A 72,089-nucleotide genomic window follows, 5' to 3' on the forward strand; every position below is an offset into this window, starting at 1 on the left:
TAAAAATCCCTAGAATGGCTTTAAAGGCTTAGGGAAGTTGTACCTTGCCCAGAGTTATCTGTTCCCAGCCTGGTGAGGAGGCCCCTGACTCTCCTAGCTTGTGGTTCTAAACATAGCTACAATATAAAGAGTGGGAAAATATGATGAAAATTGAACTCTGCATTTGTTTTTAACTGCCTCGCTGCTTGAGTAATGGCAGGGCAGACCTTGGCTCTAGCAGGGAAGCCTGGTGGTGTGGGAAGGACCAGGCAACCAGTGCGAGAGCTGGGAGGAAGAGAGAATGAGCTCAGCCTCGACAGTGAGAACTGTGACTCATCTTTCAACAAGCCTCACTCTTCAGCCAGCCCTTCAGTCGCTCTAATCTGCTTCTAGTGGTGGTGGATAATTTGAGAAAATGAAAAGGAGCTAAAATTGCAAGAAGTTGGAAGAAGAAGACCAAATTAGATCAGCGTCATGGTTCTAGCTCTGCCATTTCTCTGGCTTGTTGCTTCTTTATTTATAAAATGAGATTATCAGGCTGTAACACCAAGCTCCTTGTAGCTGCTAACATTTTATGAAAAGCCAACCTGTGAACCTTTACATGTTTAGGTAGAGGTTATTTTTAACACAGCCTGGAAACTTAGGCTTTACTCTTAACAGTAAGCCTATGCTTGGTTTGCCCATCTGTTTTTAAACACTGTGTTTGGTGCTCGTTTAATGATGCTGGGTGGTACTCTAGGACAGAGTTTGGGTCTCGGGATTTTATAGAGATGGAATTCATAACTGCCACAGCTACAGTATCAAGTGTGTCTAGTAATTCAGTTTAGAATGTTTTCTTTGGACGTTTTAAATTGCTGCAAATACAAGTACTCTTTGTTGGTCTAATGATGAGTATTTTCTTTGGCAGTTTTAGGTCACTCAGGATAGGTGTAACTGTATCCAAGCCTCTAGTTCTTACCATTGATGTGCTTTGATAGCCTGCTGTCACAAACTAATTTGCACATGGCACTGAGAGGGTCTCAGGGTGATGGGTTCTGGTATTACCTCTGCCTATAATTCATTGTGTCATCATGGGCAAAGACTTCATCCTGTGAGTTGCAGATGGCCCTCAGTGACAGGAAGAAGCTGGATTAGCAGCTTATGTTTAGTGAGCATCTGGGGAACACCAGGTACTCTGCTGGGCACAGGATGTCTAAGATTTTATTTAATTATCACACTAGAGCAGTGGTAGGCAAACTACAATCCACAGGCCATACATGGCCCATTCTTTTTTCTCTGTGAGGAAAGGTTTCTGGAACACAGCCGTACCTGTTTTTGTTACCTGTGTCTGCTTTTGTGCCTCAGTGGCAGAGTTGAGTGGTTTTTCTGCAGACCTCCTGACAGATTTACTCTGTGGCCTTTACAGGGAAAGTGCGCTGACTCCTGATAGGTCCAGAGAGCAGCTTGCTTACCCCTAGGATGCCCCTATGTATAGGTAAGGGAACTGGGCTGTAAAGGTTGAAGTCACAAGGCTGTCCTTACCTCCGGACAGGCTAGCTTTGAAGGCCAGTCCTCGTCATTCCACGAGGCTTGCCTTTGTTCTGTATTCAGTATCTTACAAGGTTACTGGAATGCTTTTGTTGGTTGAGCTTAACAGAATTCTCTTTGCTGTATTCAGGTGGGTTTTCAACTCGACCATTTGTGAGAAGTGTCCAGCGTCAGAGCTTGTCATCCCGATCTTCTGTCACCAGCCCTTTGGCCGTCAATGAAAATTGCATGAGACCTTCTTGGTCCCTGTCTGCTAAGCTGCAGTTGCGCTCCAATTCACCTTCCCGATTCTCAGGGGACTCTCCAATTCACAGTTCTGCCTCCACCTTGGAGAAGATTGGGGAGGCAGTAGATGACAAGGTCTCCATCTCTTGCTTTGGTAGCTTGAGGAATCTTTCTAGCAGTTACCAGGAACCAAGTGACAGTCACAGTCGACGCGAGCACAAGGCTGTGGGCCGGGCTCCACTGGCTGTCATGGAAGGTGTGTTCAGAGACGAGTCAGACACCCGCAGATTGAACTCCAGTGTTGTAGATACACAGAACAAAAACTTAGCACAAGGGGATCACTTGCCTCCAGTCTCTGATCCATTTGATAACAACAATCAGATTGCTTATGTGGATCAGAGCGATTCTGTAGACAGCTCTCCAGTCAAAGATGTGAAGTCCCCGAGCCACCCAGGCTCACTCACAAAGAAACCAGAGAGCACAACCAAGAGATCTCCTAGTTCCAAAGGCACTTCTGAGCCAGATAAAAGCTTGCGGAAGGGGAGGCCAGCCTTGGCAAGCCAGGATTCATCTCTTTCAAGTACATCCCCTTCTTCTCCTGTTCCAGTAAAAGTCTCTCTAAAGCATTCCCGCTCTCGAAGCAAAGCAGATTCATCTTCCAGGGCCGGTGGGAGGCATTCATCCCCTGCCCCCGGTCAACTCAGAAAGGAGGCGTCCTCCAAGTCCCAGGACTCTGCGTCATCTCCTTCGCCACAGAAGCAGAAGTCAGCTTCTGCCCTTGCTTACACTGCTTCCTCTACATCTGCCAAAAAAGCCTCGGGCCCTGCCTCCAGGGGCCCCTTCCCACCTGGGAAGAGCAGGACTTCAGACCGGACCTTGAGCAGAGAGGGCTCCAGACAAAGCCTGGCTTCTGATCGAGCCAGCATCACCTCCAGCTCCAAACCCAGCTCTCCTCGGGTGAGCCAGGCCAGGGTTGGGGAGGGTAGAGGTGACGGCAGGCAAGTCCGGAGCTCCTCTATGGCCAGCCTGCGCTCCCCCAGCATGAGCGTGCGATCTAGTCTGAAGAGAGATAGCAAGTCTGAGGACAAGGGGCTGTCTTTCTTCAAGTCCGCCCTGAGACAGAAGGAAACCCGGCGGTCCACTGATCTTGGCAAGACAACCTTGCTCTCTAAAAAGGCCGGTGGGAGCTCTGTCAAGTCAGTTGGTAAGAATGTTGGGGATGACAAATCTGAGAAAGGCTTCCAGACTCCAGGCTCCCAGCAGCCAAATGCACATGCAGCTGGAAAGGAGCCTGTCTCCAAGGACCCTGCTTCTGCTAAACATTCCTTGCTGTCTGCTCGAAAATCCAAGTCTTCCCAGCTGGATTCTGCAGTTCCTGTGTCTCCCAGTGGAAGGCAGTCTGCTGAGAAAGTCTCCAAGAAGTTACCTGCTAGCATGCAGACCTCTGCACGGCCTTCTCAGAAACCTTAATGATAGTTCTGCAATCCAAGTGTTTTATCTGTAAAGATGTTTATTTATTTAGAAGCTCCCCCTCCCACCAGAGTCCTTTATGCTTTTGTTTTGTATTTTTCAGGTCATACGCCTGACTGTGCGTGTGTGTATGTGTGCGCGCGTGTGAATATATGAGGACAGTTCAATTGCAAATTGTTAAAAGCGTCGCCTTATTCTGCCATCGAACCAAATAACAGCCATAGGCAAAGCATCGATGCCGAGTGAACTGGAGTAATTGTAGATGTTACCCTGGACAGCCCTGTTAGCAAGTGTACCCATTTCTTTCTAGAGAACTCTAATGACTTTCATTGGACACTAGGGTTTTGAAGCCTGTGAACCAGTTAAGCTATCATTAGTGCCCGGGACTTGACTTGGGTTTCATTTGAGCAGGATCTGCCCTTACCGGAATTGTCAAGTGGCACCAGGAGCTCTAAAAACTGTGACGCTAACAATAAAACAAGAGGGAAAAACTTGCTTTCTGCACTTTCACCCCATCTACTAGTCTTTGTAAAGGGCAATATTTTAACACTAATGTTCTCAGGTATAAATACTCAGCCAGTCTAGGATGGATGTGCATCAGGAAATGGATTAAAGAGGAAGGTGACATGTAGTTGACTGTATCATTTCTTACTGCCACAGATAGACGTTTCAGAGGTAGACGCAAAATCTTCCACTACCTTTAACCTGGCCCATCTAGACACTTGGGATATGTCCTGAGGTGGCAGATACGATAAGCAGAAAGCCGGTCACTAGTTAAATTACTTTCCTTCTACATTTGCTAGCTAAGGCCATTGGGATCTTGAGGGTGTAGCAGAGCAGTTAACACCTTTGAAAGATACGTGAAGGAGATGTGTTCTAAACTGGAGGCATGAGTTCATACCGTTTTCTTTCTCTGGTGTTGATTTTTTTCTTGTTAGAAGTTGAAGGCTCCATGATGCACCTTGTCTGCATGCTTGTTTCCTCATCTTGTACTTTAGAAAGAAACTGCCTCCTGCCAGGAATCAGTGAGGGTGTGTGGAAGTGATGTGTAGCAGTTCGGATCCTGCCTGTGTCAGTCTTTGTGAAGATTGCCTTTCAGTAATTCATTTATGTCTTCTTTGTGCTGAGAATTTCATTTCCTACCGAGTACTTGCAAGCAGGATTTGGAGAATATCCCGTCTGGCATTGTCAGTATAAACTGCATTTCTTCTGTAGAAAAGGGGGAGCCTCATAGAAATATCTGTTGAGCAAAATCTATACTTTCTCAGGCTTTATGGAGGTCTCCTGGCAGTACTTTCCTGCTCATGTTTTTAGCTTTTCTATTTTTTCTTAATTTTAAGAGCGTCATAGTCCTGATTCTTCTTGAATAGCATTTCAGTTTGCCATAAAATCTAGCATGTTAAGTTAGTTCATGTGCTTTACTTTTTTCTTTTTTTGGTCATAGACTCTTGAAGTTCTTTCTGAAATCTTGGTGCACAGATCCGTTTGTCATCACCCTTCCCAGTATTGCTGTGTGTGAAGTAATTACAGCACATCCACATACATAGCTGTAAATTCTGCACTGGCTTTCCTTTTTCTTTTCTTTTTTCCACCTCTTGGGAAATATTTCCAGTAGGTTGCTTAACTCTATATTGCTGCTGATTTGAGCATTAGCTGGTAACTTACTGCCTGCTCCGTGTAGACGCTGTATGTAGGCCCGTTGCCCATTTTGCTCATCATCCCTGTCCTCCACTGGGTTTGCCTGCAACGTTGGTGGCTTTCCAGAGCTGCGGTGCACTCTGCCGTGGTGTTAACAGCAGCTGGCTGGCTGCCTCCGACACTGTCATTGCTTCCCACGCACGTTGACGGCCCCGTCAGTGTTGAGCCACCACTGACTTTCCTGTGTTGCTTGTATTTCCTGAGAGATCAGCAGATGAGGGAGCATCAATGTGAGGAATTGAATGCGTATCTCTTGAATTTTTGAGTTAAGTCTCATTTGAAATTTCTTGATAATAGCCAGAGGGTTTTAATAACACTTTTTTTTTTTGCCCTAGTCAGTTAAGCATTAGTAGAAACTAGTTTAATTTTCACAGTGGTAACCATTTTATTGTAGGAATGGATTTTTTATTATGTATAATGTCTTTTTTAAAAAGAAAACTCTACAGATCATTTTAATTTTCCATGGGACCTAGAAAAAAATTTCTACAATAAAATATATAAACTTTGTCTATGGAATTTAGTCTTTGTTTCAGATTTAATTAAATAGAAAAAATCAGTAAGTATTATGGCATTATCTAGGAATCATTAAGCTATTGTATTTCCATGGTTGGTTAACAATGAAGATTTCACTGCTCCTAACAACGAGGAACAATTTGAAGCCACAGAAGAGGATATTTTGCCCCAAAGTTTGAAGGTGCTCTTTGAAATGTGAATTATGTTAGGAACACTGTTACTCAGCTCAGTTCAGTTCTTTGTTAGGGTTAAAGACTTTTTTTTCCCCCTCCAGTGATAGTTGGTGCAATAAATACACATTAGCTTTAGGGTTAAAAAATAATCTGCCAGGGGCAGTAAGCCTGGGTTTCTGGTCAGCAACCATATGGGCCTAATTAGTGCAGTCACTTCCTGTTAAGCACCAAGGAATCACCACACTTCTGTAAGTGCCACATAATCACCAACTTGCATTTGTAGTGTTTGCTTAAAAAAAAAAAAACCAATATAAACCTTTTTATTCTTGATTTCTTTTTCTGTAAAAATGCAGTGCACTGAGGCTATATCAGTTCTTAAGACAGCCCTACACCTCTGTAATCCCTTAGACAGTGGAAGCACAGAAACCAGTAAGCTCCTGTTGTCTCGGACTGCCTCCTCCCTCTTTGTATTTTCTCATTCTGACAGTAGCCTGACTGAAAGTAATATGCTGGTCCAATAAAAAAAAGCAAATGTGGGGATCTTTCTTGTATACTAAAATGCTGTCATTATCTGTGAGGCTGCCTTAAACTCTTGAAGTCATTCTTTAATCCTTCATTTGTTCTGCAAACATTCTTGGAGGACCTGCAGTAAATTTAGAGGCAAGCTGAAAGCTTTGGGGATTTGCTTTAGCTGAGGAGCTCAGAGAACACAGCTAATCCAGCAGAGGATGCTCATAATATCCTAAAGCGGCAATGCTCCTTCTCAACAGAAAGATCTAATGGATTCTGGTCAGTTGGCTAAGGCTGTGCTCCTCTTGAGCATGTATGTTCTGTCTAGAAACCAAAAGTGCCCTTCTTCATCTCTGGAGATATTGCACTCTTTTATCTACTAGTTCAGACTGAGCTGTCTGCTGTTTAGGGATTGAAAAGTCCATTATATAATCACTGTACATTAGAGTGTGTCTACCCATGTTTGTATGAGATAGATGTGTGGATTTGTGTGTGTGTGTGTGTATGTGTGTGTGTGTTTTGGGTGTCTTCCCTCTAATGATCCTCAGAAAAAACATGAACAGTAGTGGCAGCTTTTAGGGAAAACGAAGCAGAGAAAAGCTGTGAACAAAAGCTCATTTGTTTCAAACAACTTTTTAAAAAAGTAGATGGACATCAGATGTTCTGTTTCATTATGACAAATTACTGAACATTCTGACAAGTTACTGTTTCCTCTATAGATGGTTGTTATCAGATAACAAAGATACTTAGTGTTACTGGGCTGGATTTTTGAGATAGGATGCAAATTATAAGCACAGATTCAATAAAACATGTTCTGGAGGCACACTGGAGCTTATATCTGTAGTTGAGAAGGTCAAAATTTGCTGACAAACCAGTGCCTATCATAAACACAAAACATAGCTTTAGTGTGCAGGCTATTTTGCCTTTAATTTCGTGAAGGCTACATTATTCTTTATCTGATTACATGTTTTGGGGGTGGGTCATCCAATGCTTTTATTTAAATAAATAGTGTCTCATACTGCCTTTGATCAACTCCCAAAGTGTTTGTTTCTGTAGCTGCATTTTGAGCATGACCAATTATTTTTTACCCTTAGTAATGAAAACAATTTTGCATGTCCTCCATCTAACCAAGAAAGCATGCTCTTCCTACCTATGCAAACAACCAATTTAAAGAAAAGACTATACTAAATGTTGTTTTAAGAACGCAACTCTTAGATTATGGAGCTCTATTTTTGACTTTGTAATTTTTAAAATGTGGCTTAATCAGTGTAGATGAGCATGAATGTGACTTCTTGGTTTGCTTTATGTATATTTCTCCTTACCAATTTTTAAAAAATCATTGGTGAGATTGTGTGTAAAATAAATATTTTGCAGGCAGGGGTGAAATTAGGTATGTTGAGCATACATTGCTGTACATACTGTATTTAGCCTGAAGACTTTCCTAAAGTATTTTGTTCTAAAAATAACCTGCCATTTTCTATAGATTTTAATTTTTTATATCTTCTAGGGTTCTATTGTGGTCACAAGGAACGAACGTGGCTGCGAATAGTGCCAACAGTTTTAAAATGCTTTTGTAGAGACTTAGAGCTGTTTTGGGAAGCTTTGGAGCTCCCCTCCCACTGATCACAGTAAGAATGAGGCCCTGAAACTCGCAGTAGTGTTGTACAGTGCATTTGAGTCTAGATCCATCTGATGCTCATTTAAAACCAGTGTTGTCCGTTTTGGGAGAGAAGGAGGTTCATAGCTGACTTGAGAAGCTGTTTCGAACCTCATGCATATCCTCTCTGAGATTCTCCTAGGCGTGTTCCGAGTGCCTCATCTGTGGTGATACCCAGCATCTGCAAGCATGATGAAGTAATGTTTGTGTCCCCGCCCAGGCTCCTGACCTACTTAGTATAGAGGTGGGGCCCAGAATCACCATGTTTCTAACCCGCAGTCAGGATTAAGAACCACTGTGATACACCGTCCCCTTGCCGAGAATTATGTTGAGAATCACTGCCATACACGAAGTACTCAGCAGTGACCGCAATTGCTCAGTTCTTCTGGAGAGGAAAGTAAAAGAAGATACCAGTCTCCTGTTTGCAATACAGAGTGTGGAGTGTTTTATGGGTGGCTTGATGGCAGCCAAGGTGGTGGAAATGGGTGATCTCAGTTGCTGGAGTGGACGGAGTCACAGAGGGGTCCTTCCCTGGGGCCATTCTCCTGGATTCTTTGGTGGGCCTGAGACCTAGGGGTGGGGGGACCACTCTAAGTTAGAAAATGTGAAAGAAGAAAATAGAAAACAGCCTTTCTGGCCTTGGAAACCTGTCCCTGCTTTTGATAGAACGATTGTCTTTTTGTAGTAATGAAAATAGCAACTCCCAGGCTACTGCTGATTTCCTACTTAGCTCATTCTCTCCTGTATTCTTACTGGTCCACAATGTAGTTTCTAGAATTATTCTTAGTTTGAAAATGAATATGAAATATTTTACTTGGAATCTTTTTTTCCCCCCTTTTGGTAATTCTTGTTGCCATTTTTTTCATGTAATTTTTTAAAAAGTAGTATGCACCCCAAAATTTGGCTAGTTTATGTTAACCTATGGAGGCAAATGAAATTTAATTTTAATCTGTGGTGAGCTGAATGCACTACAACATCTGCAAATAATTTGCTGTGCTCAGGTGGCTTCATCCTTTTTGAGCATTATGCTGCCTACAAATATAAACACAGTTTACCTGGTATGTTCACCATTTTAAGAAATAAAGATAGAAGGGAAAATCTAGGTTGGAAATGCTTCTTTAGAAAGGCCTTCTAGAGCAGTGATGGGTGTGACGATTGTGAAGATGCAGTATGAGCTTTCCCAGGTGCTATCCTACATGGTGTGGTGTCATTATACCTCACGGAAAGACAGTGTTTCTAAAGTTGAAGTTCTCTGTGTGGGCTTTCAGATACGCATTTGTGTTTCATATGGGTTTGCTCACCAATTGTGCCTCTCACCACTGGTTAAAATTGAATTCAGGCCCCATTACCGAAACAGTTTCTTTCATATTTACACTGGAATTTCCCTAGTTGTCTTAAAAGCTGCATGTCATGTCACTGTACACAAAATGCTTTGGTATTGTTCATGCACCATCGAAAATTGTGTATAATGTTCTTCTTTAGTTGTACAATAAAATGGAAGGCAGGTTGTCTTTCCTAGGGGCTGGAAAAAAAAAGTATCATACATTTTAAATTATTTTAGACTCAGAGCATGAAATGTCACTGACTTCTGTTATTTATTTGTATGTTTTGTTATTCAAGGTGTATGCACTTTTAAGAAACAGAATTTATATTTTTATGTTTAAAACATTTTATTTCCGAAACAGCAGTTATTATATAGTATACAGTTGGAAATAAGAGAAAAGTGGAAAAATGTAACAAAATATAATAAATTTATTACACAATGTCCTCTTCAAGCCATATTTCTCTTTTCTCCCTCTTGGCAGCCTGTAACCTTTAATATTGACTAATAGCATCTGCACTTCATTGACCTGTACAGAGTGCTCCCAAATCAGTGTGCAAAGTATAAAAAAGCAAGTTACAGGACTCCTCAGATACTCTATGTGAAAGTTTCCCATTTAAGTACTAACCAGGCCCAACCCTGCTTATATACCTGCTTAGCTTCTGATATTAAACAAGATCAGGTGCATTCAGGGTGATATGGCTGTAGACTGCTATGTAAAAGTCTAAAGAAACATGCACATGCATATATAATTTTCACAATTAGTGATTATATGCAGATCAGAGGCAGTTTGTCCTGGGACATGGAGCCAGACAAGAAAGAACTCAGATTCTAATTCAATTCCAACAGACTTTAGGCATTGTGTTGTTTTCCCTGTCCCATCACGAGAAAATAGCAATAGAAAAAAAGACCAGTCTTTGTCTAGCCTGTCTTACCTTTGATGTCCAGTATCTTGGTGTTTAACGGTCCTGTTGTGAGGACACCTTTCCAAAAGCTGTCTCCTTTCAGGACAATTGCCTGTGGAAGCTGTCACATCACCTGTGACCACTTGGGGGCAGTAGAGATCGCTGTTATCAAATACATGCAATGTCCCGCCTACAGGTTCTTGGTCTTTTCTCAGAGTGTGGAAATGCTGGCCAGGAGTGTCAGCACGAGTTTCTTCCCAGGTGAGTACCCCCAGCTGTCGTATGTTCCCAGAGCGTGAATCCAGATTACAGAGCAGGTCTTGTTTTCCTACAGCACAGCATTATGGTTTAGGGTTGGATTAGGGAGTCATTGTCCCTGACCAGGACCAGCGAGAACTATGGGCCATAAAAATCCAAGGCACAGCTCTTGTAACTAACTTGTCTAGTTTTCAGTGGTGAAATTTTGTTCTAGGTTCTATTAGAGAATTTAACAGTAGTATGCTGATTATTTAAGAGGCTTCGAGGGCCAGGATTTAGCTCAGTGGTTCCTCCACCTGCCTTACAAGCACAAGGGCTGGAGTTTGATCCCTGTTACAAAAAACAACAAAACAAAACAAAAAATTGCTCCATACACCTGAAAGTGTTCACATTATAAAATATATAGATTTAGTGGTTATGCAAATGTATCGAAGGATCATTTTGTCTCCCTGGAACTTGGAGGATTATTTTTAAATACTTGGTCGGTATCTTTCTGAGTCTTCCTGAGGAAAGCAATGGCCTGATAAAGCCCCTTGCCCTGGACTGCATGTTCCTGTGTGTTACAGTGCCCATGTGACACTGAAGGCTGCTGACTCCACAGGAAGTGGATGGAGGCCTGCCCCCAGCCCCGGTGCTCCTGCTCTTCCCCAGGTAGGTCCCACCCTGGGTTCTCCCACGTGGATGTCCTGATTTTCTTTGGTGGCTCTGTTCCCCTTCTCAGGCCTCTCCAGCTTGGTCATCCGGTAGTTCCTCCTGTCTGGATAGCTTGGGTCTACCTCATGCAGAACCTTGAGATTCAGCTTGATGTGCTCTGGTCTCAGTCATTGTGTTTGTTACCCTCTGCTAGCATCTGCTACACACAGAGGGTAAGGTTTTTGCATGTATAACCCAGTAGCCTGGTACTCCACGTCTTCGGCCTTTCAGGGTTATAGCATTGATTGGCTTGCTGTCTGGAGTTACAGCAGCTCCACCTTTCTTGAGCAAAATGGGAAGGTGATGTGAGACCTTAGTTTTAAAATCAGGTCTCCCTGCTACTGTTGGGGTCTGAGGCCTGTAGCATCTCCTCATCCCCTATGCCTTTCTTTTGTTTAGAAAGAATCCATAGAGGCCCATAGTATGCAGATCCAGTTTCAAGGACTCGGGGACAAGTTGTAAGGTAGATCTGTCCCCTCCAAGAGTGGAGTGTAAGGAATGGGGGTTGTGCGTTGTAGACTGGTGAGGGGCCACAGTGGTCTCAGGATTCAAGTCCACAAGAGGTCGTGTGGGGAAGGTGCCAATGTCCGGTCCCACAAGTCCTGGTCCTTTAGCGCCTCCTGTGTGCATGATCATGCCTGGAGGGGCCACTCTCAGCTTAGGTCCTGGTGGTCGACAGATGGCATTTCAATGACTTCTGCCCTTCACTCAGCTGCTTTTCCCTCCAGGCCTAGCATGTTCTCTGAGATGCCTCAGTTGCCTCACCTTGTTAACGTCTTACTCAATTCTACCTTCTCTTTGAGGCCTTCCTCAGCCCCTTTTCAAAACACTGTAACCCACTTCACACACCGTCCTTTTGCCCTGTTTTCTTTTCTACCTGTCACTTTAAGACCAACTAGCATGGTGCATAAGCTAGCTCCCATGAGAGCTGGCGATTGGTCTGCTCTCCAGGCACATGGTGCTTGCTTAGTAAATGGTTGCTGGCTTGACACTCAGTGGGTTGACTTGGGTAATCTACTTAATTGTCCTGAGTTGACCTTCCTGCCTATGGGATGGATGTAGAGGTGGAGGTTGAGTGAGAGTGATGCTCCTAAAGCACTCAGCACAGTGCTGGGCGCAGAAAGGGCCGTGAGTGGTGCCACCTGTAGTAGTAACCATAGCAACTGGAGGAGAGGCTGCCTTTCTGAGTCTGGCTGGAGCAGTGGAGCATAGCTTGTGTTTTAGGCTGAGGAAACTGCTGTACTTTTTGGAAACCCCGAGTCCAGTCTTGATGGAATGTAAGACAAGAAGCAGTGCATGAAGAGGGAGCAGGAAGTCATTTAGAAGACTTATGACCTGCTGCATTTGTCTAAAGTAAATGGCAATCCAGGAAGAGATTTTAATTTAGGGGAGAGAAGATTTCCATTTTCTGTCATGGCTTGGTCAGCGTGACAACTGTGTGGTGCAGTCGAGCCCAGTTAGGAGTTCGCTGCAGGAGTCTGGGCCCAGAGCAGGGCAGACCTCCACCCTCGGGGGAAAGGGGATGGGGAGGAGGGGAGCGGGCGCCTGGACAGGCACATGTGCACCTAGCCTCAGAGGTGAGGCTCCGGCCCAGCTTCGACCCCACTGCAGCGGGACGCCCAGAGGGTTTACTCCGCTTCTCTGGGCCTCGTCTTTCAACTGGGAATGCAGATAATGGTGTCTGCATGATTACTCAGAAGCTTAATTGGAGCATTTGGGTTATTAGCATCTAATGGAAGTACTAATGCATGTATACCTCCATCTTTTATATTTGTCCCACCTGTTTTGTATTTTTCTCTTTCTTTTTCTTCAACCTAATAGTTTTAGAATTACAACTTTTACCTTTATTTGCTATGTATCCTTTTGCTCTTTTTTTGTTTTAGTGATTATCTTTGTGATGTCATCATGCATTCCTGAGTCTAAAAAAAGATACTTTTTTTACCCCATAGGATGTGGTGTACTGTAACACCATGTATCCCTTTCCACTGTTTGCTTTTTGTTCTCATGCATTAGAATTAGAATTCCAGGTACATTTAACTTTACTTAACTAACAGTGTTACTAATGTTACACAGTCAGTATTCACTTCACTCGTATATTTACTTTATTCCCTTTTGCATTTCAATGTTTCTGCCTGGGATCATTTTCTTTCTGCCTCAGGAACTCCCTTTGCTACTATTTCTTTTTAAGCCTGTGTTAATGATGCATTCTCTTAGTTTTTATTTGATTGAAAATGTCTGTTTTGGCTTCACTTTTGAAAGGTATTTTCACTGAGAATACAGCTCTAGGTTGGAAGTTATTTTCTTTCATTTTCATCCCTTGAGCTTCTGCCTTTCATTATTTATATTGAGTCAGTTATAAGTTTATGCTGAATCTTTGAGGATATGTGGTGTTTTTTTCCTGGTGGCTTTGAGGTTGCTTGTCCTTTTTTCTTAGTTGTATTCTGATGGAGGTGTGTGGGTATTTTGTTTTGTTTTTATCCTTTTCTTTGTGAGTTGGACTTGGAAACTATGCAGCTACTGTTACTTTAAATATTGCTTCTGATCCACATTTTCTGGCCTTTTTACAGAATCTGATAACTGTGTATTTTAGACCTTTCACCAAGTCTCAACCATCTCTTTCCACTCCTTCAAATATTTTTGATCCTTTTTGGTCTTCATACTTTAGGATGGATATTTTGGCATAATGAATCCTCTTTTTAGTTGTGTCTAACCTCACCAGATGAAATAAATCCTATTAAATTTGTATTTCTGTTTTGTGTTTGTTTTTGTGGTACCGGGGATCGAACTCGGGCCCTTGTGCATGCAAGGCAGGCTGTGGAACCACTGAGCCAAATCTCTGGCCCTAAATTTGTATTTTTGATAGTGAATACTTTTTCAGAATAAGCATGTCCAAAAGTTTGAATGGGCGTATGTAGACAGCTTTGCCTTTTTTTTTTTGGTACTGGGGTTGAACTCAGGACTTTGTTTTTTGAGGCAGGTGTGGTTCCACTGAACTAAGTTCCTGGCCCTGCTTTGTCTTATACAAATACCCGAGGCAACCAGTTTACAAAGAGAAAGGTTTATTTTGGCTCAGAGTGTTAGTTCAGTCATTTGGCCTGTTGTTTTGGGCCTGTGGCAGCTCGGCTTATTATGGTGGGAGTGCATGGTGGAGCAAGCTGCTCACATTGGCAGTCAGGAGGCAAGGAGAGGCAGAGCAGAGGCCAGAGTCCCAGTGTCCCCTCCAAGGGTGACGCAACTTCCTTCCACTGGGCCTCACCTCCTCCAGGTCCCACCATTTTCCAGTAGTGCTGTATGCTGGTGAGCAAGCCTTTAAGACGTGAGCCTTTGGGGGACAGGTATCCAAACTGTAACAGGGCACACTTATTTATATTAACAAAAAAAGTTTATCTGAAATTCCAATTGAACTGGGTATCCTCTGTTTGGAATTACCAAATCTGTCAGCCCCAGCTGTGTAGGATTTTCTGGTAAACCCATTGTTATGCTTTAGATCTCGAATATCTCCCAGACGGCCCATGTGTTAAGAGAAGGGGCTTTGGGAAGGTGGCTGGACCATGGTGATGCTGTATTCATCAGTGGACTGATCTGATGATGAGGTCGTACGTAGCTGAAGGTGCTGCTAGGAGGTGGGGCCTGGCTGGACCTGGAAGCGTGCATCCTCCTCCCTGGTCCCTCCCCTCTCTGCTTCCTGACCACCATGATGTGAGCAGCTCTCCTCCATCAGACCCTTCCACCAGGCCCTTCCTGCCATGGAGCCAGCCGACCATGGACTGCATCCTCTAAAAACTATGAGTGAAAATAAAGCTCTCCTTTAAGTCAGGGCTGTTAGGTCCCGTGATGTGGAGTAACTCAGATGCCATCTAGTTGCATTCTTAATTTTGGTTTTTGTGTTTTTCAGTTCTAGAATTTCCACTGTATTCTTTATAAATTCTAGATTGGTACAATTCTCCCTCTTCTTATCTATTTTCTTAAACTTATTTAAAAATCGTAAAGCCTGTATCTCATACTTCTAGCAATGATTTACATGCACATTTCTTCCTACTATGTTTTTTCTGTGCTCTCTTTCTTGGCATGCTGTCTTGACTTAATGCTAGGCATTGTGAAGGCTTTGGACGATGGCATCTTTCTCCAGAGAGAACTCACCCTCTTCCCTGTTGGCAGCTAGGAATTGAGCCAACTTGAAACTGAGTTGTACTACTTACTTTCTCCTTCATTCATTCATATTTTATGCGCTACTGGGGAATGAACTTGAAGCCTTTGCACTGAAATACATTCAGCCCTTTTTACTTCTACTTTAATTTTTTTTTTTTTTTTTTGAGACGGGGTCTTGCTTAAATTGCCTGGATTGGTCTTGAACCTGAGGTCTTTCTGCCTCAGCCTTCTGTGTGCTTTCATGCCTGGCTGGGATGTACTTTTTAAAAGACCCTTGCCTATTTTCAGGTCATACCATGTAAGATTAAGCATTTATTCTGCCATTCATTCAACAAGGATGCCTACCATGTCAAACACTGGTCTGGGACTTGAGTTGTATCAGCAAACCAAACAAAACAAAAATTTCTCCCTTCCTGGAGTTTATCTTCAAATTTACCAATCCAGAATTTCATCACAGGAAATTAATAAGAATTAACCATATCTGGGACCGGCTTCCTGAAGAATTGAAAGGGTAGAGGTAAGTTGACATTGAGATTGTGTGGAAGTCAGGAGCAGTGGTGCATGCCTGGAATTATGGCACTTAGGCTGAGGCCTGCAGGTTCAAATCCAGTCTTAGCAACTTAGCAAGACCATGTCTCAAAATGAAAAACTTACAAAACAGAAACAAAAACAAGTAGAGCTGGGGATGTAGCTCAGTGGTAGAATGTCCCTGGGTTTGATGTCGCAGTACCAGGAAAGAGAAAGCAGAAACATCCACTAGTATGGAGGTCTACACCAAGACATGCCTGCTTCCCTCATTCCCACAACCCAGACTTCCTATCCTGGGAATGACATCATGATCCACCCTAGTGACTCAGAGCAGAAATCAGGGATCCATTTTTTTATTCTTCTCCAGGCCTCCTCACATGTAGTGCAAGCCTTGTTCATGTTCACCTTTCTGATCACGTCCTACATCTGCCTGTGTTTTCTCTCCATTGACAACACCCGAGTCCAAGTCACTGAGCTCTAGACTGGGCTCCTGTGTCAGCCTCCTATGTTTGTTCTCCAGTCCCATCTGTCTCAGTCCATTCTTGCTATAACACAATGCCTTTGATGATTTATAAACAGAAATATATGGATCTCAGTTTTGGAGGCTTGGAGGCCCAAGATCAAAGTTTCAGTGGGGTTGGTGTTTGGGAAGGGCTTGCTCCTCAGAGATTACACTGCTCTGTGTCCTCACCTGTGCAAGGGGCAGACCAGCTCCCTTGAGCCTCTTTACTAAGGGTACTCAGCCTGCTCTTCAGCGCTCTGCTCTGTCACCTCCAGATCCACCCCCCTTAACACTGTCGCGTTGGGTTTCAATGCATGAATGGAGGACACTGTCTGTGTCACTCTTCCTTCACTTCAGATACAGAATCTACCTTTTGTGTCTTGAGCCACAGCCTTGGCATCTGCTGTTTGCTCTTCTAGGAATACTCTTCTGTGTGTTCACATGGCAAGTCCTTCCTTGTCCCAAATGGAACCTCTGGAATTCCATGGGCCTCCATGTCTCGTGTAGGCTTCTTACTCTGTAGTCATTCCGCATTTTATTTTAGTAGTACTTCTCAGTACCTGAAATTCTTTGTTCACTGGTTCACTATCTTCCCCCTGTGAAACATAGTTATCATGAGAGCAGATTCTTTGAACTGTCTTTCTTTGATGCCTGTGTGCCATTTTGGATTCCTTCAGCTGTAGGAAATTGAGCATCTGACGAAAGTAGCCACCATCTTTTCAATTTTAAAAAATTTATTTATTTATTTTTGTGACACAGCGATTGAACCTAGGGACTTTATACTGAGCTACATCCCCACCTCTTATCTATCTGTGTATCTCTCTCTCTCTCTCTCTCTCTCTCTCTCATCTATCTATCTGACACAGGTTCTTTCTAAATTGCTAAGTTGCCCAGGCTGGGCTTGAACTTGTGACCCTCCCACCTCAGCCTCCCAGAGTGCTGCTGTGATTGCAAATGTGTGCCACTGTGCCCAACTCATTTTTTCACTTTTACGCCTAAACATACTGAGTTCAGAAGGAGTGAATAACTTACCTACAAAGCACACAATAAATGCTAGATCTTGGATATGAGCTATGAACTTAGGCATCTCCAAAGCTTTTCTTTTTCACTCATTGGTCTAATAGTCTTTAGTACGTTAAATAGGAAATGTAATAATCAGTATACACAGCTGCATTTAGTAATGCAGTTACTAGAAAGGGATTCCTAGATTGGGTATCAATCTTTTCCTTTGTAATCCCTTAGTAGTTTTTACTATAGAAAATTTAGAAAGTGATAAAATTCCTACATTTTCGTAGCAATTTATAAAGAGCCTCTTTAGGTTGATGTTTTTAGAACACAGAATTTTTAGATTTACATAAAAGTTCCACAAACGATTCAGTGAATTCCCATATATCCTTCAGCCGGATTCCCTGAGTATCAACAGCTTCTATAACTACATACAGCAGTTAAAGCTGAAAGTTAACATTGGTACATTTCTGTTAACCCAACTACTGACTTTATCTAGATTTCTTCCACTTTCCATTAATGACTTTTTCTTTTCAGAATCCAGTCTCACTTCGCATTGCAATTGATTTTCCTTTCTCCATAGTTTCTCCAGCTCCTCGGTCTTTCATGACCTTGGCATTTTTGAAGAGTGCTAGCTGCTTGTGTAGGGTATCCTGCAATTTTGGGTTTGTCCCATGTATGCTTGTGAATTAATTGAGGTTTTGCATGTTTTGGGAAGAAAACCACAAAAGTAACGTGCCTTTCTCTATGCTTCCTGGGAGTGAGGAGCCATTGATGATGCCTTATTACTGGTGATGCTAACCTCGATCATTTGGTCAGGGTGGGCTTCACCACTGTAAAGTATTCTTTGCGTCATTGTTATGTATCTCTGTGGATGTACTTTTTCAGACCATGCAAATATCCCGTTTGTCTTGAACACTGGGCTCACTGATTTTAGCAAGATCGGTGTGGATCTCGCCAGCAGCAGTTTTTATTGCTGTGTCATTCTAATGTTAAAGGAGGAATATTTCAAAGCTCATTTGAAGGAAGTTCAGAGGCTGCGCAGCTGTGGGGTTGGCTCACGGCCTCAAGTCAGGTCCTCAAGTGCCAATACACCGTTCTTCTCTGCTGTTCTCAATGTGTCCATCTCTGTCCTCAGATTCCCCTTCCATGGTGGCCACAGTCACACACACGGACATCGTCCAACTTAGGAAGATGGCATCTTCCTCCCCGTGTCTCTTAACCAGAAAGCAAAGAATTTCCCAGAACCACTTCCACTCTCTGCAAACTTCCCTCACATCCTGTTCAGAAGGATCTGGGTCACCAGCCTGCGACCAAGTTGCAAAGAAGGTAAAGGAGGTATCTGGCATTCCCATCTGCGGTGGGGCGAGCAGGACCAGGCACTCAGGACAGTGTCAGGGAGGCAGCCATGGTGCCCACACATCACATCCCTAGCTTTCGAGGCAGTGCCTTGCCCTGCACCCACCAAGACTCAGTAAACCTGTGTGGAGTGAGTGTGGTCCTTTGTTGCCTGGAGGTTTATGATCTGCCCTTACCCTCAGTGCTCTTGACCAAGGAATTGGAGAAAGTGATTTGGACAGAATATGAGGGGCATGGCGAAGTCATGTGACATCCCAGGTGCCCATGGTGGTCCCAGCTGGAAGACACACTGACCTCATGTTTAGTCCCCAGCAGGGTGCTTCCCCTTCAGCTTTGCAGTCTCTGCTACCAAAGCCCTGAAGAAACCTCAGAAGGTGGAAGGCAGAGAAATTCCCTGGTAGGCCCACTCCCCACTGCCCCAGGGGTCCTCAGAGAGGGGCTGAAGGGAGGGCTCTGCTCTACACACTTTTGAGTCTTGCTCTGAGGGTGCTGATGCAGCCTGGTAGCTTGTTTGGTAAATAATGACATTGTTATAAATATTTAATAAGTCAAGGGACTGCAGCGCATGAAAAATGGATGAGGTCCCTGTGTGGGAAATGCAGGCTTCTCCCCGTACGCTCTGGAGGAGGCAGTTAGAGTCTGACGTCTGCTCAGGCTGACACCTGTATTTGTGGTAGGGCTGATGAACGGCTGGAGAAATACTCTTCATGTTTAGGGAGCATCAATCCATCATGCTGGAGTTTAGGCTGAGGGAGGAATTCGCAGCCATCAATACTGCCCGTGTTTATTAAGCGTCTCCTGCTGCGGGAGGCAGCGGGACCCGCGCTGGTCCCGGGGGCAGCGCCTCTGGAAAGGCCATGGTGGCTCCTTGACGAATGACTTTAATAAGAAGCAGCTTGGAAGTACCTTCCAGTAAGAAACTAATAACGATAATTAGATGTTTCTTAATCATTTATTTATTTTATAATGTATGCGCTGCCTGCTTCTGGAAAAAGAATGGAAGTACCTTGCAATTAAAACACATCTACCCAGGATGGTTCAAATGAAGATAAACAAGAGATCAGAAACCATATTGAGGGAGTGAGTTTTTCTTAATCAACTTTCCTGCTCCCGCTGAGAAGACCGTATTCCCTTTCCTCAGCCGGCACTGCGTGCTCCGCAGGGCCATGGGAGCGATGTAAAGCAGTGGCACGTAGTGTCCCGGGGAGGATGAGGCAGCAGAGTGTGACCTGGATCCTCAGCTCTGGCACTGGTGCTGGCCACATTTGCATTTCATTTAGCATCGCGCCAAACCAGTCTGTGTCTGCAGCAGGGCAGCATGAAAAATTAATGCCCCGTGTCAGGCGGAGCTTGTCAGAGTGACAGTGCAGAAAGGGAATAACAGAGGGGTGACACGCATGGTACTTTCTGCTTAACAGCCACTCTTGTGTTCCCTGAATGTATGCTCCTTCTCCTGAGCCCGTGTGTCACAGCTAATGGGCCTCTACAGCGTGTCTTTTCCCGTAGGCTGAGGGCACAGAGCCTGTCTTTGGGTAGTGCCTTCATCCACATAGCAGGAGCTTGATTATCCCTGCCAGTGAGAGCAGAAGTCCCCGTGTCCAGGGTTGGCTGGCCTGGGCTCGGAGGAGGAGGAGGAGGGAGGAGGGAGGAGGAAGTCAGCTCCCCTCTCCCTGGAGTAAAGTGGGCTGCTGCAGAGTTGTAGCTGCCGGTGTGGAATTACCTGGGGACAGGTGGGCAAGAGGACAGGAGGACTTGAGCCTCTATTTATTGCTTTAGGATTTTCTTGGGAGGCAGCATGGAGGTTTCCCAGCACTTTTGATGTCCTATAGGCCTTTGTTCCACCCGATCCACTGTTGCCTCCTTTCTGGCCCAGAGTTGTAGAGGTGGAATGGATGCCCCCTTCCAGCAGCAGGAATGCTCTGGTGCAGTAGTTTTTGTCACAGATCTTGGAAATGAACTGCCTGGGTTCAGATCCCAGCTTTATCCCTTTGTGACCCAGGGCGAGTTGTTTAACATTTTTTTATGTTTCTGCTTCATATATTTAAAATACTTAGCCTTCTGTTGCTTGGTATTAATTGGATTAGTGATTATGACTCCCCTGATCTTCATCCCCATGGGAGTGGATGAGGGAGGCCATGGAATACAGTGGCCTGCCTTTGTGCAATATTGAAAAATTTGTATGAGTGGATCTTTGGAGTAGGAGTTAGGAGATTGGCCTCGGGAGAACATGGCATTCGCTTCTGTCTTGTTGATGCACAGAAGAAAACTAATCTCTCTTACCTCCCTCAGGGTTATGAAGTGAACTACCTCCATCCTGGCCAGTGCCCCCAGATCCTACTCTTCCATGAGGTAGAAAGGAACCATCCTTTTCTGACTTTTGTGGAAGGTTAGTAGTATTCTGAATGTGGATGCACTGGCTTCCTTTCTCTTGATATATTAGAATCCCATTGGGAATTTTTAGAAAATAATATTCTCCTGGAGAGTCTGATCCAGCTGTCTCAAGGGAGGACCGGATGCCTGCGTATTTTTAAGGTTCTTTGGATGGTTCTGAAGCACAGCCAGGGTTGAAGACCTCTGATTGGGGAGAGCCTCATACTTGAAATATTCAAGTCTAGAATGTATTTCCTGTTAAACAAGGGAGGAGGTGATGAAGAAGTCAGGAGAATCTGCAGGAGGCATGTAGGCCTGAGGATAAGATCAAGAAAGGCCTGTGCACCTCTGTATAAAAGGGTTGTTACATGAATTTGCATGGGAAATGGATGCTTAACGTGGTTTTTTAAATAGTGGGTCTAAAATGGCTGGAGTTTGGGAAAACACTGTGGTTTGGGTCTGGGTGGACCATCAGCTTGCTTGCTGTGGCCCATGAAATAGGAACTTCTGTCAAGTGTTAAGAGAAATCGAGAGACATCGATTTCTCTGGATTAATGATCTTGTCTTCTGCCTTTGAACCTGTAATTGTCCTCCGTAATCCATTCTGCCCTGCTCAGCCAGAGGCTGCATTCCCAGACTGCATCCAGGTTGGCATGGTCACATGATCAGTTCTAGCCAGGAGGGTGGAAAAAGAAGTGATATATGCAACTTCCACATCACATCTTCAAAAAGGCAGCATTTTGCCCTATATTTCCTTGCTTCTCCTCTTCTTGCTGGCTGGAAATTGGCAATGCCTGGAGCAGCTGCCTTGGATCCAGCAACAGAAGATGCATGTCGCGGAAGGCAAGGCAGTCCCACAGTGCTGGGCCGCTCAGCTGTGAGCACTTGAAGGAAAATAAAAGCCCATTATTGTATTTAAGTTACGTGTTGTTGGGGCCTTGCTTCAGCGCCATAGCCTGCACCCTCATATATGTTTCATTTGGCACTAATTTTGCCACCTTCTAAGATTTCAGGAGGAGATTGAGAAGAGCAGGAAAAGGAGGGAGAAGAAGGGCAGAAAGATTTTTGTTGTCTCCCAGTAGATCTGTATTCATCTCAAGTGGCAGGGAAGCCTCCTCGATTCTGTGAGCAGTCAAGCCCCCTTCAGCTCCACTGCCGAGTTTCTCTCTGATTCCATGCACCCCGATCTGCAGCATTCATCACAACTACGACTGTGTACGCACCTCTGCCTCTCAGGTCACCTTCGGAGTGGCTCTCGACTGGCTGAGGTTCTAATGTGTTTTCCAAGGCCTGCCAGGGTGGGAGGAAGAGGTCATTGTTCCTTGGCTCTGGGCTCAGTGCCGCTAGAAAGCAAAGATCAGCAGTGACTTCACACCCGACTCCTGCAGTCAGGATGTAGAACTGCAACCCTACAGGTCTTTGTAGTTTCCACCAGCCCGCCCAGATTTGTTTGTTTTCAGTACTGGGAAACCCAAGGATACTCTAACACTGAGCCACGCCCCCAGTCCTTCAATAAACGCTCTTATTTATTCATTTATTTTTATTTATCTTTTGAGACAAGATTTTGCTAAATTGTCAGGGCTGGCCTTCGACTTGTGACCTTCCTGCCTCATCCTCTCCAGTAGCTGGGATCACAGGTGTGTGATAATGTGCATCAGCCACTGAGTGTGCTAAACACTAGGGATATGGTGTTAAGCAAAACTGACGTATTTCCTGCCTTTATGTAGCTTACAGTCAAGTGGAGAGAAAGATACTAATTGAATATCCTCATTGACCCACATTACTCACAGGAAAATGCTAGTATTTTTCTATTTTATTTAGGTCTAGCAGAAAAATAAGAGAAGAATATTAGCCATTAGTAGTGGTTTACTAATGAAGAGAACTCTAGTGTCAGTTTGGTTCTTAAGATTTGGGCTTTCTCTTCTGATGGGACTACTAAGAAATAGGCTGGAGAAAAGAATTTCACAGGGCAGATGACAATTTGAAGCCATACATCTGATGCTCTCTTCCAGTGTCTCATTGAAGTGTCCTAGCTTAAACACAGGGATGCTGTAAGCCACCCGAGGTGGAGAGGGGGAGCCTTTCTGCACAAACCCCAAAAGGCATCAGTGGACAGCTTGCTGTTGGGAGAGGCATGACCCACTGGGCCCATGGTTGCCTTGATGAAACTTGTGCCACTATAGTTTTAAGGGGATCCCCTCAACCCCATGCCATCTTTTACATCAATGAAAGGGTAGAGACACAGACCAATGCGTAAGGTCAGGGAGTCAGAGGGTGCATGCTGGGCAAAGATTCTCAGGAGTGGGGATTCACAGAGCTTCCTGGAGTGGTAGAGCCTGGAGTCTCTGTTATGATAAAGTCCACCAGGTAGATAAGAGCCATGTGGGGGAAGTAATCAAATATATCAGTAGGAGGAGGTTTTGCACAAATGAGAATGTGCTGTACACTGAAGGGTATGTTTATTACAGTCTTCTGCAAATGAGGTCAGTTCGATAATCCCATGATGAAAAGCACAAGATTTCCTTATTTTTTGGACTCATAACCCATCACCATGAGGGATTGTTAATAAAACTCACTTTAGGTACTAGCATCGAACTATCATGACCTTATTTCTGTGAAAAGTCTCCAGACCATGAAGAAAGGCATCACAGTGATATGGGGAACTGTAGGATTCAGGGCAAGCAACACCTTGGGAAGCCAGGTTACTTACTGCCACAAGCTTTAGGAGGATGAGGCAATGATAGAAAAGCAGAGTGCTGTGAATGTATAATCAGAGACAAAAGAATTTCTGGAGATGGAAAGCATGACTGGAAAACAATTGAATAGCATACTCAATTAAGTCTTTATCAAACCCTCCTGGATCTTTGTTAAAGAAAGGACAAAAAATCGTAAAAGACAAAAGATAGGAGACTAGATCAAATGAGTCAATGTTTATGTCAAAGAAGTTCCACAAGTGCGTCATAAAGTAGATGGAAGAAAAAAAACAATTGAAGAAAATTTTCTTTATTTCAATACTTACATTTTTATGTCAGAAGGACTCCCTGCTGGGCGTGGTGGTACCTTTATGTAATCCCAGCAGGCGGAGGCAGAGGCAGGAGGATTGCAAATTGGAGGGCAGTTTGGGCAATTTAGCAAGAGGCCCTGTCTCAAAATAAAAAATAAAGTAAGGAGCTGAGCATGGCAGTGCATGCCTGTAATCCCAGCACTCTGGGAGCTAGAGGCAGGAGGATTGCAAGTTCAAAGTTAAGCCCAGCTTGAGCAATTTAGTGACTTAATGAGACCCTGTCTCAAAATTTAAAAAGCCTGGGGATGTAACTCAGTGTGAAGGCCCTTGGTTCAATCCCTTGCACCACAGGCAAAGAAAAAAAAATGTGTGTGTGTAGGCAATGCTCCCTGATTTATGTTCAGAATAAAGGGAAAGATCTGGACTTGGACATACATTGTATATTTTTCTAAATCCTAGTATAGAAAGAGAATATTAAAATCTGAAGGAACAAACAATGGAATAGCACTGTGTTGTTCCCCTGCAGACTGAGTGGGGAGGCACAAGGATTACAGAGTGGAAGAAGGACTGGGACCCCAGAGTCCTGCATCTTCCTGAGGTGTTGTTTTGCATAAAGATAGAAAACACATAGTTTTAAACATTCAAGAATTCATAAAAGATACCATCCACATATTAGAAATAGATTTGCAGCATATTTCCAGAAAAATGAAAAAAATCAAATTAAGGAACTGAACAAAAAGAAAATGGTATTCAGGAATCAGTGGTTTCAACTATATCCACAATGACATTAAGTATTGTGGATTAAAGAATCCAATAAAAAACAGTAATCTGTGTTGTCAGACTAGATTTAAAAAACCAGATCTACATGCTGATTAGAAAGATGCACTGTAGATTAAGAATCAATTGGAAGCCGGGCGTGGTGGCACATGCCTGCAATCCCAGCACTCGGGAGGCTGAGGCAGGAGGATTGCTGTGAGTTCGAGACCAGCCTGGACTACATAGTGAGTTCCAGGGCAGTCTCAACTACATAGTGAGACCCTGTCTCAAAAAAAAGAATCAGTTGGAAATAAGAGAATGGAGAAAGATTTGCAAATGGCTGGAATGACTAGACTAGTAGCAGATGAAATGGACTTTCAAACAAAAAAATAGGGCCAATTTTATAGTGGTAAAAGGATTGATAGGAATATATACCAGTTATAAATGTATACGTTAACCTACCAACAGCATCTCAAAATACATGAAACTGGAGTCTCTAGAATTGAGGGCCAAATATAATTCAATAGAAATAGTTGGAGACTTTTATAGCCCACTTTCTTTTTAAAGTTTTATTTACTTTGATAACAGTTTTATTGGAGTACAGTGTGACATTGATGTAGGATGCATTATTCACTAGTCAAATCAGTAATAAGTGTGTAATCAGTACTTCACTTTGACAATGAGTAGAAGACTCTCAGGACCAATAAGGAAACAGAAGACTAAACAGCACTATAATTGACGCAGGCCTACTGTGCATCTCCAAAATCCTTTACCCAGCAACATCAAAATGCACATTCTTTTAAAGTTCACACATGTCACATTCCATATGATAGTCCACAAAAACCGTAGTAAACTTGAAAGGATTGAAACCATAAAATATAAATTCTCTGTTTATAATTGAGAAATTAGAATTCACAAATATGTGGAAATTAAAAACATATCCCTAAATAACGAATGAATATGAGAAGAAATTTAAAGGAAGCTACAAATACTTTGAGATTTTTTTTTTTTTTGGTACCAGGGGTCCAACTTGGGTCCTTGCACTTGCAAGGCAGGTGGTAAACATCTTTTTTTTTTTTTAAAGAAAGATCTTAAAAACATAACCTATTTCTTTAAGACATTGGAAAAAGAAGAGTAAACCAAACCCAAAGCAAGTGGAAGGAAACAGTAAAGATTAGATAAGAAATGAGCAAAATAGAAAATTAACAATAGAGAAAAAAATCAATTGAACTGAAAGTTGGTGCTTTGAAAATTTCAACAAAATAGACAAATCTTTAGACTCACCAAGAAAACTAATTATTAATATCAGGAATGAAAGCAGGTACATTACTACTGGATTTACAGAAATAAAGTGATTATAAGAAATACTATACACGTTCTATGCCAAAAATTAAATAATGTAGATGGAATAGTCAAATACCTAGAAGACACTAACAAAACACATGTTAGAAGTAGAACATCTGAGTAAAATTTTAATAAGTAGAGATTGATTTAGTAAAACAAAGAAAAAGCCTGAACTACCCATAAAGAAAAGCTCAGGCCAGATGGTTTCCTTGATAATTTCTACCCCCAAAAAAAGATTAAAGAAGAATTAGTATTACACTTTTCATAAACTCCCAAAAATATAGGAGAGGAGGGAATACTTTGTAACTCATTTTTTGAAACTGATAAGACCCCAATTCCATAATGAGATAAGGGCATAGCAAGTGAGGTGAACTACAGACCAATATCTCTTATGAATATGGACTCCAAAATCCTCATCAAAAACTAATAAACTGAAATTAACAATATATAAAAAGAATTTTATATCATGACCAAGTGGGATTTATCCCAGGAATGTAAAATTGGTTTAACATCCATAAAAAAATCAATATAATGTATCAAATAAAGGACAAAACACAAGGGATCATCTTAATTGATACAGAAAAGGCATTTGACAATGTTCAACACCCATTTCTTATGAAATTACCTAACAAAGTAAGAGTAGAAGCAAATTTCTTGCATCTTCTAAAACATCCATTAAAAAAAAAAAAACTAGAGCTAACATGCTTTAAAGAGAATGTTTGCTTTCTACTAAGATCAAGGACAGGACTTCCATGACTTGGTTTGTTTTGGGATGGGGTCTGACTATGTAGCCCAGGCTGGCCTCGAACATGCAATTCACCTGCCTTAGCCTCCCAGATGCTGGGATTATAGGCATGCACCATCACATCTGGCTTTACTTCTATGACTTCTGATATTATACTGGAGATTTTAGCCAGAGAAAGTCTAGAAAATAAAATAAAAGGCATCCATATTAGGAAGGAAGAAGTCAAGTTGTCTCTGTTTGCAGAAAACACGATTGGACTAGTCAGCTTTCTTGGGGCAGAGACAATGCCCACAATTTAAAGAAGATGCTTGGTTTGGCTCACAGTTTTGAGGAACTCAGTCCATGATTGGCTGGATTCAAGGCAGGAATATCATGGCAGAAGGTTGTGATAGAGAAGAGGCACAGGGCCGGAAAGGAATGGGCAGTAATAGTGCCTATGGAGGTCACACCTCTTGCCCCAGCCAGACACACCCAGGAGCGTGCTTTAGTAATCTGCTAGGCATTTCTTAATCCAGTGAAGTTGACATATAAGGGTTAATGGTCACAGTGATCTTATGCATAGAAAATTCTAAGGAATTCACTATTAGAATTAATAAGTCCAGGCTGGGGATTTAGCTCAGTGGTTCTTCTGCCTGCCTTGCAAGCTCAAGGTTCCAAGTTCGATCCCTGGTACCAAAAAATAAGCAAATAAATAAATAAAATAAGTCCAGCAAGGTTGCAGTATATAAGATAAATATGAGGTATGAACATATGGTTAGTGTTTAAATGTTTAAAGTTTATTACACATATTTAGAATTCTTTCCAGTTTCCACAGAATACTTTTAAATGCTTATTGTTGAAGATGGGAATTGTCTGTCTGATTTACATACTGAATTCTTTAATCACTCAGAAATACTTTCAGACGAGAGCGACAAGAAGCTCAACCACGGTGGCAAGTACAAACACGAATCTACTTTTTCTCCATATTAGAAACCCGGAGGTAGGCACCTCTGCTATTGATTCTGAAGCCCAACGTTGTTGAGGCAAATAGTTCTGATATTCTCTTGACTTTTCTCCAATTAACAATCAAGACAAGGATGAGGGAGACAAGCGTGTCAGTGTCAGGAGAGTGAAGCGTTCTCAGGAGCCCCACCGACCTGCATTTACACTCAAGTCACACGGCCACTTCTGTCTGCGAAGTGGATGACAAATGGGGGTTTGGGAGCGAGGAGTGAGTCAGCAGTGGACAGCGTCAGCCTGGCAGCCCCTGGTACAGAGTAGGAAGAATCTCAGTAGTTCTTTGTAAAAGTCTGTTGACTGCATACAGCAGGTGTTTATCCACAGGTATTCAGGGCTCCTCCATCCACAGGGTAAAGTACCTGTGTCCTGCTGAGCTCAAGCATTTGAATTTTCTATCGTCCCTGAAGTAGGCGTAGAAGTGGCAGTAAGAGCCAGGCTCTTCCTTCTGTGAACACGCCAGTCTGTCAGGCCAGGCTGTGCATCAGCTCGACCCTGTGGTGACCTCCGAGACCGTCCAGTGTATCCATTATGAGCGCATGACGTGAGCACGGATTAACGTTTGTTATTTAAGTTGTTTGTTACTGTAGCCCGACTTACCCTATTCTGACTAACACAGTGCCTGTACCAGGTTACAGAGAAGTCCGTAACAAATTCTGTGCCTTAAAACTTTGCTGATATTTGCTGATCACATTAATAAGAAGAACATGCCTAAATGATAAGGTAAATGATAGCCACTAGAAATTTAAACAGCCAAAAATAACTCTCTTATCCAAACAGAAATCGGTACTAATAGAGGAGTCTATTTAAACATCGAAGAGAATGGGCTACTGTATAAAATACATGTAGGGGTGTCATTAAAGTTATTCTTAGCAAAATCCATGCTGTAAAGCTGTTATTACTAAAATAAACATGCTTAACTGTTTAAAGGTTGAAAATAATTGAACTTAGTAGAAAATGAACAGCAAAGTAAACAAAGTCAGAGGAAGCAATTCATACGGTTAAGAGCGTACATTAATCATGAAGCAAAAAGTCAATGAGACTGGTGATACATGAAGACTCAGAACTTTAAATCAATAAAATAGGTAAGTCTGGAAAGTTGACTTCCTCTAAAACAGGAGAAAACATTCCATGTAAGTTATGAGGAAAGGACAGGGTACAACAGTACATCTGTGTGGTTTGATGCAGCTGTCAAAATGTAAAATACACACACCTTGAAAAATGATGAGTATATAAATGTTGGACTGAACTGGACGAAGTTCTCCAGTTGAAGACTTGTGAGAAGATACGACGCTTCGCAATACTTGTGGGCGACTGGACCTGCTGAGAAGGGATGAGGTGGACACGCTTCTCCACCAGACTGGAGAAGGGTGCGGCTCAGGCCTTCCGGGCTCATGGATGGGCCACGTGACGTGGTCCCCAGTATTTATGGACCCGGAACAGGGGAACAGTCCTGAAGTCTCTCTTTCTTGTTCTCATTCAGGACCCCAGAGCACCCCAAGCTTTGCGGGCGGCCCCAGGATGCCTGACCCATTTGCGGAATTGACTCCTGACTGGTGCTTCAGGGAAAGCACCTTGGCTCAGCTTGCTTTTCCGCATGCTGCAAAGCAGGGCTCTTTCTGAGCTCAGGGGAAGCTCCCTCTTCTGTCACCATTTTGCCCCAAATTTAGAAGAATTAGCACTTGGGGACGGGAGGCTGAGTCTTACCCTGAGCTCTGGACCTGTCCACATTTCTTCTTTAATGCCCTGACTCCTAGAATGCAAAGTACGAATGCGTCCAGATTCCTGATCTAGAGTAAATTGGGACTGATTAGAGTTTATTGCTAGAAATAATGACATACCATTCATTTGTGAATATTCATGTGTATTCATTTTACACATTCTCTCAAAAATATTTCTTTGTCCATCTACTTATTGCTGGGCATCGTACTGGCCTCGGGAGACTCCGTAGTGTGCCGGTTAATCTTAACTGGTGACTGGACCAAGAGACTGCTGGAGAGGTGATTGGATCTTGGAGGTGCTATGCTCACTGGTGGATTAACCCGCTGACGTTCACAGTTGAATGTGCTGTCGGGAGGAGGTGAGTCGTGGGGTGAACCTTTGGATGGTGCCTCTCTCTCTGGCATCTTCCCAGCCTCTACTTCCTGGCCACTGTGAAGTGAGCAGCTGTGTTGCACCAGTGTCTCTTTTCCATGGTATTCCTGCCATGGAGCCAGATGACCAGTATAGGAAACCATTTTTTCTTTTAAAAAAAATCCTTTCCCTCCTGGAGCTAACATTTTTCATTTGTTTGTTTGTTTGTTTGTTTTTTGTGACAGGGTCTCACTATGTAGTTGAGACTGACCTGGAACATAGTGATATGTAGCCCAGGCTGGTCTCACACTCACGGAGATCCTCCTGCCTCAGCCTCCTGAGTGCTGGGATTACAGGCGTGCGCCACCACGCCCAGCATGGAGCTAACATTTTTGAAGGGGAGACAAGCAATAAACAAAGCAAATGGGTTAAGTAAAATGTATATCAGATGGTAGCAAGGTCTGTGGAGAAAAGGAGATGAGAATGGAGGTTAGGATATATGGGGTTTTAAGCTAAGAAGTTAAAGACCCCACTGACGGGACGTTTGAGTAAAGAAGGAGTGAGGAAGCCATACAGATTTCTGGGGGAGAGAGATGTTGCAGTGCCAGGAAATGACCAGCTGAAAACGCCCAGAGGAAGCGTGTGAAGAGCACTCAACGGACCAGCAAGTTCAGAGCTGCAGCAGGAGTGAAGGGCAGAGTGGCAGGAGGTGGGGTCGGGGGCGCCACGGGTGGACGGCACTGTGAGACAGAGCCTTGGCTGTTTCCGGAGTGAGCCGTGAGCCAGGGTCCCGAGCAGGGCAGGGGCTGTGTTCCTGTGGCTGCTGTGCGGAGCAGACTCGGGACGCTTGGACACGCGGGGGGCGGGTGTGGAGGTTTCTCCGGTAACCCGGGTGAGGTGATGAAAGTGCTGGTCCCTGGGGGTGCTGGAGATCGTGCTGCAGAGGGGGTGCAGAGGTGGAGCGGCATCTTCAGTGACTCCAACGACAGCTTTTAATGTCAAGAACCCGTGCTTTCCATAGGAAACCGCCCATGACAGCGCGATCTCTACACCTCGTCTGTCATCCGCCTCCTGCCTCTCCAAGCCTCTGCATGAGATCACCTCTGAAAGCTGATTCCTGGAACTCAACCATTCTCCCTCCAGAGGGCTCTGCTTCCCATGCTTGGGCTGGAAAACAAAAAGAAGGCAAGCAGAAAGTGAGGCAGGGCTCATTTGAATTCTGCCTCAGTCCCCTTGCTCTCTTCAGTGACAGCCAAAAAAATTCCTGTGTTACTTGCTCAATGAAAAGCAATATTTAATTAGGGCTGAGAGAGTTAGACAAGCAAACAATTAAACGTTCTATTACGATCCGTCGTGAGCCATTTAAGCTTCAGTTCAATAAAGAATCGTTATAAAGGTCTCATAGAAGTGAAAATATAAACAGAGTAAATTTGCGTTGCATTTGCACCGTTGCCTCAGGTCGCAGAATCTGAAGGCAGCTTGACTGTGTGGATGAAGTCTCCCAGCCCCAAGGGGCTCAGCTCGGACCTGAGGAAGGCGGAAGGCAGGCACATCCACCTGCTGGCTGGGGAGGCAGGTGAGGGAGGAGAGGAGCCTGTTGGCTAAGCTGGTTTGGACCAGAGCAACAGGGATCTTTTCATCTTATTTTTAATGTCTGAGAAGCAACGTGAATATTCTGCCTGCAAGGGAGAAGCAGCTTAAAAGAAACTCCTGAGTGTCTTATGAGATGCTGGATTATAGAATAAGTATGTCTAATAAAGTCCCCCTTGGTCCTGCAGCTTTGAGGATTTAGAAGGAACTTCAGTCTGTTTGGGGAGGCTTTGCTTCACTGTAACCAGAGAGACAGCCGCAGGGGGTCCCGCAGTCACACGCAGGGCCGTGGGTGAAAGTGCCATCTTCCCCGAGGCGAGGCCCTGAAGCCGGGACCCCTCCGGGCCTCGGGCACAGACGCAAGCTCAGGCTGCCTCGCCTCACCTCCTCTCAGGGAGCTGTCTCTGCCCCAGGAGTTTCAGTGTCCTGTGGGACACCCAGTGTGTCATGGGAGCAGTGTTTGCATGTGGTCCTCGTGCACATCAGGTCTTTGGTGGGCTAGAGGAGACAGGAGACCCAACTCAAACTGATTTAAGCAAATCAATGGATAAAAGTTTAGATTTGGGACAACAGCCTTTTGGTAAAGACATGTGATTTTGCCTGGACTCTGGGGCAGGTGTGTCCAGACTGTGGCCTGTGGGCCCATGCGGCCCTGGACAGCTAGTGATGTGCCCCAGAAGACTGGAGACTTGGCATCACTGTATGATCGTTATTAGTACATGTTGGCAGTGCAAAACTATCACCTTCGTCATAGGAGTTGATCGGCATGCATCACATATCTTAATTCTGTTTTAATCTCCCCCTCCTGCATCTCCGAGGCTCCTTCTCGCCTTCTGGGGGTACATGTGTGTAGCACATAATGATCATGTGTCTTGGAGGAAGTTGATACAGGTACACAACACATCGCAACTCCCTTTTCCTTTTTTAGTCCCATTCCTCCCCTGTCCCCGGGATATTTTTCACAACCCTGTTATGTGTGCTTGAGCATGGTCTGCATGGGTGACAACAGGACCCGCTGAGGGAGAGCACAGCACAGGGCTAACTGTGCTTCCTGTGACCGCCACACACACACAGTTGCACAGAAACCCACGTGTGTCAGACGTTATGTGCATTTGTGAGATTTAGTGAGTATGATGCAGGAAGTCCAGATGATAGGATTTCAACCTACCTGCACGTGTGTGTGTGCCTATGAAGACGGTGTTCACTGTTTTGAAGCAGACATTAAAAGTTTTCTTATTTAGTTGCTGAATGGGCTTGCATAAATAATTTATTAAGTTAAAATATAGAAAGCAAAGTTTGTTACTTATACACATTGACCATATTATATATTTAATATATAGCCCAAGACAATTCGTCCTTAGTGCAGCCCACCCAAGCCAAAAATTTGGACAACCAAGGAGCATCCTTTCTCCTGTGAGGTTGTGGATGCATTCAGCAGCTGATGAAAAGCCAGAGGCCGTGGGTCCTGGCCAGGCTCAGTGTGGCTCCCACAGTTGAGATTAATCAAATGCATTTTTAAAATCAAATTTCATTTTTAATCGACAAACTTTTGGTTAGAATTTGTCTTCCCACGGGGCCTTCTCCATAGCATAGAATGTGCTGGGTAAGCCAATTGTGTTTCTAACTGTAAATGAATGCTTCAGAATTACAGCTCATGCACCAAGCCCAGTTTCATGTGAGTTTGCCTCAAAGGAATGGGTTCCTGGTCGCAGTGCTGATGAGATTTCAGCCTGATCATTGGAGAGCTGGCATGAGATCCTTTGGGGTCCACCAAAGCACATGCAACCCTGTACAGTGTTTGGAATTTAGGAAGGCTGCCTTTCTTAGAGACTTCCTGATGCACCAAGCTCCTTTTCTGGTCTTCTGCATTACAACTATGAGAGAAGATTGTTTGGGTGGATGACAACCTAAAGGTCTTCTTAATGTTTCATTTAGTTTTCAATTGACAGATTTTAGTTGTGCATATTCATGGGGTATCACATGATGTTTTGATACATACAGTGGACTCTTGAATTATGAACTCAATTTGTTGGGCTGGTCATTGAGGGCTGGTTGTAACTCAAGTTGGTTAACTGAAGGCTCGGGCTCCTCTACATGGTCTTCAAAGTCTCTCTCATATACAGGCAGATCTCAGTGTCCTTGGAAAGACAGTGGCCCAGGATTTCTCAACCTCACACAAGAAAGGATGTTTTAATGTTCTTTCCAGAACTCTTCAAAGGTTAAATCTGTGTCTGAGACCACCTGGAAGCACACATGGCTGGCATTAGGGTCTTAACTCAAGACTTTGGTTGTAAGTTAAAACAAAAATTCCAGTTGTAATCCAGATTGTTTGTATGTCAGGCCAGTCATAAGTCACTGGTCCACTGTATATACATTGTGTAAAATTCAAATAATAGTAGTCATATCTACCTCCTCTGATATTTACCATTTCTTTCTGGTACGAACATTCAAAAATCTTCTCTTTTCTCTTTTTAAAAATACACAGCACACTATCATTATCTATAGTCACTCTTCTGTGCAATAGAACATCAGAACTTATTTTTCCAATAACCGTAACTTGCAATCTGTTTGCCAACATTTCCCCTTCCTCTCTTCTCTCCCACCTCTGGTAACTACCATTCAACTCTCAACTTCCATGAGCATGACTTCTTTAGCTTCTACCTGGAAGTGGAAACATGTTACTTGTCTTTCTATATCTGGTTTATTTCACTTAACACAATGTCTCCAGGTCCACCCATGTTGTCATGAGTGACAAATAGATTAGTCAGCTTTCCATTACGGTGACAAAATACCTGAGATGATCACTTTAAAAAGCAGAAAGGCTTATCCTGGCTCAAGTTTCAGAGATTTTGATCTGATCTATGGTCCATTGGCCCACTCCTTTGGGGCTGTGGCAAGTCAGTATATCATAGTGGGAGCACAGTGGGGAAGGAAGCTCCTGATTTCAGGGCAACTGGGAAGTGAAGCAGGGGAAGAAGAGAGTGGGGTCTCAATATCCTCTTCAGGGGCACAGCCACGCTGATCTAACTTCTGCTCCCTGGTCCCCACCTCCTAAAGATCCTACCACTTCCCAACTGCACTATGGGGCAAGCTGTTAACACACAGACCTTTGGGGAAGATGCCAGAACCAAACTATAGCAATTGTCATGTTTTATCTTTTTGATGACTGAATCGTATTCCATTGTGCATATGAATGCATCTTGTATATTTTCACATTTTCTTTTTCTATTTATGAGTTGATGGACCACCAAATCTTATGTGATAAGACCCATCATTCCAAGCATCTGTAATACTGTAAGTATAATTCAGGGGCTGACAACCATAACCCAAGACACCTGAAGTAGATGTGAAAGGCACAGGCTTCCAGCTAAAGATGACATCTCCTTACTGCTAGTTGGATGTGGTTATGTATCTGAATTCCAGACGATAGGCTGTGGGAGCAAGGAATGGGTGTATCCTCTAAGCTATGCCCTCATAGGCAAAGCAGAACACCTTCCCTTTTCTCATTTCCTTTTCTACTGGATGGGATGCTGATGTGATAGTGGTACCTGCAGCAGCTATTTTGTGTCACAAGAGGGCAGCTACCCGTAGGTAGGTGGAGCAACAAGATAGGAGGAGTCTGGCATCCTGGCAGATATGCAGACATCCTGCCAGCCCCGGACTTTTCATGACAAAGAAATTATTTCCTCACTTTTGAAAGCCACTGCTATATTGGATCTGTCTCTTAGAGAAGCTGAACTGATAACCTTGATTTCGTCATGTATGCAGTGAGAGAAGATTGACAGGAGATTGTAGGATCTGGCCAAGATCACTCTCGACCAATAACTAGGGTATTACATGAGGTGTAGTCCTGACTGTGATCTGGAGGTGAAAGGGCGTTTGCCAGAGGCTGCCAGGGAGATGGATAGGTCTGGCCCCAGTGCCAAGTTTTTGACAACCAGTGAAGGGACAGGCCAGAGAACAGAAGAGAAAACTGTCTAGTGCCTGCTGAAATCGTGCTAGCTCTTTATATATTGTATCTTACCCAATCTACTGACTGATAAGGCCCAGGAAAGCAGGGAGTTTACTCTGTCTCACCACCATATTCCTGGAATAGAGTAGGCTCTCAGTAAATACCTATGGAATGAATGCATAAAGCATCCCACACCAATTTAATAAGGTCAGTAGTAATGATGTGATTTAGGCCATTGGGGAAATGATGGCTCAGAGATGTTAAGTAACTTACCTAAGGTTGCACAGGTGATAAATAGCTAAAACTAGGGTTCAAAATCAGGTGAGTGTTGGAAAGCTTGGGTTCTTTCCTCTTTGTCTTAGTTACTTTTCTCATTAGTGAGACAAAATACCTAACACCTACAAGTTAAAGTAGTGAAGGCTTATTTTATTTCACATTTCTTAGAGGTTTTAGTTCATAGTCAGCTGCTCCAAGGCAGGGCAGCATGGCAGAGGGGCATCACAGAGGAGAGACAGTCCATGCATAGCAGGCAGGAAGCAGTGACCGAAGAAGCATCCTTCCATCTTTATCTCATTTAGACTACACGCCCATTGGATGGTGCCACCCATGCCCAGCATGGGCCTCCGCATCACCCACACCCAGAACTATGCTAAACTAATCAGTGGGCTGATTTAGTTGTCATACACCCTTAATCCATATTCACGTACCCTAGACACAACCACCTCCAAAAAGCACCCTACCTATAAGCTCACAAGGCTTGTGGGGGAACATCTAGATATAGCCATAATACTCTAGTGCCATATTTTTGGTAGCATAGACTTTCTGGTTACATAGCTAGAAACACTATAGCCTTGTGTTATTCAAACAAATAATACAAAATTCTCTTTTGCAGTAGCACAAGATCTATTGTGTTGTAGATATGGAATGTTCTCCAAGAGTCTCCTGTGACCAGGAAGGGCCTGGTCAGAAGAGGTGGATCACTGGGGTGTGATGGCAAATGGTGTTTCTTATTCCCAGATCCTCCTTTATCTCTGGTTCTTACTGCCATGGGGTGAGCAGCTTTTCTCTGCCAGGCCCTTCCACCGTGATATTTCTGCCTTGGAGCCAGCAACCATAGACTGAACCCACTGAACTGCGAGCCAGATTAAACCTCTTCCCCCTTTAAATTGTAGGTGTTGGGTATTTTGTCCCAGCAATGGGAGAGTAACTAATACAGGGTCTCTTTGGGGCATCCACATCTATCAGTGGCAGGGGTGCTGAAGTCATTGTAAGAGTCCAAGGGATTGGGGGCAGGAGTCTCCTGGGAGTAGAGGGGAAAAAGCATTGGGGAGTGCCCAAGTTAGAATAAAATGGACTTCCATGGTTAAGTCCAAGAGAATCACCACAGATGGAAAACATCCCATGAGATGTATTGTGGCATAAATCAAAACTACCCACTGAGTTTTGCATATTTGCAGTAGCCAGAAGGGCTGTTGGTGATAAAAATTGCCCAGATCTTCCCTCAAGTAGAGACAAAGGAGAACAGTTGGCGATTTGCCAACAGATTTTGCTGTTTTGTTTTGCACTAAAGGAGAGACATAAAGCATTTGATAGTAGGGGAGCATTTTAATAGTGGGAGAGCATTTCCAACTTATTTAGGGCTTGAGCAGCATCTGCTTTCCTTCCCCTTTAAGTTTATTGCTACATTTTAGGTATACAGTACAGTTACATTCATCATTAGGATCTTGTACCTGTACATGATGCGTCTTGGTTCTTATTTTTTTCCCCATTCCCCCACCCTCCCTTCACTCCCTCCACCTTTCTCTATTTACAAAGACTTTATTTCCATGTTTTTCCTTTTCTCATATTTTTTCTTTTCTCTTCTTTCCTTTCCCTTACACTTCCCACTTCCTCTACACCTTTAGATATTTTCTTCCTATTTCACAATATCATTGTACATTTTGATCCTTATTTATGCTTTTAGTCTTTCACACCAGAGAAACGATTTGGTATTTACACATGTGTGTTCTATTTATTTCACTTAAGACTATGGCCTCAATGTGCATCCACTTAGCTATAAATGACTCTAGTTTCTCACTCTTTATGGCTGAGTAGTATTCCATTTTATAGAAAAACCGCATCTTTATCCAGTCTCCAGTTGATGGGCAATTGGGCAGTTTCCAAGTTTTAACTATTACAGTCTGTGCCGCTATAAACATGGGTGAACATATGTGACTGTGGTATGATTCTTTTAATTCTTTTGGAAAGATACCCAGCAGAGGGATAGCTGGGTCTGATGGAACCTCTAATCCTAGTTGTCTGAGGTATCTGCATATTGACTTGCACAGTAGTTGCACCAGTCTGCACTCCCACCAACGATGGAGAAGGGTTCCTTTCTCCCCACAACCCTGCTGTCATTTGTTATTGATTGATTTCACAGTAACAGCCATTCTTCCTGGGGTGAGGTGGAGTCTCACAGCATTGTTCAGCATCTGCTTTCTTGAAATGGATGTAGAGCTCCACACACTGCCCCCCCCCCACTGCTCTTGGTTGGATCGCCATTGTGGTTCTTGGTTCCTCCTGTGTTTGTGACCCTTTATTTTTGGGAATAGAGCAAGTAGGCCTTGCAGAGGACAGAGGTGGGCATGGATCTTCCCTGAATCTCCTTGGCCTAGGAGAAGTGCTGGGCACCACCCTACAGAACGTAGGTGCATGAGACAGGTGACCACTAGGGACAGTCCTTTCTGAGGGGGAGAGTTGACACCACCAGTGCCACAGAATTTCCCAGAATCCAGGTAGGCATGGGGTGTCTGGCCACTGGTATGTGTGGCTGTGATGGGCTGAGCGGGTGAGTCTATGCCCATGTTGGTTTCAGCTGGGCCTGTAGAGGGCTGCCTGCCTTTTGGTGGTCTCCGGATGGCTGATGTGCAAGCTGAGTGCACCAAGGGAGTGCAGAATTCCGTCTGAGTATAAGGGAAGAGGAGCTGTGTCTGGGACACGGGGGCTGATGTGTGGGCAGCCCTCACCTCAATGCGCCTGCTTTTCATCCTCCTTGCACAGTTGTTTTCTCCACATGCTATTTCACCCTCACTGACAGCAGCCCTCCTTCAGGGTCCTTTAGTCAGGCTTAACTCGGACCACAGGAGCAAAGACCACCCACCCTGGTTCTGCACGGTGTCAAGGGTTTACCTCCTGGTCCCCACTTACCTCTCTTTTTACTTAGGGTTAGCTAGCTGGTTGAGTGGTCAGATTTCAGGTTACCTAGGTGGATGTCCCCTTTTCAGACATTTTTGGTTTGTTTTGTGGAGTCATTAAACCCTCATTCTCTCTGCAGCTCCATGCTGCAGAATTCTTTTTTAAAAAATTTAAATGAGTTTAAATCATCTCCGAATATATTAGATTACTGTCTCCCTTGGGTTGGATATTTGTAGGGATGGAAGTAAACTGAACATTTAGCAGTCATCTTTTCTTCTTTTAATTGAATGGAGGCTGGCGGCTGGGAGGATTGGTATTCTGCCCAAGGACTCCTTGAGCATCCACAGCTGGGCTCCCAGTGGTCTGTAAACACACAAGGCCAGGCCAGGGCAAAGGGGCTTCCCAATTTAGAGCCGGATCCTTGGCTTGTGAATAAAGCCTCATTTGGGGCCCTCCTGAATCTCTGATGGTTAAGTCCCTTCTTAATTGGCAGCCCATCTGCCTCACCGGTGACTCAGAGGCCTCACACCAGCATTTAAGAAACTTTCTGTTTTGCAAACAATTTATGGTTCAGGATGAGCTGAAAATCTGCTCTTCAGATGGCCTGGCAGGGTAAGGGGGACCTAGGTTTAGGATCCACAGGGGAATACCCTATCCTCCATGTCCCAAAGGATAGGGGTGGCCAGGAGGTCCACAGTAGCACAGTCCACAAGGGTACTGAAGGTCAGGGATCGCCGCCAGGCTCCATGGTACCTTTGTCAACTGTGCCACTCTGGGGAAGACACAGCCCCACTGCCACAGTTTGGCAAGGGTAGGCTCCTTCTAGGAAGAAAACCTGCCTATTTGTCCCAGCACATTTGACCTTGTGCCAGGGAGTATGGCTCGGGGAGGAGAATATAGGCTGCATTTGAGCCCCAAGAGGACCCCCTGAGAGGCACTGTGAAGCCGGTCGGGGCCAGGTGCCATCTTTCTTCTGTGGCAGTTGGGCAGGTTCTTCCCATCCTGAGTAAGAGAATGACCTACCCTCTTCATTGTCGTCTCCCCAGTTCTAACCACTCTACTGGGAAGTAGGTACTGTTGCTCCCATTTTGTAGATGAGAAAACTGAGGATCACAAAGAGAGGGTCTTAGTTATGAGTCTTAGTTAAGTGAGTCATTTCTCATTGCTGAGACAAAATATCTGATGCCCTAAGTTAAAGGGGGAAAGGTTTATTTAGCTCACAGTTTGCAGAGCTATCAGTCCATAGTTGGCTGGCTCTGAGGCAGGGTGGCATGGCAGAGGGGCATCGCAGAGGAGAAACCGTTCATGGTGGGCAGAAGGCAGCAAAGCAAGCAAGGGTCCTTAATAGCTTTTTTCTGCCTGTTTTCTACTCTAGGCTACCAGGGTTAGGGTGGTACCAAACCAAGAAGTGGACCGATTTAGTAATCATGTGCCCTGAATCCCAGCATCACACACTAGATCCAGCCAGCTCTGAAAAAGGCACCTATGACCACATGAGGCTTTAGAGGGACATCTAAACACAGACCATAACAGAGAGTATGCTAAGGTTCTACAGCTGGTAAGTGTTGAGACTGGGGTGATAAAGCACAAGTCAGCTCACCACAAAGTCCTTCAAGTACCTTTACCAGTCCAAGCCATGGGATTGATTCTGTTTTCATGAGGTGTTTTGCAGAAAAAAGGGAACCAGAACTTTTTTCTTCCTTTATCTCTTTTATAAGATTATACAAGTCATGCATGTTGATTGCTGGAAACAGAGATAACCAAAAAGTACAATGCTGGAATGGCTAATAATCATAAGAAAAGCTGCTCAATTTCACTCTTAAAGAAATGCAAATCAAAACACAGTATCATTTCACCTTTCAGATTGGAGAAAAAAAGAAAACACAGAGAACGCTTAGCTTAAGCTGGAGAGGCTGGTGGGGGTGGGCATATACCCTTTCATTTTCTGTGCTGGGAACGCGAATTGGTGCAACCTCTTAGGAAGTCTGTTTGGCATATCTATTAATATTTGAATGTGTACATGATTTGTCCTGGCACATTAGTTTCTAGGAATGTGTCCTGTGGAAATTCTTATGTGGGCCCAAGAAGATGTGCATAAAAGAATGTTCAGTGCAAACTTTTTTGTTGCAAGGGGGAAAACATGGAACTAGTCTGAGTCCACCCAAACGGGTGAGCAACATGGTGATTCTGTGTGGTGACAGTGTTGGTGTTTGTTTCCCCTTACTCCTGTAGGAAGGGTTCTCACACTCTAGTGAGCTTCTAGATTACCCAGAGGGCTTGTTCAGACAGAAGGCTGGGCCATATCTCCAAAGCTTCTGCTTTAGCAAGTCTGAGCCTAAACATTTGCATTAGTAACGCTGCCGGCCCCAGGACCACACTCTGAAACCACTGATAAAGAGATAAATGAGAAAACCCTGTTAAAGTGTGCCCCGGTCCAGATCTAGGAGCAGCACAGTTGGTGACAAATATGCAGGAGTCGAGGAGGGTGGAAGGGTCTTCTGATGTCCCCTGTCTTGGCTGGGAGCCCCCCATGAGCATCACTCAGAATGGGCCAAGTCTATGGGGCTGGACTTCTCAGTAAATGTGAAAAGCTGCAGTTCCTGCAGAGCAGGGCTCAGGTGTGGGCAGAGGGAGGAAGCAGCTTGTGGGTTGGCCCTCACCAGCAAGGTACAGGGCTGGGAGGAGGAAGGAGGGCCAGCGAGGTGACCTTGCCAGCTGTGTTTGTCCGTGTCTCTGCTCCTCCCTAGGAAGCTGGCATTCTGGTTTTGAGGACAACATCAGATGCTTGGGGACGAGAGGCGCAGGTGTTACTAGGAACCAAACCTTGCAAGCGAATTAACAGGTGTTGATTGCTGCCAGGCAGAGGTATTTTATGTATGGGTACTGGTTTCTGCCTTATTTTCCTTTTCATCCTAGGCTAACACCATCACCTCTCCCTCATCAGCTACAGCTTCCCTTGAGATCTCCTCATGTGCGTCCTGTGACTTAATTTGGGGCTTTTCCCCAGGCACACAGTCATGTGCTGCCTTTCCCAGCTGTGACAGTAGTTTGTGGGGGCAGAAGCAATATAAGAATAGAGTGAGGGAACACTTCTGTCTTTCCCCCCTCTTGGAAGAATAATCCGCATAATCACTACTGCCTTTGCTACACTGTTTCCCCCATGTTCTAAGATGGGTGGAGGAAAGAAAAAGGAACACAAATCATTGTGCCTCAGTACCCTTCGCCCACCAGTCTGAGCCTTGCTCTGCTTCTGGCCTCTGTTTCTTAGATGAACCATCTTCAGGCTGACCTTTAAAACGGCACACCTTCTCCTGCCTGTTCTACGCCTCGCCTTAGAAAGGGCATCCTGGAGAAGATTAGGAATTTCTTCGAGAAGAATTCTTGCCTCGAAACGGGAGAATTGCAAACTTGAAAGTAAGTGACCCACCTGATGAAGGTTAAGCTACAAGGCTACAGCCCAACACTAAACATACAGCAGGGCTCACAGGATGTCTTTGAGCTATGAATTGACCGGAGAGGCCACCCCAGTGCTCATCAAGGGGGTAGAACTGTGATAGCCGCGTCTGGCAGCTTCTCCGCTGTCCACGGTGCTGAATCCCACCCACCGGTTGCCTCTAGGAGGACAACAGGAACAGGAACAAGTCCGCAGGAAGGAAAATACAACCAACTGTCCTGGGGCCTCAGCCCTTATGGGGAAGGCACTACTAAATTAGGATCCGGTCAAACTGCAGTTATTTTAGGTCTTTTAATTGGACTTGGGACGCCTGACTAAGGAGAAAGGAAATCTAGTTAGGTCTTGTGCCTGACACCTTAGCTACATCATTTAACCTTTAACATAACCAGTGTGGGTTGATGTTTTTATCTTCATTTTGCTAGTGCAGAGATGCAGTATAGAAAAATTGCTCATTGGAAAGTTGCTTTCAAGTTTGGTGAAACTCATACAATTTTACTCCATCACTCTGGAGCCAGTGCTCAAACACAGAGGGAGGTGCTGGTTCCCAAAGCCAGAACTGGAGGCAGCAGATCCACAGGCCCCAAGGCTGGTGCCAGTGGCCTTAGGCAGCTACTCAAAAGCTGAGGACACTGGGTTAGGTCACCAGATTGCATGGTTCCTCCCTGGGACATTTCAGATTTTAAATCTTTGAGACTGGAATGATTTCAAAAAGCTCTCATTGTCCTAAGAACCACATACACTGGGCTCACACAAATGAGCAAGCTTCATTTGCTTTTTCACATATGGGAAAGAGATGTGATTATAAGGAAGGCATTCAAATTAAAATGGGCTGTTTTATTTTAATTGACCTTTGCTTCCCAACACACTAACTCCCTCCTGTCCCTGCTTTGGCCTCCTCCACCCCTTGCTGTGCTCCGTGATTCATCAGGGCCTGAGGCTCAGCAGCTGTAATTGGTTTGTAACTTCCTGGAATGTCAAAGCTGAGATGGAAATTTTACGTATCACTCCACCAATTCCATCCTAGCTTTAATAATAAGTTGGCAGAAGGGAAGGCAGATTTACAGCAGGAGAGAAATGTAATCAAATTTGGAGGTGAAATGCAATAAGTACAAATGCTAGTTTTCATTTGGAAGCTTCTTAGATAAATGTGAGCTCAGCCAGCTCCCCAGCCAAATCCTTTGTTCCTCCCTGGGAATGGTGGCCAGCCTCTGTAAAGTGATAATCCTCAAAGGGAAAGTTTGTATCTGGAGTTTCTTAGCCTGGCCTCAGCAAGTGACCCCGGAGACTGGAGAGGCATGAAAGGTCAGTTGGGGCGACAAGGCTTGACTGGCGGTCTCTGATAACGCTGGGTGCCAGGGGTCTGGGAAGAACCGTGTACTCACTGGGTCTTGTATTAGATGCTCTGCATTCCTTATCTGTTTTGGGTTCATGGCAGCCTTGTAAGGTAAGGAATGATTTTCTTCCCATTTGATAGAGGGATAAAGTGAGACTTAGGGGGCGATTCTCAGAAATAACATGCATGTGGGGGAGTCTTTCAGTCTTTGGAGGAATAGTAACAGGTGATTTTGTTTGGGTTTGTTTTTGTTTTTTGGTACCGGGGATTGAACTCAGGACCTTGCACTTGTGAGACAGACAGCAGAAACACTGAGCTAAATCCCTGGCCCATGGTTAATGTTTCTTAAATACTTATTGTTAGGTTATTTGTGTAAACTCTCATGACATCTCTGTGGGGAAAATGCCACTGTCCTCTTTTTATCTCCACTTATCAGGTGATAAAACTTTCCCAAGATTGATCTCCTTATAAAAGTCAGAGCCATCATTGGCTGTGGGGGACATGCAGATTAAACCACAGTAAGACCCCATGGCTCATCCATTGTCACGGTTCAGATAAAAAATAATGACAGCCCCAAGTGCTGGTGCAGATGTGAAGAGTGGAGCCAGCTCATTCACTGCTGGTGGCAATGTAAAATGATACAGATGCCCCTAAAGAGGATGGCAGTTGCTTACAAAGTTAAACGTGCTTACCATGCAACCCAGCAATCACACTCTTGGGAATCTGTCCCAGAGAAATGAAATCCTATGTTCACACATAAGCCTTTGCATGCGTGTTCATAGCAGCTCTGTTCATAACAACCAACACTTGGAGAAGATCCACATGTCCTTCAACAGGCAAATGATGAAGCAAACTGTGGAGCATCATACCAAGAATTCCCAGTCAGCAATGAAAAGGAACAAGCTATTGATACACAAAGCCACTTGGACGGAACACAAGGGATTACTCTGAGCAAAGGAAAAAGTCAACCCAAAAGGTCACAGACTATATGATTCCATTCATGTGACATTCCTGAAGCGACAAAGCTATTGGAATGGAAGACAGATTAATGGTGGCCACAGACTAGGACAGGGTAGGGAGGCAGGTGGCTCTGGCTGCAAAGGATAGCACAAGGTGTCCTGGTGGTGGTGAATCCTGGTGGTGGTGAATTCTATCTTCTCACTTCCCCTCTTCCTCTCCCCCTCTCTCACAGAGCTGCATAAACACGCACGTGTGCACGCACACACACACACATACACACACAGAAAAAGACTGGGTAAGTCTGCTAAGCTTGCTGGTTGTGTTGATGCTTTCGTTGTAATATTGTGCTGTGTTTATGTAAGATTAAATTAATCACCAGGGGAAGTTGAGCGTCACAGGCATCATAACTGCTTATGGGAGCCAGGCACAATGGGGCCTGCTGGGGCCCTGGGAAGATGAGGCAGGATGATCACAAGTTTGAGCCCAGTGTGGGCCACTTAGAGACTTGGCAAGATCCTGTCCCAAAGTTAGAAAAAAGTTCAAAAGGCTGGGAGAAAGGACTCCAAAATTCATAACCTCTACTCTATGCTACCAACCCCATCTAATAGAAAATTATTAAGTTCTTTACATTGGGGATATGTCTTCCCTCTCCCACGTGACTCCAGTGACATCGTCAGTAAGGGGTACTTGGGCCCAGGATGGTGAGCCCATGCTCTTGCCCATACTCGGGGAGGTTATGTCCACACCACACCCACAAGTCCAAGGAAGCAGAAATCACCAAGCTCTGTTTTTCCTACCGTGTCGAGATACACTGCCTGAGAATAAACACAGAAAATTGGAGGAAGAGTGCAGAAGGAGAAAAGCAGAAGACTGATGATAATTAAGGAGGCTCTGTCTCTCTATATCCATGTCTGTGCTTGTATCATCTACTTGTATTTGTATCTGAAGCACCCTCTTGTGGATTCCTTAGATCTATGAAGAATTACGTCCACTTTTCAGGTGCTGAAGTTCAAGTATCATTCCTATTACTTGAGACCCAAAGGGCCCCAACACACAACCACTCTGCTGCTGTGCCTCCTAGCACCTTGTCTACCTGTGTGAGCCCTGCTCTGCCTCAGGGATTATTGAATCCACTGCCTGTGGGTACTGAGACCTGGCCAACTCCCGATATATTTGAGGATTCTAATTTAGGCTTCTCTCCTTGAGTCCTGAGCTCTGCCTAGAGATGGGAAATCACAGCCCTGTCCTGAGGTGGGAGCAGCTACTCTGGGCTGAGAAGTATCAACCCAACATGGCTTGGAGACCATTCCCACTCCAGCTGTCAGCCCAACTCTATAATAATTTAAATCAGCATTTTGGGGCTATAGATTGTTAGTAAGGTCTTGCTAATGGGTAGAGCAAGTCACCTTAGCGACAGTGTCCTCACACATGCCTGGGGTTTGATCCCCACCGATGAAAACTCACTGTGTGGTCCTGGTGGCCTCTGTTACTGCTGGACCAGAGCCTGGGGTGGGAGTTGCAGCACTTCACAGAGTGTTTAGGGCCAGTGCTGAGCTCTGGAGGGTGCTCTGCAGGTTGAGGGAGAGGGAAGTACAAGGCCTGGTGGATGCCAACAGCACACTTTGGAGGACCCATACTTTCCTCCCCGCTTAGTGACCTCCCCAAGGAGAGCAGCCTAGAGATGCCCTCCCAAACAAGTTCATGAGGCCATGTTTAGATAAACACTGTGTCAGAAGACCCCATTCTTGGACGAGGAGTAGCCTTGCCCCAACTCATCCCACTTTGTCACTTCTTCATCCTTCCCTCTGTCCCAGCTGTTCCTCCCCTCCACTGCTCCCTCCTCCCCATCTGCCTTTCTAACCTGTGCTTCCCTCAGCCCCTCCGGTTCACACCTACTCCTCTCATTTCCTCCCATTCGCCATGGAATCTGGGGTGCGGTCGGGCAGCCTGGCCCTCTAAACCACTGCATGAGGGGGTGGCCTCCTCAGAGAGAGGTTGCTAGAATCTCAAACTCGGACACTGTTGCTTACTACTTGCCCGACACTGTCCTGAGCCCTTTTTTTTTCTTGAACAGCTTAATTAGGTAGACACAAACATTCTTTTCATTTTTCATGTGAGCAAACCGAGACACAAAATGCTAAATAATTTTTCCAAGGTCAAATAGCCACCAAGTGTGGAATAGCCAGACATGCTTTTATCCATGCTCAGTAGCAGTGGTAGGGCTCTTGGGGAGAGGAAAGTCAAAGGCTGATTTTATTGTCTGTTTTGACAAAGTGTTTGTGATGGTTAAACATTTACAAGACAAATAGAGCATGAACCTATGAGTCAGGAAAACAACTTCCTTGCCACTCTGTTCAGGTTGGACTGATCTCTCTCCTGGCTCCATGAACAGCCACAGAACTGGTCTGCCTAGGCAAGATTCACATGTTCCTGGTCGTAGTGATTAATTCAGTGGCGGGCACGTAACAAAAGCCAGGTCAATGAGATCTGATTTGCTGTTCTTGGTGGCCCCTAGTGGTTGGAGAGGGGTACCATGTGTTGATTGGCCAGGCCTGGGTCATGTGCTCAGCTCTGAGCCAATCCCTGTGGAGAAAGGAAGGAGATATGGTAATGGGGCCACCACAGTGTCCTGTGCCATGGTGACCTCAACTAGAACTGCACAGGCTGAAAGTGGGAGCAGAGTGGGCCCCCAAGAAAGGCTGGAATACTTCTTTCCAGAGGAAGAAGGAGTGGATATGGGGAGGGCACTGCTCGCATGCTTCTGCACCTGCTATCTTCAACCCCAGGAAGGCTGCAGGGAGTTCTCCTTTACCATCCCAGCCCCGTCCCACGGCAGACCAAGCCAGAGTGGAGGAAGCAAGCCCAGTTGTGGAGCAACAGCCTTTGGCAGGCTGATCTTCTGCTCTTAGAATGTCCAGCCACTCTTCCACTGAGATGTTCCTGCCAGTCAAGGATTTCTGAGCCCTCTGTCTGTTGCTCTCTGTGTGTGTCTCTGCCTCTGCTCCTCTCTCTGCCCCTGTGTCTCTGTCTCGAACCCTGTGTTTCTGTCTGTCTGTCTCTGTCTCCCTCCCTCCCTCCCTCCCTCTCTGTTGCAGGACAAGGCTTGTATTCTACCTCTCACCCCACATTCCTGATGCAGGTTTTCACAGGGCTCCCAGGTCGTGTGCCACACATACATTTTCTTTCAAAATGGAGCCCATTGACATCATTAGGAAACAGTGATATTTCATTTCAAACCCCGACCCCCAGATTGCCTTCGAAACCTTGGAGGAACTTGATGAGTGGCAACTGCCACAGTTAGAAGAGCATGTGCCGTTCAGCTCCCCTGTGAGCCTGCCCCTCTGGTCACTGCCACGGCTGCCTGGGCTCAGGGGGTGCTGGGTTACAGCCCCTGTTCTGTAGGCTGGGCCTGCCTCCATCTCCAGCCCTTCACCACGGGGGCTGCGGTTGTTCCCTGAAATTCATCTAGCTTTTGTCCGAGTTGAGATCGCAGTCACTGTGAGGCGCATCCTGCTGTATTGGGCTGGGGGTTCCTGGGCAGACCATGGTAGCTGTGGGACCTAGGGACCTCCAGGGGAGAGGAAAGGAGGCCATAGAAGTGAATGTCTTAGAAGCAAAAGTGCTCAAGTGGGTGGAGGGGACTGGGCTAGCTCCTCATTTTTCATATACTAGGCGCAGTAGGCTTGTGGGGAGGTTTCTGAGATGTCCAGGACCCAGCTAGCTGGCAGTAACCTGAGGAAGTTTGCTCTTCTCAAGTATGAAGTTGTCTTCTCTTAGCTTTTCTCTAAGGGGATGATTTTTGCCTGAAACTTATGGACCACAGACATCACCTTCTCCAGGGGCAGCGCTAAGCAATTTGTTCTCATTTTCAGTCTCCTCCCATGCAGCATTATAAGGAGCCACAATGAGTGGCTGGACAAGGTGAAGAGGTGGGGATGGAATTGTGTTGAGAGACGCAGGAGCAGTCGAGTGTTCTGCTTTGTTCTGGGGTTGGGGAATCCTCATCTTCTCATTGTGAACTACTTGTCATTTTAGGATTTTTGACACTGTTCATGATTTTTGAAGGATGTGCGTTTTTACCGTGCATGTGGTGTGTAAGTCCCTTCTGCTGTGGAGACCAACGTGAAGTCAATCCCCATAGCAAGGAGCCAGGCACTTTCACTGCAGGGTCCTTCTTCCGGGTGTCACTCTGGACCTGCTCTGCCCTGGAATCTGCATTTTACCCAGCCATCCCTAACCCAGTAAACCATATCCACAGGAAAGATTGTGATTCCCTAATTTGGACTCTAAATTTTAGACTAAAGATTAAAAGCACACAGACAGTGGAAGTCGAGGCTTTCACTAGGTGACTGTTTCATAGATGAAGCTGAGCAGCCCAGAAGGCTGCCGTGTTTAAGGCTGGGATTCAAGGCTGTAAGCACTGAAAGAGTAGCATGCCCCACACTTGTCAATATTAATTCAAGACAAAAACAGTGCTATGCTAACGCATAAAACGTAAGTATACATATTGAAGTGGCTTCCTTTGCAGGGTGCAAATTGGGAAACGTTGAATATGTTCATTGAAACAGAAATGGTCTTGTTTGGGGAAGAAATCACTACCTAACCGGTGTCCCATGGTGATGCTTCTTCTCCTCCTTCCTGAGTAATACGGCTTCGGTATCATTCATTCAGGCAGCTGATATTTACCGAGCTCAGCGCAGCCGTTAATAAAAAGACAAACATCTTTGTCTCCGCGGAGCTTACCTTCTAGTGATGCAAGCTAAGTACGTAAATGATGTGTCATGACACGGGGGCATCCGTGCCCCAGAGAGAGGCAGAGGAGAAGGGGGTAGGCAGCTCAGGGCGGGGGTGAGGCGTACATGTCCAAGGGGCCACGCGGCCCTGCAGGAAGAAGGTCCTGGTAGAGGGGACAGGACTTGCCTCGTTCCGAGCAGCTGCAGTGTAGGCTCCAGCCCTTGGGCAGAAACCCCAATAGCCCCAATCCAGAGGGAGGCCATGCGAGACCTCTGTGCTCTCATCACTGTTGGTGTCAAGTCTGACAGGTGGCCATAGACGCTGTCCCCAGACTTTACCGACAGTTTCCACATTTTTCCCTGAGGGGTCAGCTCAAGTCTGTTCAGAAATGTCAGTTAAGCTCCAGTTTTTTTGCCCAGACTTGTGCTGGGCACCTGTGGTTCAGACCCTGCTCAGGCAGCCTGACACAGAGCATGAGAGCCGCTGAGGAGTCAGGGAGGAGCGTGGACTCGGCCCAGCGCCAGTGGGTAGCTGGGAGCAGTCCCTCTTTGACATTCGCTTCCCTCACCTCACTCACTACTCCCCAGACACTCTGGCTTCTTTCTAGGTCCCAAAGGCACCGAGTCCCTTGTGGCTTCAGGACGTTTGCTGTCTCCTCACCACCCGAGACCTCTCCGGGCGTGAGTTCACACTGTGTAGGCTCGGACAGATGTCCCCTCCTCTAGCAGGCCTCCCAGGTTCCTGCAGCCTGTGCCCCATCACAGTGTGTCACTTTCCTTGTTCCTTCTTCCTTCTGAGTGCCCTCTGAAGCTATGGGCACCTGTGCTTTTACACCCCCACCCCCGCACCAGAGCTAGGACTTGGTTTCTCTCATCTGACCCTTCACCAAGGGACCACTGATGCCGCACTGCCCACCTTCCTCCTGCTCAGCCCCTCTGCCCACGGGGGAGGCCTGTCCAGTCCATTCTTGGTTCCTGCCACTGGCCACAGAGGACTGTTGTCCTCTGTCCTACAACACCTGGGGCAACATAATTGTTGACATTGGGGACTTGCTTGGATCTCTACTTCTGCTGCTCTCAAACTGTGCGCCCCGGGCAAATTAATGAACTTCTCCGGACCACAGCCTCAGCTTCCCCGCCTGAGGAAACAGTGCCTTCAGTCAACATCAGCCTTCATTAGTTTTCCAGCAGTGGTTACCAGAAGCCTCTACCTGTAAGGGTTGCTTGAACCACTGTGTACCTGAGACCTGAGGTGAGAGCCCTGGCCTGGGCTGGATCCCCCAGGGGCCCCTGAAGAGGGGCCCATAACAATAAAGTCCAAACTCAGTGATTGTGTCCCCTGGGGACCAGGAGTTAATGATCCGGGGATGGTTAATGAGCTTCCTCCTCTGGCAGGTGGCATGGCAGCCTTCCAGGCCAGCGGCTGCTCCCTGCACCTGCCCCACTCCACATCCAATTCCTTTGCAGTGTCCTAAAAAGCTAACCAAGCTGAAACCGCTCACCCCAAGGCTCTAAAACTCCCACAGCATTACTCAGTGTTCTCCGAGGCCCCGACCTGACCCCTGCCTACCACCCTTGCCATCTGTCTGGAGCCTCAGAAGCACTTAGCTAGGGTAGCCGCTGAGATGGTGGGCTCCGTGCTGAGTGTTGCCCTTCAGGTGGGGGACAGAAGGAGGCTGCCCTCCACAGTTGACTGACTGGAAATTCCTGCACTGAGCTTTCCAGGCTTCCACTCTTCCCGGGCTTCCTGAACGGGCCCCTGTATGATGGTCACCATTACATTAAGAGGTGATGAATGCACCAGTGAGCACTGCTGGAGAGATGGCAGGACATAGACTAGGATCAGGCTTCCTGGTTCAGATCCTGGTTTCACCATTTAATAACTGTGCAGTCTGGGCCAGGGATTTAGCCCAGTGATTCTGCCACCTGCCTTGCATGCACAGGGTCCCAAGTTCAATCCCTGGTACCAAAAACAAAACAAAGCAAACTTTGCAACTTAGCTCTCAGCCCAAAATGATGACTGACCCACTCATGCATGCTAACCACCTTCTCCTTCACTGATCTACTGCCCCGGTCTCAAGTGTTAGCTTCTGTGTTACATACAGTATGCTCCTGGCTGGCCAGCCATTATTTTCTTCTTTTTTTTTTTTCAATACCAGGGATCAAACTCAGGACCTTGCGCTTGCAAGACAGGCAGCAGAAGCGCTGAGCTAAATCCCCAGCCCTGGCCAGGTATTATTCATAAACTCTTTAGCTAATAATAATACTAGTTAATATTTATTGAAGTCCAAGAAATACAATCAACTCCTTGATTAATTCACTTAAACAAAGACAAACACATTAATGGATAACTTTTGTTACGGGTAGTAAGGGCTGTGCCTCAGCCGAGCCTGGACTCAGCAGCTCACAGACCTTGTACAGAGCAGAGAAGAGAGGGTAGTGCGGCCCTAGTTCAGCCCTGTGGACCGGGGAGGTGTGTGTGAGGGGGGCAGAAGCACAGTTTTTCAATTCTTAGTACGTTTGGTTTCATTTCTGTATCTTGAGGGTTGCTGTTGCTTTGGGGATTGACATTGTATCCTCTGGCCCCTGCCAGATTTTCACAGCAGCCACCGTGGGCTGTCCTCACCCACAGAGACAGCGTCCCACTCAAGTGTCCCCTTCTGCCTCTGCTTCTCTGCCTCAGTGAGAGCTCCTGAACCCTTGGGGAAGCGGGGAGAACACTTTCAGAACCTCTCCAAACAACGGAGCGTGGGAGTCGGTGGTCAAAGTTTCAGCTTCCTGTCCTTCAGAAGGTCACAGAGTCCCTCAGACTATCGACAGCGGGAGGGCCCTGTGCTCACAGTGGTGCTCAGATAGGCTGTGGTATGAATGTGTCACCCGAAGGTTCATGTGCTTGAAACTTAGTCCCCAAAGTCATAAGTTAATGGTATTTGGAGGTACTGTTTTTGGGAAGCAATTAGAATTGAAGTCATGAAGGTGTCATGAAGATGAGACTCCTAGAATGGCCTCAGTGGCTTTATAAGATGAAGAAGGAGAAGGAGGAGGAGGAGGAACTGGAGGAGGAGGAGAGAGAGGAGAGAGACCCCAGCTAGTATGCTTGCTCTGCTCGCCATGCAATACCCTCTGCCATGTTACAATGCAGCAGGAAGGCCCTCACCAGATGCCCAACAGATGCCAACACCACAGCTTTGGATTTGCAAGCCTTCAGAATCACAAGCTAAACAAACCTCTATTTCTTACAAATTCCCTGATCTCAGGTATTTTGTTATAGTAACAGAAAATGGACTAAGGTCAATAGCACACAAGGTATTGGCTTTTCCTCCTTCCTTAGGCTTCTCTGAGACTTGTCACAGATCTCAGCAACTAACCTCTTGGTTTGTGTCCCCTGCCTAGTAATGCTGTCTGTCTCTATCCCTTTTCTTCCAAGTCCTTTCCTCCCAGGCTGGCTGCACATTGGTGCTCAGGCTTTCTTAAGTGGAGTATACTTAAAAAAGAAACATCAGGGAAAGTCTTCTATTTAGCTCAGTATTTACAGTGCCTGGTCCATGAGTATAGGAGAAGTGACACAGTTATCATTATTTCTGTTTAATATAGGCAATGGGCCTATGTAAAATACCTCTGTACTTGTCTTAAACACTGTTGTTGAAGATTCATCCCTTGTTTTGCTCAGTGTCTCTTAATTAAGGTGCTCAATCATCCCAATTTGTCTAAGGCCGAGGGAGTTCTTGGAACCCAGGACTTACAGTTAAAACTAAAATGGAAAGGTTTCCCCAAAATAAGACACTTTCAGTGCTCAAACTGAGGGTTGGGTATCATACCCTAATTAAAGACACGAAGCTCATATAATGGAATGAGATTGTTCCTGCTGCTAAATTGGAGTGTTTCCTTTCGCCTGCTTATGTTTCCCTCTTTGCACTGACGTCGGAGGATCCCCAAGATGCGTGTTATGGATAATGCCAGAGCATCTAGCAGTCTGGATTACCGGAAGATAATTGCTTGCTAGTCTCTGCCTTGCTTTTCATTCTTTTCTCTTAGAAATTTTAACATATGATGTGAGTTGCACCCAGGGTTACATTAAATAATGTCCACCAAGCACACAAGAGAAAATAACTCTGCCTTTTGTCTTCAGACTTCCCTTCAGTTGGCTACTGTTTCATTCTATGTGTTTGTAAGTCAGGGGGTGATGGGGTACATCTGGGTTTGCTGTACCTTCCCGTCCATACGAACATTTATCGGAACGCGGTCATGTACACTAATATCTGCACGTCGATGGCTGCTTCTGAGTGCTAGTGGCAGAGGCAAGTAGTTGTATGAGAGAACATATGGTTTGCAAAGCCTGAATACTCACTATCTGAGAAAGTTTACAGAGGAAGTTTTCTACGCCTTGTATTATACTGAAACCTCGAGCCGTGTTAATGGGGTTTGGATGTCGTTTTGAATTTTACATATATACGTATATTTCCTGTTTCAGGAATGTGCAGCTTCAAAATTTAGACATTTTCTGTGTACAAAAGAATTTAGATATTTTCTGTGGGGGGAGATCACAGAAATGATAACATCACAGGCGTCCATAATGACCACATGGGCCCCCTTTTATCTCAGTTCCTGTTGGTGGCCTCAGTTAATAGCTAACGAGTACACATTGCTCCAAATTCCTTTCAGTGCAGCAACTAATCTACATATATCGTTAAAATAATGCCACAAAAGAACTAACTCTCTAGGCGAGCAAATTTCCAGGGTAAGCACTCTTAAATTCCCCATCAGCAGCACTTTTTGGCCATATTCACAGACGTTCTCACTCATTGTTTCCAATACCTTTCCTCCCTGATCTGTTTTAATGAAAAGCCCTTTCTAAATCATTCACAATAGCAACACCCTTCCAAGTTCTAATTATTCCTGATACCTCTCATTATAATAATTATTCTCTTGTTTAATCAGTACTAATTACTGTTGCTTTAAAATATCACTCAGAATCAGTGAGGATGATGGCAGATACCTAGATCCTGTCACCTTGCTTCCAAACTGTCGTGCTTAGTCAGGACTGTGGCTTTTGCTGATTATCCACTTGCTTCTAGAAGACCAGCAGAACTTATACCCTCCTGCCACACATACCTGATTGCATCAGCCACCTCCAGAAGCCCAAGGCCCCCATTTTCTAGGGGATCTGTCATCACCCAGAATCTCAGATCCACAGAGAGCTCGGTGTGTCTGTTAGCGCCCTGTTCCCTTTGTCTCCCCAACTTTTGATTTCCAATACACTCTCCCAGTTGCCCTCTGGAATTCCCTTTCTGCGACCAACAAACATCCCTGCACTCTCAATGCCTTCTCCAAACATAGCTTTCCATTTTCTTGCCTCAGTTTAAGCCTAGACATCTCCTAGCCTTCTGCTAGAGTGGAGAGAGAGGAGAGAGACCCCAGCTAGTATGCTTGCTCTGCTCGCCATGCAATACCCTCTGCCATGTTACAATGCAGCAGGAAGGCCCTCACCAGATACCCAACAGATGCCAACACCACAGCTTTGGATTTGCAAGCCTTCAGAATCACAAGCTAAACAAACCTCTATTTCTTACAAATTCCCTGATCTCAGGTATTTTGTTATACCTTCCCAAACTGTAGAGTGCTTTTCCCTCTCACCTCACATACTAGTGTTCCCCTCTGTAACTTTCAAAATTTCCCCCCCTCTTTTTGCTTACAGCAATCCCAGAAACCTTTCAGGTGAAGTCCTCAGGTCATCTCAATTCAGACCGGCGGTATAAATGCTGAATAAATAGCCACATGTGCTCAGTGGTCCTGGACAGAGTAGTTACCGTGTCAGCTACTCCTCCCTGAGGGATCCTCTGCCACCCCCTCCGTCACTAAACACTCCGGTGCCTAACTTTGTCTTCCACTGTCCTCATCTTTGGTAGTTTCAATATGCACATAGCTCTCATCCAGCCTTTTGATTTCTTCATTCCTTGACCGTCACACCCATCTGTGATTTTCTCCTTCACTTTAGCCACACCCTGAACCCAACCCTTGGAGGCCACTACACAACCTCTGGAATCTGGAGTTTAAGTTTCCCAGATTTTCTGGCTAAATATCTCTGCTCCAAACAATTCTCCTAATTTAGTGAGATGCTTGGTTTGATTCCATCACATAGGAACATAATCCAAGTCACGTATGTGGCCCATACATTTCTAGTAGCCACATTAAGAAGTGTACAATCAACAGTGAAAAAAGAATTTTAGTAATATATTTTACTTTAACCTAATAGATCCAAAATATTGTTGTCAACATGGGATCAATATAAAATCCCTAATGAGATATTCCATGTCCTGTTTTTTTCATACAAAGCCTTTGAAATCCGTGTGTATTTTGCATCTGCCACATCTTGGTTCAGACCAGCCGCGTACAAATGCTTCGCTAGCACACACTGCCAGTGGCTACCGTGTAGATAGAGCTGCTCTAGACTAATTAAATCTTCACCCACCACTGTCAGTGTCCTTCAGTTTTTCTGCTCTGTGGTAGATCCCACTTGTCTTTACTACGATCCATCACAGCATTCCAAATGTCCTTCCACTCTATTTCTTCACCTAGGGAAAAAACCTACCTCGTTCCTAGTTGGACCTAACCATCTGCCTATCCCCATGCAATTGAAAATTATAGGAACAAATCACACACTTGGGCTACTTTGCTGCACCTTCATTTCATGACCACAAATTTAAAACAGACACATAATGCTCCCTGGTAACCTTATCACATTTTCCTGGTTGAATTTGCTTCCTTACACTCACAGACTACTATTTTACATGTTTTCATCTCTTCTCAAGCCTCCCTAGCCTCCTCTTCCCCTAACTGCTACCTCTCAGCACATGCCCTTATTTCATTATTCATTAACAGATGTCACACATATAATATATCCAAAATGCTACTCTCTCTTCCCTGCCTGTTCGGTGCTGGTAATGGTGCCATTACCAAAGTCAAAATCTGAGCCCATATTAATTATTTCCTCCTGTTCATTTACCAGCAGGTCCTGTCACTTCTCTTCGTGTCCATGGCTACAGTGCTGGGTGGAGCACTGTCGCCTCTTGCCTGGGCTGCAGTGATGACGAGCCAGTCTTCTCTGTTTCCGTGCCGACACCTTGAAATCCATTTTCTACCGAGAAGCCGGAGTGGCCTTTAAAAAAGCATAAATCCGATGGTGTCATTCCCTTCCTCACAACTACTCGTTTCCATGGCTACAAAAGGTCCTACGCTGTGTGACCCTTGCTTGCTTCTCGAGTGCAATCTTTCCCAGCTCTTCTCCCCACTCACCGCGCTGTGGTCACACAGGCCACTTTCTTGTTTCTTGAGCATATCAAGCTCTTTCTTGCCTTTTGGATTTTGCACTGCTATTTCTCTGCCTGGAGCGATCTTCCCGCGGTGTTTCTGTCGATTGGTTCCTTTCCTCCTTTTCATTTTTAGAGACATCTTCCCTTAAAATTCCTGTGCAAAGTCCCTTTCTCCCTCATCAGTTACTCATTCCTGGAATCTCATTCCTTTCATGGCATTTATTATAGGAAAGTACAGTAGTTGTTTTACTTCCTATTTACTTCTTTACCATCTGTTATACTCGAGAAATAAGCCTCATGAGAGTAGGTACGTGGTCCTGTTCCCCTACTGTGTTCATTGAGGCTGGAGTAGTCCCTGGTAGGTACGTAACAGAAATTCAGTGAATATTCACCGAGTGGATGAATGGACGGAGAACTCAAGCGGCCGGATGCGCCACTATTTCATCGCCACTCTTTACTGTGAAATGCACAGACTCGCGAGATCAGACTTAACATCCCCCGCAAATTCATTAAGCTTAGAAATGGGTCAATGAAGTTGGTAAAGTGCTGGCTCCCTTTCTGTCTCTCGATAGCGATCATATCGATGAATACTTCTGGGTGCTTAAGCTCTTTACATGTGGCAAAGCAGCAAATTTGCATACGCTGCTGGTTGGACAGGGCTGGGTCAACAGAATGTATCATCCTCGGGAGGCAGATGAGGTCAAAGCCTCAGAGCTACCCCAGTTAGCAAGCTCAAGGGACTTTCATTGTGTGAACTGTACATGCAGGTGTGACCTGGTGGTCGTTCTGGAAACTTAAAGTCATGAGTCCCTTAAAAAAATCACACTGGGGGGCCGGGGATTTAGCTCAGTGGTTTGGTGGCCTGCCTTGAGAGCGCAAGGACCCGAGTTCGATCCTGGGTACAAAAAATGATAATAATAATAATAATAAAATAAAAATCACACTGGGTTCTGCACGGAGAATGGATAGGGAGGAGATAAGAATTAAAAGTCTTTCATTTGACAGTGACAGAAGCTAAACTTAAATTGATTCCAGCAAATAAAGGCAGCAGTTAGTTCATATAACCAAGAAGTCTGGGAGTGTTTAGCTTCAGCTACAGGTAGATCCAGGGCTCAAAATTATAGGCCGATAGGATGTGGAGCTTAATTAACTCCTCGTGCATAGGCTGGGTTTAAAGTCTTGCTTCCAAAAAATGGAGTATGGAAATGGAAAGAAACAAAGTAAAATTAGTAGTACAGAAATCTGGGCAATTATGTTGTCCAGATAGTGAAGGTTAAGATCACTGGTAATAAATCCTGATAAGTGCACCCCATCATAAGGTGATGAGGCAAGCACTGACCTTTGCAGCGTTCTCCTTGAAGCCCATAATGCCAGACTAATCATAGAAAAAAACTGACAAACTCAAATGGAGGGACATTCCACTCCTGCCCGACTAGTACTCTTCAAAACTCTCAATGCCAGGAAAAACAAGGAAATACTGAGAAACTGTCACAGACTAGAGGAGCTAAGGAAAGGTGGCAGCTCAGTGTGGTGTGGTCTCCTGGGCTGGGTTCTGGAACCAAAAATGCCATTAGTAGAACAGTTAGTGAAATCTGAAGAAAGCATGGAGTTTAGGAGTGTACCAATGTTGGTGTCTTAGTTGCAACAAAAAGGACTATAGTAATGTAAAATGTTAACAGTAGTGGAAACTTGGTAATAGAGTACAAGAGCACTACAGTATCTTTACAGCTTTTCTGTAACTCTAAAATTATTGCACCTACAATTTGAATTTCTCATATAATAGAAACCACGTGGTATTTAAATTTGTGCATCTGATTTATTTCACTTAGCATGCTCCCAAGGTGTGTCCATTTCCCTACTCATGTTTATCCTCCTTTATGGCAGAGTACTGCTCCATTGTGTGTCAGTACTACTTTTGTTTTTTGGTACCAGGGATCAAACTCAGGACCTTGTGCTTGCAAGGCAGGCGGTGGAACCACTGAGCCAAATCCCCCTCCCAATACTACATTTTCTTCGTCCACTCTTCTATTGATGGACATATAGACTCCCTTCCAAGATATGGCTATTGTGAATTGTGCCACTACGATCATAGGGTATTCGTGGGTCACTGTAGTATGATACCTTTAACTCTTTGGGGAAGATACCTAGAGGGGGAATCCCTGGGTCCCCTGGAATTTTTAGTTTCAGTTTTATGAGGAATCCCTGTGTTGATTTCTATCACAGTTGTACCAGTTTTCATTGCCACCAACTGTCTAAAGGGCTCCTCCCCGCACCCCTGCAGCCTTGCCAGCATTTCTTACTATTGGATTTCTTTCTGGGATAAGATGGAATCTTAGTGTGGTTTTAATTTGCACTTCTTCAATGGCCAGCGATGTGGAGCCTTTCCTTATATATGTATTGGACAGTTATAGAGCAACACATAGGAAGGAGGGAGATGGATTTTTCTCAAATGGGAATGGGATCAAGAGATGAGGGAGGAGGGAGGGAGAGGAAAGGAAGGGAAAGGGGATGAAAATAGGAATTAAAATGTGCCATGTACACGTACTAACTGCACACAAGGAAAGTAAATATCATGTACTGCAATTATATACCAGTGAAAATAGAAAGTAAAATGGTATCAAATTAAAAAATAAAATTATTACAAAATAAAACTTTTTAATATATGTGCTGCTGCAGTGAGCACAAAATGAATTTTTAAAAATATATCAGCTGGATCTAGTTAATTATTTTTTAATTTTTATTTTTTAGAAAGATTTTTTTCTCCTATCTTTTTACAGCCATTAATTATGGGAAATACGCATGTTATGGTTTAAATCTAAAATGTCCCCCAAAAGTCTCTTGTGTTTAGAAAGTGATTAGATCTTTGAGCACTATACTTATCAGTAGATCCATCCATTGATGAGTTAAGTAGTTAAAAGTTATTAGAAAGTGGGGCCTGGATGGAACTGTGTCACCAGGGGCAGACCTGGAAGGGTATCTTCTCCTCCCCAGTACCATGGTTTGAGAACCTTTCCTCCGCCATGTGTTTCCACCATGCTGTATCTGTGTTACAGCCAACCAACCATGGACTAAACCCTCTGAAAACTGTGAGTCGAAAACAAACCTTTCCTTTTTTTTTTTTTGGTACTGGGAATTGAACTCGGGTCCTTGTGATTGTGAGGCAGGGAGCAGAGCCACTGAGCTAAATCCCCAGCCCTATTATTTATTTATTTATTGGTACTGGGGATTGAACTCAGGACCTTGTACCTTTGAGGCAGGTGGTGGAACCACAAACCTCTCCTTCTTTACATCATGGGGGTTGGATATTTTATCCCACCAATGTGAAAGTGACAAGTACAACACATAACAAAATTGATTGTGTCAGGTGTACAATTCAGTGGCATTAAAGTACATTCACAGTGCCTTGCAACCTCACCAGCGTCGATCCACAGAACTCTTTTAACCTTCCCAAACTAAAATCCTGTTGCTATTGAATAGTAGCTCTCCATTCTTCGCTAGACCTAGGAGATTCCACTTTCTGTCTCTGTGAGTCTGATTACTCAAGGTTGCTCAGTTAAGAGCAATCGTATAATATTTGTCCTTTTTGCCACCAGCTTCTTCCACTCAGCATGAAGGCTGCCAAGGTTTATCCATGGTGTGGCATATATCAGAATATCCTTCCTTTTAAAGGCTGAATAATATTTCACGGTGTGCATGGACCACATTTTGCTTATCCATTCACCCATTGCTGGCTATCTGGGTTGCTTCCTCCTTTTGGCTATTGAAAATAATGTTTCTATTTTTGAGCTCTGCTCTCCTCACTGTTTGCTCTTCTCATAGGTAGAACAACCAACCAGCCCAAAATTTGTGTCTATTGTCCAGCATAATTATTAATACATCCCTTTTACTCCCCAAAGTGTCCCACTCTGAATGCTAAATTATGTGTCCACCCAATGTCCCTGTGCACACCTCAGGCAGAAGAAATGTAACTTTCAACAGTTCTCACAAAGGTCCCTGCACCGAGTCTGCTAGACTCTAAATGACCAGGTGGCCAATCCTAAGGCAATAGTCTAGATAGTGCATATCATGCTTTTATTAGGAAAGTATGGGTCCTATTCCAACCTTGAGTATTGGATTGAAATCACTTTCACCCAAAACATGTTAGAAAGAGAAAGGACTTGTTTTACACATAAAATTGGAGGTGGAATGGATTCCAGGTAGACAAAACCCATAGATGTTAGCCAGGTGGGGAAGATGAGGTCTTCAAGTGATTTACTTTCCAAATCCCCAAACTTGAAAATTGTGCTCTTAATGTATTGCTCTCCCTTCTTTGTGTCACAATCTGTTAAGAATCACACATATTTGCAGATGACCTAGTCTTGGTGATAGTTCATAGTGATCAATTGATGCTGTTGTATTGTTTTCTTAGCCGTGAGAGCTGGAAATTATTGTCTTGTTTGTGCACTGTGATTTATAGTTGCTTCATGTTCTTTTACATTTTACCTATGGGCAAAATAGAAATTTGTTTGAGTTGACGGAGGTGTATTACGAATTCCATCTGATATGTGCCACTGGTCAAAAATGGGGGAGAACCACTGTTGCAGTGAACAGATGACCATTCCCTATGAAGAGAGGCTTCAAGGCCACTGAGCAGGGCTGGGTTCTTGGTGAATCCCACCCACCAGGGCAGCTGATAAAACACCACTATGTTCACAGCCTCGGAATTAGGGCAGCCTGTGTTGGATCCTCAAGGGTGCCCCAGCTGTGACCTTTGGTAACTTCATCTCTCTAAGTATAAAGGAATAATGATTATGCTTCTCTCCAGCATGGCTTTAAGATGAAATGAGATAATGCCTAGAAATACTTTGTATTGACTGGTAGAGTAAGTACTCACCGCTATTTTTATTATCTTAGCACAACTCCAGAACCCTGCCTATGAGAAGTCAGCTTTTCAGTGTAGAGTGGCTGAGGACAGCTTAAACAGAGGTCTTAGGACCCTGTCGCCATTGCCTCAGCTGGGAGCTTGTTAGAAATGCGGCTCTCGTGGGCTCCACCTTCTGAACGGAACCTGTGGGGATAAGGTTACAATGTAACAAGCTCTTCAGCGACTCAGATGCATGCCAAGTATGAGCACTACCGCCTTAACAACACCCACTTTTCTTCTTAGCGCTCATCGCTTGTTTATTTACCTGCTATGAGAGCAAAGGTCAGACCTGTTTGCTGCGACTCTAGTGTCTGGAAAGTACCAAGTCAGAACAGACACTCAACAAATGTTAGCTGGATAAATATTTAAAAGCCTTTCCAAATCTTCTAGTTCAAATACTTCTTTACCCTTTGTGCCCCGACCTAGGTTAGGTTTCGGAGGCCAAGGTGTGCAGGTGGGGACATTCCGGGACGTGCTTGTAGGCACAGCACCCATGGGGTTGGGTAAAGCACGAAAGCTGGGCAGAGGCAGAATTTGAACTGAGAAGGAGTCGAAAGTCCGGGAAGGACTCCGTAATGGAGATGACCCTTCAGAAGCTCTTTCCTAAACCCACTCTGGAAACCTGAGGGCAGCTTTAGGAGAAGGAAAGCAGTGAGTGGAGGGCGGCAGCACTTCTGGCAGCTGCGCAAATGAAGTCCCAAAGGGAAGACCGCAAGTTCACTTCCTGCCCTCTGCACACCCCACTCACAGCGCTTAGTAAAATCTGCCTTCTACCAATTATTTGTGGATGCTCATCTCTTCCTCTCAGTGTATCAGCCCTGGGAGGGTAGGAACTAAGAACTTACCCCATTTTTGTGATCCCCTGTAGTACTCAACACACAACATGTGTCTTGTGAATGATGCTTGAGTTTTATGTAGCAGGAGGACATTGTCGCTAACAATGTCTTTCTATTTGGGAAATTCTGTGTGGAGTCCACAGAAGAGTTAATGGCAACTGCCTTGTGGTTAGAGAGGAATACTGTAGCCAGGCCCCCAGAAAGGGAGGCTTGGGAACTGAGCTCTCCTCTGCTGAAGGAGCTTCCAAGGAAGCTTCACTGCTAGGCTGGGTGTCACTTTGTATTTGAAAAGCAGACCACAGGTGAGTGCTGAGAACCACAGATCTGGTCTCCTGGCACATAACAAGCCAGCCTGGAGGTGGTTTTCCTCGTTATTTTTTGTTTTTAATTTTTTATTAGTATGTGTTTGCAATACAAAATGATTATATATGCCTTGGAGAATTAGTACACACACATTGCATCTTCAGGAAGTGTTTTTTTGTTTGTTTGTTTGTTTGTTTTCTGGTACCAGGGATTGAACTCAGGTCCTTGCACTTGCAAAGCAGGCACCCGAACCACTGAGCTAAATCCCCAGCCCCATATATTGCATCCTAATCATTTTTACTCTTTCTCCCCCTGCCTCCTTCGGGCTGCAGCTCCTCTTCCCATTCCCAGAGTCTACCACCCTGGTTCCTGTGCTCTCTCTTTAATCACTTATATTTTGGGTCTCTCATATTAGAGAAACCATGCAATATTCAGCCTTCTATGTTTATTTCACTTGGAATTGTGATTTCAAGATCCATCCATTTTCCTACAAATGACTTCAATTTACCCTTCTTGGTGGCCTAGTAGCACTTGAGATTGTGTGCAGAAAGCACATTTTCTTTATCTGCTCATCAGCGGGTGGCCGTGTAGCTCCCACAGTTTAGCTGTTGTGAGTTGTGCTGCTATGGACATGGGTTTGCATGGATCCCTGTAGTATGATGTCTTTGACTCTCTGGGGAAGATGCCCAGCAGACGTATAGCTGAGTCAAGTAGAATTTCTAGTTTCATTTTTTTGAGGACCCTCCGTACTGAGTTCCATAGCGATTATACTAGTTACTAGTTTACACTCCCCCAACAGAATGTTCCTTCCTCTGTGCAACCTCACCAGCATCTGTTGCTTTCGGGCCCTCAATAGAGCCGTTCTTTCTGGAGTAAGATGTAACCTCAGTGTGTTTTTTAAATCTGCATTTCTCTAATGGCCAGAGCTGCTGAGTTTTTAAAAAATGTATTTATTTGCCACTATTTTCTAGTTTTTAATCAACACATACATTGATGTGGGACACTGTGACATTTCAGTATATGTGTACAGTGTGTAATGATGAGAAAGCACATTCATTGCCTCAAACATTTATCATTTCTTCGTGTCGTGAATATTTAAAATCTTCTTTACTATCTGTTTGAAATTTACAATTAATTGTTGTCAACCACAGTTATTCTACTGTGCCATAAAACATTAGAAATTATTCGTCCTACCCAACTGTGTTCCTGTACCCGTTAACTACCCTCTCTCCATTTCTTTTCTCCCTTTCCCAGCCTCTGGAAACCACTATGCTACCCTCTACTTCTATGAGATCAACTTTTTAAGAGTCCACAAATAAGTGAAAATGTGGTCTTTGTCTTTCTTGCCTGACTTATTTCACTTAACATAATGTTTTTAGAAGATGAGAATTTGTTGAGAAATTCGATGTATTTTGCTGTTTACCTTTCACACACAATATCTAGCATCCATAGGCTGGAGGAAGGAACCAGAAGGGAAGTAATTAAGAAAAATAATGGGCTTCAAACTGGCATTACAACCCTATTCAGTAAAAAATTGGATGTGTCTTTCTACTGGATGAATAATTAAACAAAATGTAGCAGGGAATGCCCAGCATAAGGCTCTTGGCAGAGATGATCAATTTAGGGCTGAACTGTTTCCGATCTAATCTGGTTTCCCACCACCCACCCAGGCGAACTGGCTTATGTTTCTCACAGCTGCCTCAGACTCACAGCTGGTGGAGCCTTTCCCTAACTGAATAAAGACAATGAGAGATGCCAGGGCAGTGGCAGAAAGGTTCCTGTTGATTTAGGAACTGGAGGGGCAGTTGGAATGGGGAGAGGAAATGATCTCTTTGACAAAATGGTATGACTGCATGCCGTGGGAGTCTTGGGTTAAGCAGAAAAATCAGACACCAAAATAAATCACAAAGCCTTGAAGGTCTTATTGATGTGTATGACACATCCTGTAGTATGGGAACAAGAGTATAGATGTCCCCAGCAAACGCCAGAGAACATGCATGTGAACAGTATTTAATAAGTCACCAGCCAATCCCAGCATTCTTCCCAGCATCTTGATGACCTGTCTGCCGAGATGTAACCTAAGCTAATCTCACATTCACTGTGGCCTTGGATGATTCTGTCATATATCCTGTTTTTTAGAGTGTTATAATTTGTGACATCCGAAATGTCATATGTCACCCATCTAATTTATGACATGATATTGTTTTTTCCCATATATGCTAAATATACAGACAGTTTACTTGGGGGCTCCAGGGTTTATTTTTTGACCCAACAAACTCACTAGGTCTAGCACTAATAAATGAAGCAGCTATTCAAACTGGAGTTCAGTCGGATTATGAAGATGGACAACAGAGGCGATTTGGACACTAATTGTTCCAGGGGAGGCCAGGCTAGGTTGTGTCCCCTGGGGCATCTGCCATGATACCTCTGGGTCCTGCAGGTGCGGAGACTCCAGTGGTAAGAGAGAGAGAGAGAGAGAGAGAGAGAGAGCTGATAATGCTAGAAGTGCCATGTGGAGGTAGGTGGATTTTATCTGAGAGGCTCTCTATTATGGGCTGAATTGTGTCCCCTCAGAATACATATGTTGAAATCTTACTCCTCAGAATCTTTGTAGAAGGTCAGATAGTAAGTACAGTACTTTAAGTTTTTTTAGGTCCCATGTTTTCTCTCACAGAGTGCCCAAGCAAAGCCCATGGTATGTTGGAGCATAAAAGCAGCTATAGACAATATGCAAACAAATGGACATCACATGTGCCAATAAAACTTTATTTGCACAAACAAATGTGAACAGGGTTTGGTCTGCTGGCTGTAGTTTTCAGATGGTTATGTTAGGGACACTTTGAAGGACAGACTACTTGCTAACACCCAGACTAGAGTGTAGGAAGTTGGGGTCTCACCATAGAATTGAGACTTCTGGGGGAAATTTCTTCCTAATAAACTTCACCCACCCAGGTTGGTTTGTCCCGAGCTCTAGAAGAGAGGCAGAGGGGCCTCCTGGCTAGTGAGTGAAAGGATTGGTCACCAGTATGTGGTGTCCTGTGCCAGACAGGAGATTTGATGATGAAATAGTCCAGTAAGGCCCAATTTCTTTCCCCATGTATTCGGTTTTGTACCAAAGAAAAATAAAATCCAGCCTCACAGGAAGTTTAGCAACTTTATTTATTCATCTTGCATTATTAGGCTCCATCTTGCCCTGAGTGAAAGTCAACATCCTTGTGCTTGGAACGACCTGTACAACCTGGACCTCGGTACCTCTTGGATCACATCTTCCTTTCCTCTCCCCCTCACTCTTTCCAGCCACCGTGGCTTTCTTGCTGTTCCTTGAACACACCAGGCTCACCGTCACCCCAGGACCTTGGTGCTGGCTGTCTCCACTGCCTTGTCTTCCTTGTTATTTCCATAATTTGCTGGCTTGTCACCTCTTCCCCATCTTTTCTAAAATGTCGTCTTATCTTTGGAGCCTTCTGTGATCATGTCATTTGTAATTGTGACTTTCCTTCCCCGCTCCTCTGATGCCTTCTTTTTCCTATTGTATCACTCTCCATCGCAGTTAACATTCCATGAACTTTAATTATTTTATATGCTTACTCTCTGTTGTTCTCCATTAAAATACAGACTTCAAGAGGCCAAGGATATTGTTTTGCTCACTGCCATGCTGTTAGCACCTCAAATAGAATCTGGCACAAAGTATATATTTAATATTGTACATATTTGCTGCAACCTTCTGGCTGATGTAAATTAATCACAGAGGTTTTATGAATTCCGCTACATGGATATATCCTCATTTATTTACCCAAGTTCCTTTTGATGGACAACAGCTATTGGTTTCATTGTTTGTTATTAAAAATAGTGCTACAAAATCCAGACTGTGAAAAAGTTTATAAATGACCTGCTTTCTTTTCAGCGAAGAAACTACAAGATAAAAAGAGAGAAAGGGCAAGGTAGAAGGCCTACAGATTAAAGAAGTTTGGGAGACAAGTCAGAAATTAGCACTGTGTGGACATTCATTGGACCCTGGTTCAAATAAATGAGCTTTTAAAATTCATATCTTTGGACATTTAGATAGCATTGGAAATTTGAACAGGATATTTAGTGATATTAGGGAAATATTAATTTCATGATAACACTGTGGCTATGTAGAAAGAATAAAGTTATCACTTTGGACACAGGTTGAATATATTTAATCTAAAAATCTCAAATCTGAAATGCTCAAATTTGAGACTTTTTGAAGTCAAAAAGTTATAGATTTTGGAGCATTTCTAATTTTAGATAACCTGGCTCTGGATGCTCAGCTGGTAAAGTCCATGCAAAAATTCCAAAACCTGAATACTTCTAGCCTCCAGAATTGAGGATAAAGGGATGCCCCATCTGTACTGAATGAAATATTTGCAGATGAAATGATATCTCAGGCATGCTTGTAAACAATACAGGAAGAATGGGGAAAGTGGGAAAGACATAGATCAAATAAGACCGGCCACATATTAATAATCACTGAAGCTGGGAGGTAGCTTCTGGCTTACTTTTTGTGCTGTTTGTCTAGCATACATTTTGACGCTTTTTATAATGATAAAACTAAAACAAATATATAGTGATCAGTAAGCTAATGTTGGATGGGTTTCATTTTAGATGAAATAAAACTATGCTGGGTTCTAGGTACCCAGGGGATTTTTAAGCCATCCTCTTTATGTGTATATGCCTTCATTTTCTATTATGGAAAGTGAAATGCGTGCGTGTCGGTGAGTATCCTGTCCTACACTCATTCTTCAGTCTTTCTTGACCTCAGTCCCTTCATTTTGGTGTCACCAGTCCAGAGCAGCTCTGAGTGGCATCTGACCAAACACTGTTCCTGCCTGAATAAACCAGCCCTGTTTTTTAAAAATAAAAATCCCTGGGCCAGGGATTTAGCTTAGTGGTTCCCCTGCCTGCCTCACAAGCACAAGGTCCAGAGTTTGATTCCTGGTTCCAAACTAAATAAATAAATAATAAAAATCCCTCATGCTATTGAAACAATTTACAGATTATACATAGAATTTAACTGTTTTTAGTGATTTTTAGGACTTTCATGGAATTGTGCACCCTTCTCCATAATTTAGTTGTGAAACTTTTCTATCACCTGATAAGATTTTTTTTTTTTGGCAGTACTGGAGATTGAACTAAGGTCCTCACGCTGAACTACATCCCTATCGCTTTTTTATTTTGAGACAGGGTCTAATTTCATTGCATAATTGCCCAGTCTGGGCTGGAATTTGTGATTCTCCTGTCTCAGCCTCCTAGAGTGCTAAGATCACAGTCAGTAAGATCCCTGGAGCCCACTTTCATTTAATTTCCTTTCCTATCCTCAGCCCTAGACACCACTAATATATTTTCTGTTGCTATAGATTCACCTTTTGTCTTTGCTTTCAGAAAAATTTTTTTATTCAGGGTCCTCACATGGAATTTTTTTTTTTACATTTTCTTTCTTACTCTGTAAAATGGCATCCTTATGCAAGAATCACTTTTGTCCTGTTCTTACTGAACTAGTTCTTATGACACATCTCCTCAGTTTTGCTCAGAAGTTTGAAAGGTTCCATTTCCCACATTATTGTGTCACAGTGGTGTCTGTGACCCCTGAGTTACACAGAAATTAATGATATGCTAATAAGACAGTAATGATCAAGGCTCAGAAAACATCCTGCAGGTTAATGAGTGGCTGAGAGCGTAGACAGCCACATCCCGATGGAGAGGTCACCAGCCCCATTAAGTATGTTCCCAATACCTGTGCCCAGGACCAGGGCTCTCACAAGGTCTCAGAGCCCTTTGGGGTTTCTTGCAGTCCCAGAGCTCAGTTCTGCATGATTTCCATGCCACATGTCTCTGACCCCACGTCCTACAGAGACATTGATATAACGACATTGTTGGGCTTAGTTCCTTACTTTGTAGTGCACAGCCTCCTAATTCATTAGAAAGTGTATCCTGTGGCTGCTCGTGGCCTGTGAGCTAGACGTCACCCTGGACCCAGAATACTAATGTGGGACTGATGACCCAGCTATTGGATTGTCTGTATCTATTGAATAACTTCTTCTACAAGTCCGGAGCCATGGGGGAATTCATTCAATCATTCATTCATTCTTTCAGTAAATACAAAGCATGTGCCACAGTCTAGTGGTGAGGACAGACGTACAGAAATAGTGGCAAAACTGGAATATTCTGTGCAAGGTGTGATGTTAGTAGAGAGGGAGTCAGGACATTTCATGAAACTTATGTTTGATTTGGGTTTGAGGAATGATTAAAAGATTGGATATGATAAAAAAAAGGGACAGAAGCATTTTTTTTTTCAGTAATGGGGATTGAACCCAGGGCCTCAGCACTGAGCTGCAGCCCCAGTTTTTTTTTTCCATAATTTTTATTTTGAAACCAGAGACCTACTAAATTTCTGAGTTGTCCAGGCTGGGTTTGAACTTGTGATTTTCCTGCCTCAGCCTTCCAGGATGCCGGAATTGCAGATATATGGCACCACACTTCGTAGCAGCAGGAACACTTTAAGAGAGAGAAAAATGTAAAGTATGAGGTATAAAATGAAATTTGGGAGCCTAATTATTTCATTTGAAAATTTTTCTGTTTTCTCTCTCAAAACTCTAAGAATGAATGTGTTTCCTCCTCTTTAGCTATTAGTATTATTTGAAGCTATAAACTTACCTTTGTATATTGCGTTGGAAACACTTCATATTTTTGACATAGAGTGTTTTTATGCTTCTTCCCAGATTCAAATTCTTTGGGTTGCAATCTAATTATAAGATAGAGCTCCAAGGAGTTCAGCAAGGCAATCTTTGTGGGCTGACCTCTCCTTACCTCTCCAGTTTTATGTCCAGCTTTCCCCCTAACACTGATGTGGTAGCAATATTCACAGGCTGTTCGTTACCTTTATTCCTTTGTACATGTTGCATTCTTCCTGGATCGAGATACCTTCTGTCATGTTTCTAGAAATCTGTTTACTTTGACAACCCTGTCTCCCTAGGAGTCTTCCAGACTGAGGTAGCAGCAAAATATATACAGATACTAACAATGTTGATTCATTATAGACAGTCACTTGTGTTGATCAGATGAATTTGGGGAATGACTGCCAAAGACAATAATTTCCAGCGTGACGTTGAGTATTTTTTTTTCTCATTCAGTTTATTGGTACATTTTAGGAATACAGTACAGTTACATTCATTATTGGGATCTTGTACCTTCACATGACAGATCTTGGTTCTCGTTTTTTCCCCTTGTCCCTGCCCTCCCTTCACCCCCTCCTCCCCGCCCCATTTACAAACATTTTATTTCCATTTTTTCATTTTCTCCTATTTTTTTTCTTTCCCTTATTACCTTTCCCCTACCCTTCCCACTTTCCCTACACCTTTAACCCTTTTCTTCCCATGACATTGAGTATTTTTTATTATCGCATTTAAGTATCAGAGTTACTTGTCTCATCAAGTTCATGGTAGTAAAGCTTGGTACAGGATGATAAAACCATATCCTTGACACATGAGCATAAACTTTTCTTCCTATTTCCTACAACATAATTCATGGTTCTTGTAGTGAAATAAAGATACAGAATTTTTAGTTGACTCAAGATCGGAAAACATCTCAGGCTCTTACAACATAGACTATTCTAGCCAAATGCTCAAAAGACCAATGGAAAGATTAATAAAGCTGCCCAAAGCTGAAACACTGCAGTTGACACAAATCATCAGCTAAGCGATTTATCCTGAATATAGTCCGTTGAGTAGAAGCTGATGTATAGATGTTTGAAGCTTATGTGGAAAATGAACCATCCTGTGGTTTGGATGGAAGATAAAGATGAAAGGGGAGAGGATTTTAAGGGCCAAGGAGGAAATTGTGGTGAATCGGTCAGGAAAAAAAAAGAATCTTTCAAAAGTCCCAGTGGCAAGATATTTTCTAGACCAGGACACATCAGGGGAGCTTCTACTCCTCTGAGCACCCTTCAATAGAGGCACCTGTCCATATTCACTCTAGGACGCCTTTGAGCTGACTTATGGCTGTTATGATTCAAACTTACATAAGATTCAAACTTCCATAAGATAACTAAATCTACAAACTTGATTATATCTACATCTGTTTGTGGATTCTGTTCCTTATTTGTGAGATTTACTTTTTTTTTTCCTTCCCAAAACACCTCCCCTTTTTAGTTCCCTAATGGAAAGAGTATTTTATTTTTCAAAGTGGCATCATGTACTTGTAAGGAATGCTAGTTTAGCTAGGTACACAGGTCTAAATTGACAGTTGCCTTTCTTCAGTACATTCAAGACCTCCTCCGATTGTTAGCAAGTTTCCAGGGCTAATATTGAGAAGTTTTCTGCAGCTCAAGCTTTCCTTCATATGCATTTTATTTCTGGCTGCTTTTAATATATTTTTCCTTGGCAGGGAAGGATAGTTCGGGTATTCTTCTGTTTCACTCTGATGTACACAGGTGTGAGATTTACTGGTTTGTTTTATTTTAAACAATTTGAATTTGTATGTTTTCCAAGCATGATGATTACCTTCTTCTATCAAGTTTGGAATATTTTCAGTTATTGTCTTCTCAAGAACTGCTTTCTCATTCTAGTTTTGGAAATATGATTGGATATATGTTCTAGAATTATTATTTCTTACCCATTCATGATTTTATTTTTCTTTATTTTTGTGCAGTCCTCGGGGTAGTCTGTTTTTTGGTGCTGGGGATTGAACCCAGGGCTTCAACCCTATGAAGCAGGTACCCTACCACTGAGCTGTACTCCTTAAGATTTTATTTTGCATTACATTTTTATTTCTAAAATAACGTATTTTCATTTTTCACCCTTGCCTGTGCTCTTTTTGCATGGTATTTTGCTTTGTATCATTTTAAATATATTTACTTTATATTTTGAATTTGATAATTCCACATTATGAAGTCCTTGGGGGCCTAATTGTGCTGTTTATTGTTTCTCCTTATTTCCACTCATGATAGTTTATTTGTTCACGTGACTTTTTGGTTTGGGCAAGTAAGCACCTGTGTAGAGGTATTATTATCTGAGGAGTCCTGGAAGGTCTGGGTTGAGGGCAGCTACCTTTAAGAGAATTCATGTTTTCATCCTGTACGTGCTGTAAAGTGTTACCAACTGGGATACATTCTACTAGTTTTTCAGCATGGGGTTTTCCAAATTATGTGAGGAGTTTAATTGGAATCTCAAACCATTGATCCCGGGTACCAAGAAAACAAACAAACAGATTTCAAATCTATATGAGAATAACTCTGCCATTATGAATTCTCAGGGAATTTTTTTCCCCATTTCAGATCCCAGATCAAATCCAACAGTCTTCTTTGACATTGGATAAATTATTTTCTAGTCAAACTTTCTTCAAGGGAATAGTCGTTTGAAGGTCCTGACCTTGTGGGGTATTTTCCCTCCATGGATAAGTCTAGGACTTTGGTCATTCTTCCCCCTGTGACTGTTAAAATCTGCAAAACTGTACAATCTCCTGGTTGCTGAGATTTGCAAACATTCCTAAGCCTACCATATCTTCACTGTCAACTTGCCACTGTTTTTCAGACCCCACTTCATATTTTGACATATGGAGATTTCTATTTGGATGCTGGAAGGATTGCTACATATTTTTTTAGTCTTTATTAAATTTATTGGTACATTTTAGGTATACAACACAGTTACATTCATCACTGGGATCTTGTACCTATACATGACTTATCAGGTTTTTATTTTTTTCCCATTCCCCTCAGCCCCTCCACCCTTCCCCATTTACAAAGACATTGTTTCCATGTTTTTCC

The 72,089-nt window shown here is 44.1% G+C and overlaps 1 protein-coding gene and 1 long non-coding RNA gene across 2 annotated transcripts in view; one reads left to right on the plus strand and one right to left on the minus strand.

The window, feature by feature from the left end:
* The window catches only part of Usp31 (ubiquitin specific peptidase 31), a 72,420-nt gene extending 62,946 nt beyond the window's left edge, over nucleotides 1-9,474 (plus strand). Inside the window, exon 16 of the mRNA XM_010623452.2 lies at nucleotides 1,637-9,474. Coding sequence (XP_010621754.1) covers nucleotides 1,637-3,201 — 1,565 coding nt within the window. The 3' untranslated portion in view covers nucleotides 3,202-9,474. The remainder of the gene's footprint in view (nucleotides 1-1,636) is intronic.
* Nucleotides 9,475-46,453: 36,979 nt separating this feature from the next.
* Nucleotides 46,454-56,499, minus strand: LOC104861847. The gene is made up of 3 exons (XR_780125.2): nucleotides 56,250-56,499; nucleotides 55,960-56,112; nucleotides 46,454-46,806 (listed from the first exon to the last, which is right to left on the minus strand). It is a non-coding gene; the product is annotated as an uncharacterized LOC104861847 (long non-coding RNA).
* Nucleotides 56,500-72,089: the final 15,590 nt, after the last annotated feature.

This window comes from Fukomys damarensis, unplaced genomic scaffold, assembly GCF_012274545.1.
Source record: "Fukomys damarensis isolate Sample0158 unplaced genomic scaffold, DMR_v1.0_HiC HiC_scaffold_34, whole genome shotgun sequence".
NCBI classification, from domain to species: domain Eukaryota; kingdom Metazoa; phylum Chordata; class Mammalia; order Rodentia; family Bathyergidae; genus Fukomys; species Fukomys damarensis.